Source organism: Podarcis liolepis (genome assembly GCF_965112155.1).
Source record: "Podarcis liolepis genome assembly, chromosome: 6".
Lineage (NCBI taxonomy): Eukaryota > Metazoa > Chordata > Lepidosauria > Squamata > Lacertidae > Podarcis > Podarcis liolepis.
In genome coordinates, this window is record NC_139559.1 from 11,132,579 (window position 1) to 11,204,667 (window position 72,089).

At 45.7% G+C, this 72,089-nt stretch overlaps 1 protein-coding gene across 1 annotated transcript; it reads left to right on the plus strand.

Moving 5' to 3' along the window:
- Positions 1 to 22,088: 22,088 nt before the first annotated feature.
- HRH3 (histamine receptor H3) lies at positions 22,089 to 49,408 on the plus strand. Its single transcript, XM_083508697.1, has 3 exons — positions 22,089 to 23,016; positions 38,463 to 38,629; positions 48,216 to 49,408. Exons 1-3 carry the CDS (start codon positions 22,770 to 22,772, stop codon positions 49,101 to 49,103), a joined length of 1,302 nt encoding a protein of 433 aa, XP_083364823.1. The 5' UTR covers positions 22,089 to 22,769; the 3' UTR covers positions 49,104 to 49,408.
- The last annotated feature ends 22,681 nt before the right edge of the window (positions 49,409 to 72,089 follow it).

Sequence of the window (72,089 nt, forward strand, 5' to 3'; positions counted from 1 at the left end):
GGTGTGCTGGGCTGTGGGGTGCCTAGAGGTGTGTATCTCCTTGGACTCTGGCGTGCCATCCCCAGGGTAAGTGCCACCCAGAGTGCCCTGCCCCCCCCAGCTATGCTACTGACTCCACTGTCTCTCGAGACAAATGGATGCCAACAGCAAAGATTGCTTGTCACAAGAGCACCCCCTACTGACAGGCAGAGAAATAAAAGCTCTGGTTTGGTTTGTCAAAAAAGAAAAGGGGGATTGAGTTGGGGAAGGGCTGAGAACCATTACATTGCTGTTTGTTTGTTTGTTTGTTTGTTTGTTTGTTTGTTTGTGTCAGGGAACTGACATCGGAGCTAGAGGTGGAGGGAAGGCTCTCAAATGATGCTGGAGAAGGGCCCAGCAGGGAGAGAGGCAGCTCCGCAGATGGGGAAGCAAATCAGCGCAACACCAGGGATATAGAGGGGCTGATGGGGGAATCGGCGAGAGGGCTCCAGGACTCTTCACCGGACACCAGCGGGGAGAGCACGGGTCCTCCGCTACCCACGCCCACCCTGTGCAGAAGACTTCCGCGCAGAGAGAGTAGGAGGAGACTGGGTGTCAAACAACTTTTATGTTGGAAAAGATTTAAGAAACGCCCACTGACGGATTCTGCTAGCGACTGAGGCAGCCACGAAGTGAAGGGCTGCCCAGACTGAAAGGTTTAGCAAGGCAACAAAGCCTGGAGAGGCGGCAACTTACGCACGAGCAACCCATACACATTACAGTTTGCTTGCTTGCTTGCTTGCTTGCTTGTAGGCGTTTGTCAAAATGGGAACGAGTGGTCAGCTCACTTCTGAATAAATCTACTCCGACGTCTGCTTGAAGTCCTCTTCCCTTTGCAAAGTGCCCGCTTATGCTCTGTTGTCTGCGTCCCTTTCATTCCCCTCAATTCTTTCCTTTCTGCTTCCAAGATGTGCATCACTCTCCTTTGCTCTCAGTCTCGGCCCAGCAGGCCCCAGGCAAAACATCAAAGGGGGAATCTAAATGGATGAGGAATCAAAGATCGCAACCCAAAGCAATAGGTAATAGGGCAAACAAAAACAAAAACTTGCATTAGCAAAGAGGAAAAAAACCCACAGAGGCTCGATGCAATATAATTATCCATTCCACACACACACACACCCTCAATTTGTTAGATAGATGGATCTAAAGCTGAGCTCCATGCTGCCATTAGCCGGGAGTGAAGTGGATTTGAAAGGGACTTCATTAAAGCAGCTGATGAACAAGAAAATCTCCCAAGGTAAAGAGATACAGATGCACAAACAGCATGGCTGACTCTGCACTGACAGAGCACCATCTCACATGCACACACATCGAAATAAGGCTGGGCTTTCTGAGATGCATTTTCCCTCTTTACAACCTCTGTTGCAGCACAGACTTGGACCTGAAGGCACAGAATGAGACTCTTTACAAACAGATGTCATATTAAAGGTAAAGGGTCCCCTGACCATTAGGTCCAGTTGCGGACAACTCTGGGGTTGCGCCGTTCATCTCGCTTTATTGGACGAGGGAGCCGGTGTACAGCTTCCGGGTCATGTGGCCAGCATGACTAAGCCGCTTCTGGTGAACCAGAGCAGCGCACGGAAACGCCGTTTACCTTCCTGCTTTCGAACTGCTAGGTTGGCAGGAGCTGGGACTGAGCAACGGGAGCTCACCCCGTCACGGGGATTCAAACCTTCAGATCAGCAAGCCCTAGGCTCTGTGGTTTAACCCACAGCACCACCCACATCCCTGATGTCATATTAGTCTGTTGCAAATTTATTGTAAGCTGAATAAGCCTTCACAATATAGTGCAAACCATATAAACAGTGGTCAGCAAACTTTTTCAGCAGGGGGCCAGTCCACTGTCCCTCAGACCTTGTGGGGGACCGGACTATATTTTTGGGGGGGAGGGGAATGAATTCCTATGCCCCACAAATAACCCAGAGATGCATTTTAAATAAAAGCACAGTCTACTCATGTAAAAACACACTGATACCCAGACCATCTGCGGGCCAGATTTAGAAGGTGATTGAGCCAGATCCGGCCCCCAGGCCTAAGTTTGCCTACCCATACATATAAAGATGTACATTATGTTAAAGAAAGGCAGATTAGGCCTAAAAACAAAAGAGAGGTGGGAAAAGGAGGGGAAAGAATAAATGTAAGCCTCTTGGGGCAGGGACCTGTTCCCTTGTACTTTGCATTGTGTACACTGATAGTACTAAGCATGGATGAGTTAATGATGCTTATATTTATTAATTTAAGATTCTTATATCTCAGCTTTCCTCCGATTTGGAGCTCAGGGCAGCAATTAAACAATGATACAAAATAAAGCATTCGTCTAAAGCACAAAGTCATAACAGAAACAATTCAGCCACAAATAATGTCAATAAAAGCGCACTACAAAATAGTTTATCGCTTTATGCCAAACACTTGGTCAGCATAAAGATGCCTGCGGCCTTTCTGTAAAAACAGCCCCCTTGGCCTCCTTCACTCCATCTCCCACAGCCTTGATACATTTATAATTATAATTATTATTCTGCAAGTTGGATAACCTGGTCACCAACCCAACCTCTGCTGTGTCTCTGTCCACAATGTCCTTTCTAAATTTAGCCAGCAAACTAAGTTTAGCCACTACCCCCGGGAGTGGTGACCCTTCGTGAGATCTTCTCTAATGACATATCAAAGGTCTGCAGTCCCAGAGAGTTGAAAGGGGAAGATGGATTCTAAACCAGACTCTCGAGTGATTTAACACTAACAGCTTGTATTTCACCCTTCTGCAGCTCTCAAGTTTCCTGTCTCCCAAGTTTCCTGTAAGGACAGAGTTTGCATCTGAGTCAAACTGATAACAGTGCCTCAGCATTGCAACACACAGCCCTGGGTGCAGCCTGGCTGGCTGGGTTTGCAAACTGATCATCAACCGCCATGCAATATATTGAGAGACGTAAAAATAATAGTGGAGAGAGTTGGAGAAAGCCCTGGAACAGATTTAAAGGGTGTGCAGAGAGAGGAGGGGAGAGGGACGTTACATTCTGCAGCTCAAGATAACTCTCCTTGTTTCCCATCACCAAAGTTTCTCCTTGTGACGTTTAGGGAGATCTATACCATATATTAAAAAGGGACGCGGGTGGCGCTGTGGGTTAAACCACAGAGCCTAGGACTTGCTGATCTGAAGGTCGGCGGTTCAAATCCCCGTGACGGGGTGAGCTCCCGTTGCTCGGTCCCTGCTCCTGCCAACCTAGCAGTTTGAAAGCACGTCAAAGGGCAAGTGGATAAATAGGTACCGCTCCGGTGGGAATGTAAACGGTGTTTCCATGCACTACTCTGGTTCGCCAGAAGTGGCTTAGTCATGCTGGCCACATGACCTGGAAGCTGTACGCCGGCTCCCTTGGCCAATAAAGCGAGATGAGCGCTGCAACCCCAGAGTCGGTCATGACTAGACCTAATGGTCAGGGGTCCCTTTACCTTATACCATATATTTCAAGCAAATTAAGTGCACATTTAAAGCATTCTCTCCACCAAAGAATCCTAGAAACTGTAGTTTCCTTCCCACAGAGCTACAATTTCTTGACATACTATGATTCCCATGATTATTTTGGGGAAGTCGTGCGCTGTATATACCGTATGCCTTGAATGTGTTTTAAATGTAGGGAGTGGATCTCAGTGTACACAACAAAAGGCCAGAGGGATGTTGCCATATCCAACATACATACTAAAGATAAAAGGTAAAGGTAAAGGACCCATGGATGGTTAAGTCCAGTCAAAGGCGGCTATGGGGTGCGGCGCTCATCTCGCTTCAGGCCGAGGGAGCTGGTGTTTGTTTGCAGACAGCCTTCTGGGTCATGTGGCCAGCATTACTAAATCGCTTCTGGTGCAATGGGACACCGTGATGAGTACCGGAGTACAAGGAAATGCTGTTTACATTATTATTATTATCATTAACTGAATTTAGATACCGCCCTATACCCAGAGGTCTCAGGGCGGTTTACCTTCCCACAACAGCAGTACCTATTTGTAGCTTAGGGCCCTCCTATCTACAGGACCGCCTCTCCTGGTATGCCCTGTAGAGGACCTTAAGGTCCCTGAATAACCATAGCTTAGAGGCCTCAGGCCCTAAGGAAGTCAGACTATGCTCCACCAGGGCCAGGGCCTTTTCAGTGATGGCTCCGACCTGGTGGAATGCTCTGTCCCATGAGACTAGGGCCCTGCAGGATTTAACCTCCTTCCGTCGGGCCTGTAAGACAGAGCTGTTCTGCCTGGCCTTTAATTTGAATTCAGCCTGATCTTTTATTTCCCTTCTCTTCCTTCCCCCTCCCCTTTTATGAAGATTACCTGCTCTGAGACTCCACAGCTAATTCTCCCCTGGCCTCCTCGCTGGCCCAAGTAGGACCAATTCAGCCATCTAGCCCTGGTGATTATCTAATGCTTATTAGATGGATCTCCCCTAAATTGATTTCTGAACTTTGAATTTTATTGTTATTCATGTTTTTATACTGTATTTTATGCTGCTTTTACAATTAAGTGTTTTAAATTTGTTGTTAGCTGCCCTGAGCCCGGTTTTTGAACCGGGAAGGGCGGGGTATAAATAAATTATTATTATTATTATTATTATTATTATTATTATTATTATTATCATTATCATCATCATCATCATCATCATCATCATCACCATCATCATTATCATCTACTTGTGCTGTAATGCTATTGAACTGCTAGGTTGGCAAGAGCTGGGACAGAGCAATGGAAGCTCACCCCATCGCACGGACTCGATCGGCCAGCCCAAGAGGAGCTGCAAGCCCTTGCTCCTGAGGCTTGCAAGGCAATCATCTTAAATTCCGTGATGGTATTTATTTCCCTTCCCCATCCTGAGTTTGCCCTGGCCTCATCTCTGTACAGCATCACCTCTGTACAGCATGTCTGCAGTGCGCAGATTGGTGGTTAATCTTCAAGACTGATGACCAGCACGATCCCTAAATTAGTCTTTCTTCCACAGTCGAAGGAAAGGGTTTAGAAAGACATCGATTGTCCTTCTTTTCATTTGTGTAGGTTATGAAGTCAAGCCATACAGCACAGACATCTATATTAGCTGATGCTACTACTCCCTTTTGAATTATGGCGCTGGAGGAGACTCTTGAGAGTCCCATGGACTGCAAGAAGAACAAACCTATCTATTCTTAAGGAAACCAGCCCTGAGTGCTCACTGGAAGGACAGATTGTGAAGCTGAGGCTCCAATACTTTGGTCACCTCATGAGAAGAGAAGACTCCCTGGAAAAGACCCTGATGTTGGGACAGATTGAGGGCACAAGGAGAAGGGGATGACAGAGGATGAGATGGTTGGACAGTGTTCTCGAAGCTACTAACATGAGTCTGACCAAACTACGGGAGGCAGTGGAAGACAGGAGTGCCTGGCGTGCTCTGGTCCATGGGGTCATGAAGAGTTGGACATGACTAAACGACTAAACAACAACAACACTACTCCCTTCACAGAGTAGATCTTGAGTGTCAATTTTCCATCAACTGCTACTTGCCATAATTCCAGATGATATCAGTGAGCCAGGCTTAAGCAGCCAGCCACCTGCCAATTTTTCATTATGTTTTTAAAAAATATTTTTTAAAAACCACACACACAAAATAGATCTATAGATCTACAGCAGCAGCTTCCCTCTCTGTCTGTAGCAGTGGTGTCATATTAAGGTTTCTATCACATAATGGTTGGCTGCCCAGTCTTAAATCTGAGATTGCAGTCCTTGCAGAAGAGCCCATTGTTTCAGATGCAGACTTCACTTCCGGCCTGAGAGCCCCCAAGGTCGCACTTACAAGCATTGCACTTAAAACAATGTAAATGATAGCAAAGACCAAGAGATTTGATGATCATGGCTGCTCCTTTGCCCAGAACGTTTCTACAGTATGAGCACACTCACTTTCCACTGCTGTGTTGCTGAGTTCCAGTCTGGGAAGCAGAAGTTGGTGACTGAAGTCCGGATCCGAAACAATGAACTCTTCTGCAATGACTGCAATCTCAGATTTAAGACTCGACAGCCAACCATTATGTGATAGAAGCCTTAATATGAAACCACTGCTACAGACAAAGGAGGAAGCCACTGCTGTAGATCTATAAATATATTTTGTGTGTGTGGTTTATTAAAAAAAATATTGCCTGTCTAGCTCATGTAGAAAATTCATGGTAATTTTTCATTATGAGCTGTCAAGCAGCCAGTATCACAAACCTCTGCCATACCACCCACCCATATCCGGCCCATGACCCTTTAACATAGAATCATAGTTGGAAGGGACCTAAGCACCATCTCATAGCCCAATTACTGCAATCCAGGAAAATGCAGTTGTCCCATATGGGGAATCAAACCTGTGACCTTGGCATTATCAGCACTACACTCTAACCAACTGAGCTATCCAGGCTGGCCTGTCCTGGGGCATCTTTTTCCAGCTGAGCAACTCTCTTGTCAGTGTATCCCACTAGGGCATTAGAGTGTTCTCCTGGAGTATCTTTCACACCAGTGGTACATCTCAGGGTTTGCTGGCATCGCAGGGTTTCCACCTTAAATCCCCTCAGCCAGCAGGTCTCAAGTATAGAATTAGATCCTTAATTATATTCACTCCGATTTACACGAGGGCAAAGTGTTAATCCTCAAATTAGGTTATTTTCTCATTTACTCTGGCAAAAATAAATCCTTCCGCCGATACACATCAAATTAAATTTCTTCAGGGCTGTATGGCAAGAGTGACAGCTCTGAGGATTTGGCCCACGGTTTTGAGTGGCGGCAGGAAATTACTCACAATTAAATTCTGATACGCGGAAGGGAGAGATGAGATACTATAGAAAATCATTTGCTTAATTGGTTCAGGAAGTCTCTTAAATATTTTATAAAGACAGTGATTAGGTTCAAGTTGCCAGGGATTCCTAGGGTAATGGATCTCAGGAGAAGGCAACTGACCTTTACATTATGTTTCCTATATGTTCTTTCCTCTCATTATCAGCTACCAAGTAGATAAAATGGGTGAAGTTTCAACTCTCAGAGTTCTAGTTTTACAAGTTACTCCAAGTTTTGGATTAACTGTGAAAATATACCGTAAGCGACATTCTTGCTAAGGAAGACTTAACATGTTCTAAAAGGGCCCGTTCAGATGTGTGTTTTTCCTCCTTGCAGTAATGTGAGACTCAAACATACCTATGATCGTTTGGGGGAAAGTACTAGGTAAAAAGCAGAGACATCACCTTTCCGACAAAGGTCCGTATGGTTAAAGCTATGGTGGTTTTCCCAGTAGTGATGCATGGAAGTGAGAGCTGGACCATAAAGAAGGCTCATTGCCAAAGAATGGATGCTTTTGAATTATGGTGCTGGAGGAGACTCTTGGGAGTCCCATGGACTGCAAGAAGATCAGACCTATCCATTCTGAAGGAAATCAGCCCTGAGTGCTCACTGGAAGGACAGATCCTGAAGCTGAGACTCCAATACTTTGGCCACCTCATGAGAAGAGTAGACTCCCTGGAAAAGACCCTGATGTTGGGAAAGATGGAGGGCACAAGGAGAAGGGGATGACAGAGGACAGGATGGTTGGATTGAAGGAAGGTGAGGACAGGTGACCCTACCTAGGCTCGAAGTCACCCCCCCCCCCAAAGCAGGCTCAAAGCTTCTCAAAGCTTTTAAAATCATTTTTCTCAGCAGCTAAAAGGCGTTAGCTAAGCATCAGAAACATTCCGCTTGCTGTAACTAAAAAGACTGCAACAAAGGTAGGGAACACAGTCCATTGTTTCTCAGGCTTTTGGCCTTGCGAAAGAACCACATTGCAACTTGCTTTCTGTCCGGGAACCATGCCAAAGCACAAGAATGAAACATATCTGAACACTCTGAAACCCCTTTCCTGGGAAGGGTGCCAAGAGTCCACAATAGTCCCAAGACAGCTTTCTGTTCACGCTCAGAGGAACTCATGGGCAGGACTCCTGAGGGAGGAGAAAGGAGGAGGGAACTGGAAAGGGGTATATATGCTTGTGCACATGACTATGAACTTCATGCATGCTTTTTGTGAACTATCACACTTGCTCCTTCTACCAGTTCATGGATGGTAGAAATAAAAGCCTTTTCTCCGAAACTATTCCTTGAGTGTCTGTTGACTCCCACTTCCCTTTCCCGGGCGCAATATTTTCCCCACCCGAGGGCAAAGCCTCATGAGGCTACAGGATAGTGTTCTCGAAGCTACTAACAAGAGTCTGACCAAACTGCAGGAGGCAGTGGAAGGCAGGAGTGCCTGGCGTGCTCTGGTCCATGGGGTCACGAAGAGTGGGACATGACTAAACAACAACTAGGTAAACTAGGAATATCCACGAGCTCTTCCAGGCGACCTGTTTATTGAGCATTCATCTGGATTTGCTTACACAAAGTTGGGAGGTAATAGGATGTTTTTTGTGCACTGAGCGTTCAGGGTGATTTGGCTTCATGGAGGTAATACAACATAGCATCAAGCAGTTGCAATTCCACCCATTCTGTGCATTTCCGGGTCACTCTCCTTGCCACAAAAAATCCTCTCTTTTTGGAAGTCGTCTTGTTGAGCAAGAAGACAAGGGGCTGTATTCAATGCAGTGCTAAGTTAAAGTCACTTCACCGTTTACTTATTATGCTGGTGAAATCTGTGCACAGGCCGAATGCTATTGCACAAGAGAGTGCATTAACAGTTTGTGGGCAACATTGTTGCACAATAGATTGTGAACTCAGTTGCATAATAAAGTTTCTGCTAATGCAATCGTTGCATTTCTCTGTTGCACAACATTAAAACACTCCCATCCGCTAGTGTCCTTGCACTAACAACAGAAAATGTTGGATATAGCCCAAGAGGACCACTTCCACTTTAATTGTGCCACCTCAATTTGCCAGTATGTTATTGAATTCCCACATGCAAAATAGCAACAATCTGCAAGTGGACCAAGTTCACTGTTGCATATGACTTCAGCAATTCCATGACTGCAGAATAATTGTTTGGAGTTACCATAATTGTGGGTGGTTGTTGCAATCCTATGTTCTAGTCTACGGAAGTACTTCCCCTTTCATACCATATTTCATCCATATGAATATGGATGTGCCCCAGCCCTGTACCATCCCAAGGAGAGTGATGCACATCTGAAATGACCCCAATATATTGTGTGTTCTTGCCAGTCAAACCCATGTTTGAATATAGATGGATCTGTGACGTGGAAGCAATATTGCCTGTCCTATTTCTTTGGTGGATGCAGAACCAGGCTCCTAGGATAATTTTATCCACTCTCGAGCCTGACAAATTACAAGCCACTTGAGTCCTTTTTACTGGAACACTGGAGTTTGAATTTCAAATCAAAAGGGTTTAGAATAATGCCACTAAGGTTTGTTTTATGTTATTGCCATATGGGTTTTTTTTTAAGAGCAGGTTCAGTAAATCATAGGGACAAATTAGAGCTGGCTTCCCACCCCAGTGATACCAGTCAAACCAGTTCATGGCAACTTTACAAGTAGCATGCTGTTCCAGAAGATAAGAACTGGGTCAGATCGAGGAGGATCCATTGAGTCTAATACTCCCATTTCCAATAACTGCCAGCCAGCTGCCCCTAGCAAGCTTGCAAGCTGTCCTTTACAGCCTTGGAGCGAGTTCTGCAGGGCTTGAAGGGGGCTCAGCTGGAGCTATCCAGTGCCACTTGGCAATGGATATCAGATTCCCCCCAAAAAACCCATAATGCCAGGAACTCAGTAGGACCTGTGTGTGGCTGCCCCATGTGTTGAACTGCAGGTAGCAGACTTCTCAGTGAAGAACCCTCTTGATTGACTCCACTCCAGGATTTTTCTGGCAGAAAGGTGTATAAAGGACTTTCTCTTTCAGCTAAGCCTTAGTGTTCCTGCATTCTTGGTCCTGTTTCATCCTTCTGACCTGCTTATTGGTGCTGATCACTGACTTGTCTCATGGCTCATCTCATACTGATGTCAAGGTTCTGCCCTGCCATATAGAAGCTCCCCAAGACACAGGAAAGGCAATACAGGCATTGATCAGACAGGTCAGAATAGCTTAGTTGGTTAAAGTGTGGTGCTGATAACACCAAGGTTGCTGGTTCAATCCCTGTGTGGACAGCTGCCTAGTCCTGCAGTCCAGGGAGTTAGACTGGATGGTCTTCAGGGTGCCTTCCAATTCTACAATTCTATGATCTTTATGTAGGTTGCAGCATTCAGCAAAGTACCCTCAAGCCTAGGCTCACACTACCCACTCAGATTGGCAATTGAACTTTCTTGGAGAGGGCAGGAAGGAGTATAAAGAGAGCTTCCTGTTCCAGTTGAGCAACAATGTTGTCCTGGGTTCTAGCACACCACTGTGTCCTTGGTTGTTCTCTGGTCTTGCCTTTGGGTTGTGCTGTGACTTCTGGCTCTGATTTCCTGGTGTGCAATTCCTGGCTCTTGGTTCCTTGCTCATCTCAAGCATGTGCTTCAGTCCTTTCTGTAGGAATTCAAAGACACAGATACTTGGACCAAAGCCTAGTGTTCCAGCAAGGCTGTGTGTCCTGTCCTGTTTTTATGCCAGGTCCCACGGGACAAGGTAGGTCAGGGGTTTCAGGACCACAGATAGCTCCAAGTGAGCAACTTGCTCCAACAAAGTCTGAAAGCAAACTGAGACTTTCGAAGCTTCTGCCCCCAGACCACCTCTCCCAGGCTCTGCCACCACATGAAGAACTTTGATCCTTAAAGAGCAAACCTTCTGACCTGGAGATGGGTACTTCTCTGACATCCCATGGCCTCGTGTCTGGTTTTCTCCCTGTGCTGCTGGATCAGTGAGGTGTTGCAGGAGGTCTTGGCTTCCTCCAACTCAGAGGAAGTCACCCATCAGGCTTCTGGCTCTGGCTTCACAGGCTATGGTTCTGTGGGAGATTGTTCTGTGAGTTCTTGCCTGTCAGTGTCAAGTTCAATGGTCTTCTGATCTCTAGCAGTAGCCTGAAAGCCCTGCAGCTGCTCCAGCTGCTTAGTTGGTATCCATGCAGCTTCAGGTTCTGACTTGCTCTCTGGGGAGGACTCTCCCTCCCTCCCCCTTTGTTCCTTTCTCCAATTCCCCTAGCAGTACTTGCCGTTATGCCCAGTGTAAGCCACAGCACAATCTAAGTCAACATTTCCTTTTTCTTTCACCATGTCTCTCTTCAAAAATGAATGACACGATTCATCTCCTCAGGCCAATCTGGTGCAGAGCTCCCATACTAAAATCCTCCACGTTCCCTCACCGGTGCTTAAGAGCCATCCACACCACTTTCATAGAAAGCTGACAGCCTGCCAGCGCTTCAGAATCTCTTTGTATGAACGAAGAGTGACTCAGTCAAAATGCACTTTCACTGCCTTGTTTGTGTGCTCTTCCCTTTGGGCAATTCTTCCAGAGTCCCTGTGGACCAAAGCCAAAAAGTGCTTGTCCAGCGTACCAGCAGTGATGACTGCACTGCCTACTCCTTCTTGGCACCATTCCCACCCACCTCCAACAAAGCCAGGACGGGTTATAAGCGTTGCCTTCACTCTGACGGCTTCATGGTGATTTCACCAAGCCAGTGCAAAGTGAGGGCTTGGGGTATTACTTATTTATTTATTAAATTTGTATACCTCCCTTCAGGGAAGCTCACAGCATGAGAATACAAGATGGAAACACAAAATACATAAGAAAAACAAAACAAAACAAAACAATAACCCTCGCTCCTTGCAACTTCCCTTCTCACAAACACATTTAAAAGGATATAGGGTGTTAGGGAGTATTGCCCCAACTCGGGTTTAGCTTCATGATGACGCCACATAGTTAAGTCAGAGTGAAGCGAATGCTTGAATGTCATGCTGTGTAGCAGTCTGAAATTAGTTCCAAGAAAGAAATAATGGTATCGAGCAATGGATCATTGTGGTTGTCATCACTGCACTAAGATCACAAATGGGTGTTTTTATAGGGGGTGATGGAATATAAGCAGAGACTGTGAAACCTATGCACACGCACGCACACACACACACACACCAAAGAGCACCACCAAACTGTATAATATTTTATTACTGAATATTTGGCTCAGCCCTGCTGTTCCATTTGTTGGGTATCTCACTAGTTATCCCTCGAAACACAAGCCCACTTTCCCCAAAGCAGTAATAACCACAAGAGTCAAGAACTGGCATTAACCTTTCTTTGAGGTTTTGTGTGTGTATGTGTTTGAAAAGTGGCAGAACAAATTCTGCTCACGCTTTCCATTTCCCCACTCATCCGCTTGCCCTGAGCAGATTTCTTCAAGGCTGCCTCCGAAATGATGAGCCAAACATCCACAGGCATGCTACTCGGCCTGGAAAAGACTTTGCTCCAAACAAGTTCCATCTAAGCCAGGTCAAACTATTGGTCGGGAAGGAATCGTGGGGAGAAGCACTGGGGGGTGGAGTGGCAAGAGGATAACAGCAAGCAGGGATATTGAAATACACGGGGGAGGCATATTTGTCTCATCCCTTTCTGACTTGAGATGTCATAAGAAGAAAAAGCTGTCTGTCTGTCCATCCATCTACCCATCCATCAATTTATATGTTTCTAGAGGACAATGGGCATGTTGATACCTTGAAGAAAAGGAGGTAAGCCATACTGGAGGTACCTGTATCAGAAGAGGGGTTGCAGTCAGTTGGAGGAACCTCCTGAGATCTACTCCAGGTGTGAGGAAGATTTTTTAGCCTGAGGGACACATTCCTTTGTTTGTTATTTATATCCCTCCGAGCTCAAGGTGGGATATATGGTTCTCTTCCTTCCCATTTGTGTGGGATGTGAAACACAAGAGCAGTCTAGTACAACATTCCTAGAGTGAGCATGTTTACACATGGGGAGGAATGTTTGTCCAGCCAGCAGATAAACTTCCTGTTTACTTCTGGGCTGGGACAGACTTTCTCTGCATGTCACTAGTGGTGGGTGTGGCCTCACCTGTCCAGGTAACGACAAAAGCACAGGGCAGGGCAGCCATCTCTCTCTTTGACTACATTTATCGAAGAAGCAACATCTGCTTAGCCAAAGATGCTCTCTTGGCTTCTAGCCAAGAGAGGACAAAGGGACTGTCTCCTTATGAGATAGTTTCCAAGTGTATGTTACTTTTCTAAGCTAAGTCTGCCTTCTGGGATCCGAATGTGAACAGAATGTGAGTAAACTCTTTTTATACTTTTATAGAAGACTGTGTCGTGTCTTATCTTTTAGGAGGGAATAATGGGAAAATGCCAGAACAGTTGGGACGCGGGTGGCGCTGTGGGTTAAGCCACAGAACCTAGGACTTGCTGATCAGAAGGTCGGCGGTTTGAATCCCCGCAACGGGGTGAGCTCCCGTTGCTCAGTCCCTGCTCCTGCCAACCTAGCAGTTCGAAAGCACGTCAAAGTGCAAGTAGATAAATAGGTACCACTCCGGCGGGAAGGTAAACGGCATTTCCGTGTGCTGCTCTGGTTCGCCAGAAGCAGCTTAGTCATGCTGGTCACATGACCCGGAAGCTGTACGCCGGCTCCCTCGGTCAATAAAGCGAGATGAGCGCCGCAACCCCAGAGTTGGCCACAACTGGACCTAATGGTCAGGGGTCCCTTTACCTTTACCTTTACCTTTTACCAGAACAGTTATTATAGAGGCTTTAGCGAGCCTGAGCACACGCATCCGCTGCAAGTTTAAAAGGGGGAATGTTATTCTGCTAAATTGTGAACTTGTTTACACAAGTGGAAAGGCTATAATCAAGCAATATATCCTCTCCTGCATCCCTGAACATTCCCACAATTTTATCATCACAACAACCCTGCGAAGTAGGTTAGGCTAAGGTACTGAGATTGGCTTAAGGTCACCCAGTGAGTTGCACAGCTGAGCAGGGATTTGAACCCTGGAATCCCAGGTCCTAACCCAACACTCATGTTTATACCAGCCTGGTATAAATACGTTCTGATCAGATAAGTGGGAGAGAGACTGCTAAAGGGCAGCTTTCCTTACCCCTGTGCGACATCACCTTTACCTAGTAAAATTCCTTTTCTGCTCAACTCTCTGAGCTAAAAGAGATTTCCCCCCCCCTTTGCATTTCAGTTCTTCTAAACCAGAAAAAGAGAGGATATTTTATTCTAGAAGAGGAAGGGCATGTGGAAGGAATGTTGAGCTACACCCATCTGGCCCTGGGGTTAGCCTGAGGGGGGGAAATATAAGCCTTCAGCCAAACTTTGTTCAGCGAGCAGAAATCATATTAAGCCGTAAGACTCATCTCTGAGCTTGCAGGAAGGAACAAATAAATCTGTGTGTGAGTCACAGGAGTGACCACTAAATCAAGTCATGCTTAGAAGGGGATTATCCGTACAAATGAAACCCCTGTGGGAAAGAAGAACTGGAAGGACAGCAGAGGGAACTCAGTACCTGATCAAGTGAAAAAATAGTCACCCCCAACCTAGTGCCCTTCAGCCATTTTAGACTGCAATTTCTATCAGCCCCAGCCAGCATGGCTGATGGGAATTGTAGTCGAAAATCTTTGGAGTGCTCAAGGATGGAGAAGGTTCACTAACATAGGGTTTGTCCACACTTTTGATCCTCCTGTGCCCTGAAAGCACAGATCCAAGAGATTTTCCACTTGGGTGGAGTATTATTATTATTATTATTATTATTATTATTATTATTATTATTTCTTTCCCCGCTTTCCCCAGGAAAAACTACAGCTTTCCCCTGAATCAGAAGAAACATCAATCCACAGTAAAACTGATTGATATAACAAAAGCGGCATTTTTTCATCTCCGCCAAGCTAAGCAGTTGGCTCCTTACCTCTCTCGCCCTGACCTAGCCACTGTGATCCACGCGACGGTCACCTCCAGACTGGATTATTGTAACTCGCTCTATGTGGGGCTGCCCTTGAGACTGACCCAGAAACTCCAGTGGGTGCAGAATGCTGCAGCGAGACTCCTTACGGGGTCTTCGCTGCGAGACCACATTCACCCGGTGCTATACCAGCTGCACTGGTCCCCAGTGGAGTACAGGATCAGGTTTAAGGTGCTGGTTTTAACCTTTAAAGCCCTATACGGCCTAGGACCCTTGTACCTACGGGACCGCCTCTCCTGGTATGTCCCACAGAGGAACTTATGGTCTTCAGACAAAAACATCTTGAAGGTCCCAGGCCACAGAGAGCCAGGGCTGTTTCGGCTGTGGCTCCAATCTGGTGGAACGCTCTGCCACAAGAGACTAGGGCCCTGCGGGACTTGACATCTTTCCATAGGGCCTGCAAGACAGAGCTGTTCCACCAGGCCTTTGGCCAGAGCACAGCCTGACTCCCTCCTTAGCAATCTTCACAGAACTCTAGCCCAATGGTTGCCATCAATTTGATTTGAATTAATTTTATAATGAAATGATTTTAGAATGTTGTATTATTTTATTGTTGTTAGCCGCCCTGAGCCCGGCTTCGGCTGGGGAGGGCGGGATATAAATAAAATTTTTTATTATTATTATTGATGTTTGTTCTGATTAGGCAATAAACAAGTAGGTTTCCCCAGGGGAACGTGGTGGGACAAGCCAAAGTGTGGGTGAATGCTTGGTGTGGGTTTGAAGGCTTTCCATTGCATATGCAGACCTGCATGGTTTCTTGCACCAAATATGAGAGTGAAGGAGAAATAGATGAGTGGGGGGGGAACAAAACTGAAGACAGTGTGATACCGATGAATATTTTTTTGAAGTGAGTCAGGCTCTCTAGAATCTGAGACAGAGATCTGTTCCAGGTTATTAGCATCCTTTAACAGAAAACATTGAGGACTGAAGCAGCAGCACAAAGTTATCCCCCAAGCCTTTCTCAGCTCTGGCCAGGGATGTTAGCTTCTGGCTTCACTCAGGTCTCAAGCCTAACAAAGCCATTTTTTAAATCTTGCAGTGTCCACTGCCTGATTCCAGCTCTTCCAGGTTTCACAACTGCTCAACAGCCTCTCCCAGGAGTTATCTAGTCTGTAAGTCCTTGTCTTCAAGCTTTAGCGGTGTAGCAAATCCAAGCATGTAGGGCACCTTTTAGGAAATAGGCTTTTAGGAAATAGACCCACACTTCCTTTCAATGCTGTACCTTAAGCATGACTCTATTCTCCTTTAAGAGATGGAAATTCCTTGCAAATTTATTTGCATTCAACATCAAAATGACACAGGGTGGTGGTATCAGGTACACCATCTCAGTAGAAAGAAATGTGGCTTTTAAGGTGGTAAATACATCGCCTGTAATTCAGCCATTGTTCATGCGAAATTTAATGCTGTATGGTACAACATTAACGCTTTGGTTACCAAAACCAAAGCGTTCCAAAACCAAAGCACGATTTCCCATAGAAAGTAATGCAAAATGGATTAATCTGTTCCAGACTTTTAAAAACATCCCCTAAAACAGCAATTTAACATGAATTTTACTCTCTAATGAGACCATTGATCCATAAAATGAAAGCAATAATTAATGTACTGTACTATAAAATAAATAAGACAGTATCGTAGATGATTAAAAAAAATTTAAAAAAATCTTACCTGCACTGATGATAGTCCCTGCTTTTATCCATTTCTGCAATCAATCAATCAATCAATCAATCAATCAACCAACCAATCAATCAATCAATCAGTAGCTGAACTGGGTTCCACACAGTCACAAAAACAAAATAACCAAAAAAGCCTCAAAAACAAAAATGCAAAATAAATAGCAAAAACAAAACGCCAAATTTAATCCATACCGGAAGACCTTTTCACTGTCAAAATGTTCAAAAACCAAGGCGCAGCTTCTGATTGGTGCAGGTGCCCCGGAAACAATAGCCGACAACCACATTGGGTGTTCGGCTTCCGAAAAATGTTCGAAAACTGGAACGCTTACTTCCAGGTTTTGGTGTTTGGGAACCAAGGCATTTGAGAGCCAAGGTACCACTGTATTGATTTTTATGGGGGAAAGTGGACAAGTTTAAGAGTGGGCAGCACCTACTGGACTCACATCGCTGCCCGTTTAAGTGTGCTCACTTTCCAGCTGCTCAACCTGCAAAACTTCTGAATTATAAATAAAATGTGCATTATGAAAGGCCCTTGAAGACAGCACTCAGAGTGATGGGAAGCTGACCCTGAAAAGCTGATTTCCCATTACTTGGAGAAGCAGAGAGGGGGAAACAGCACATTTGCTCACTTTGCTGAACCCAGTGTTTTCTGTTGCTGAAGAATTGACAGGGAGTGATATAGTGGCACTAAGAACTGCACAAGTAAGGGAAAGCTAGTACTTTTCCCACAGCAGGGATGCAGAAGAGGGTGGGTGATTATGAGCAGAGAGCTTGTGTGGAGGGACAGGTAGCCATGCCATGCCAATAACTTCTCCCTAGGAATACAAGAAAGTGTTAGCGTGTTTAAATACATCTCTGCAATCTAGAAATCTGCTGTGTTTACTTTTGTTTCACGTCCTCCCTCCAGGAAGGCCAGTTGTTGTTTAGTCCTTTAGTCGTGTCTGACTCTTCGTGACCCCATGAGAGCACACCAGGCACTCCTGTCTTCCACTGCCTCCCGCAGTTTGGTCAAACTCATGCTGGTAGCTTCGAGAATACTGTCCAACCATCTTGTCCTCTGTCGTCCCCTTCTCCTTGTGCCATCAATCTTTCCCAACATCAGGGTCTTTTCCAGGGAGTCTTCTCTTCTCATGAGGTGGCCAAAGTATTGGAGCCTCAGCTTCACGATCTGTCCTTCCAGTGAGCACTCAAGGCTGATTTCCTTCAGAATGGAGAGGTTTGATCTTCTTGCAGTCCATGGGACTCTCAAGAGTCTCCTCCAGCACCATAATTCAAAAGCATCAATTCTTCAGCAATCAACCTTCTTTATGGTCCAGCTCTCACTTCCATACATCACTACTGGGAAAACCATAGCTTTAACTATACGGACCTTTGTTGGCAAGGTGATGCATTCCATTCAACAAATGTCTCCTTAAACCATGGTTAGGCAAACTAAGCCCCAGGGGCTGGATCCGGCCCAATCACCTTCTAAATCCGTCCCGATGACGGTCCGGGAACCAGCATGTTTTTACATGAGTAGAGTGTGTGCTTTTATTTAAAATGCATCTCTGGGTTATTTGTGGGGCATAGGAATTGGTTCTTTTTTTCTCTCCAAAATATAGTCCAGCTTCCCACAAGGTCTGAGGGACAGTGGACCGGCCCCCTGCTGAAAAAGTTTGCTGACCCTTTCCTCAAACCAATACATGCCTAATTCTACACCCATGCAGCACCACACTCGACCAGTGGCACACAGATTTTTAGAACTGGAAATGCAGCTACTAAACAGATTCCCAGCTGTGTTATTGGGGGGGGGGAGAGATCCTTAAATCCAAAGAATAATTAAATAAAATTCCTTTCCTAGTTTATCAGCACATGGGAACCTTTGACTTATAAACATGCAACTTTATTCACCAGCAGCAATGGACTTCTTGCAAGGTTTGTTGTCTCCTGCACATTTACATAAGTCTACTCTTCCCCCAGGCATTTTAAATGCCTTATCTCCCTGAACTGCTATAGTGGAAAGGAGACAGCGACACCTACCGTTCAAACAGTAACATGACTGCAGATGTTTTGAGCTTTCCCACTGCTAGTGCAGACTTGAGTTACTGCTTCTTCAGATATTTATTTGGGCTGATGGGCTGCCTTATGCTATGGGCTCAGAGCAGGTTTCAGAGCTTTATTTACCTTTTTCAAATATCACAGTTTCCTGTCCCTGAAGGATTCCTACACTATTCAAGAAATGAAAAAAAAAATTCATTTAAAAAAAACAGCTTGAAAGAACACGGGGGTACAGAAGCTAAATAATTCAAAATTGATAGTTTTACAGAGAGAGTAGAATTATTATTAGTTATTAATTTCTAATTAATCTCACGAAGTTATTAATCTCAAGAAGAGTTGGACACGACTAAAGGACAATAACAACATTAAATTATATACTGCTTAATGCCAAAATAGGCTTCAGGTAAGTGGCCTACAAGTATAAGAACCAATTACACAAGCATTAAAAAAAGAAAAATAATTAAAATACACAATTAAGCTACACAACAAAACAATCCAATTAAAATGATAAAATATGAATATTCATAATTAAAATATTAAGTAAAACTACACAGTAATTAGAATGTGGCTGCTACAACTTGCAGACTTAATGTATAGAATAAGAGAACGAGAAGAACATACATTTAAAGAAGATTGGAAAATGTTTATTGAATATATGGAAAATAATTGTGTGCAGCTGAAAATGCTGGCAGCATAAAGATAAATTCAACTGTGTGAATAAGTTTTGATGGGTATAATAATGGAAAACCCATTGGTATACTTTTTGTAAAATATGCAGGGATATAAGCTAAGTAAAATAAACCATGGAAAGAGAAGAAGGAAGTCATTGATATCTTAAGTATGTAAAATGTTTCTCTGAAATGGTAAAACAGAAAATTTTAATAAAAATCATATTAAAGAATTTTAAAAATGTGGCTGCTAGCCCCAATGTTTATGTTCTGTTTCCACTGTCTGAGGTGATGAGCCTCTGAATTTCAGTTTCTGGGAATCGCAGGTCCAGGGGTTCCTGCAGTCCTTAAGGTATCCTGGACTGAAGTTTCTGCATTAATACAAGTACTTTTAACCTGGCCTCTAAGCATATGGACAACCAAAGCATTTGTTTTAGCAGAGCTGTCAGCTGTCTGCCCCCTTCAGCAGGCTGGCTACTGAATTCTGCACTAGAGCTTCCAGATCAGGGGGAAAAGGCAGCCCCACATAGAGCATATTATAGTCTGCCTGCGATACGCGAAGTTGCCTTATACTAAATCAAGCCATTGTGTCAACTAACCCAGTGCTGGCGTCAGCAGTCCAAGGTCCCAGGCAGGGGTCTTAGCCATCACCTGCTCCCTGAGATTCTCTTCAAAGGTGAGGCCAGGGAGTTAATCTTTTGTATGTACAGCTGCTGAGTGGCAACTGCTCTCGTGAACTCCACAAAAATGTGAGCGACTCTTAACTTATACAAGGACTCTTAATTTATACAAGGAGTTATTCGTGCTGGGAATAACTCTGTCTGAAACCCCACAGAGCCACTGACAGTCTGTGTAGACAACAGTGAGCTAGATGGATTGATGGCCTGATCCATTGCTATAGCTCAGGTGGAGTCAACACACATATAAAAAAAAACCGCTGTGAAAATGCTTTCTTAAAAAATATATATATATTGAAAAATATATTGAATTTCCCATAGCTTACCATCGCCATCTAGTGTCACCTTTGTGTATTGCACTTTGCAACACAAAACATTTCATTTGCAGCTGCATAGCTGAGTCCTCAGTCGGTAGAGCAGGAGACTCTTAATCTCAGAGTCATGGGTTCAAGCCCCACACTGGGCAAAAGTTTCCTGCATTGCAGGGGGTTGGACTAGATGACCCTCATGGTCCCTTCCAGCTATCTACAATTCTATGACTCTGTTAATCTACAACCCAGTAGAATACCGCTTTCCGTGTTCCTATGTGTGTCCAGACTTTCCCTGTTGGGAAAAAGAGCGTTCAGTTTTTGAAGTGGGGGTTGGGGTGGGATAGAGAAACAAGGAATCCATCTCTGTCACTTTAAGTAATGTTTTTTGGGGGTGAGAAATTCAACAAAGCTGAACAATCCATCACTGTCACCACTATTAACTTTTTTGGGAGGGGCGGGGAGAGGAAACCAAGCTGAAAACCCATGACTGTCACTCCTAACTATGGTTGGATCTGAAACTTTTGAATAGCGAATTCTCTTAAATTCTATGTACCATTTATATGTACCTGAGGTGGGGGGGGGGCAGGACGCAAGTCATGTGTCTAGCATCACTGATGTATGCCTTTCAAGTGCCCTCAGCAAAGTAAATGAAGGTTTTCCTCCAAATGATGGAGGAAAAGCTAAAGCTAAAAATTCTTGTTGTGGAGGGAATCATAGCACTGTAGAGTTGGAAAGGGCCATGAGGGTCATCTAATTCAACCCCTTGCAATGCAGGAATCTTTTGCCCAGTGTGGGGCTCGAACCCTGAGATTAAGAGTCTCATGCTCTACCCACTGAGCTATGGAGTTGGAGAGAGTCTAAGACGGGGTTATAGGACCCAGAAGCAGGATCCTAGGTACATAGAGCAAGGCAAGCCATGCCCATCAGTCACTTAGCACAAAAGAGCCCCGATTGAATCCCAAAGGGCTTCATTCCTTAAAGTTTAAAGGGCCACTGGAGCTCACAAGATTGCATCAGTTGGTATCAGGCAATGTTGGTTCAATCATTCTGTTGCTGTGCCTCTTGGTATCTGACCTGGACTAACGACTCACTGTGGTTTATTGCCTTGGCTCTCAGCTATTGCAAAAGCGAGAGGAAATCATCTGAGCCATTGCACTTTCCTGTGAACACCTTTTGTTGCTTTAGTTCTGTGGTGATCCTCACCTGGTGCTCTGAAATCAGTGCCAGCCTGTCTTGGTCTTATTATCCCTTGCCTCTTGTTGGTAACCTGTACTTGCGTGCCAAACATAGTTACCAATAGCACCATGAACAAACGAAACCCTACTTCCCTTGCTGCACCAGAGACCTGAGTAGCTCGGAAGTGTGTTCTCTGATCCACACACAGTTGCACCAATAAAACGTCACTTGAGCTACTTTGGATACCATTTCTCTGAAGTAGGAGTCTCCATGGATCTTGATGGCAAGTGTGCTCCGATGAATCAGACTTAAGTCTGAAAGACAGCGGTTCAGATCCCAGATCTGTTGTGCGTTTCCGGATTAGAGACAAGGCATTTATTCTCATTCTCAGTCCTCTACCTGTAAAATGGGAACAAACCAACAAGCACCTGACAAAGATGCTGTAAAGTCGCATGCAATGACGTTTGTAATGAATTTGGCAGATTACATGCCATATAAATAAATAAAAACTAGCTGGCGATCGTAACGCATACCTGTAGCACTCGTTATTTTACTTTCCTTCGACAGAAATCTCTCTCTCTCTACCACACACACAGTGTGTGTGAGAGAGAGATTTGCCTAGGAAATCTTGCAAACGTAGACATATTGATTATTCATGCAGTCTTCGCTAATTGTCCCAAAGTCAACAGTGCTGCCTCGTTGGCTGGGCTAATTGTATTTCGACCCGTGTGTGGATTTTACAAAGCGGCTTCTTAAAGGCAGAAACAAGAAAGCAAGCGGCAAGTGAGACGAGCGGCTTACAGGTTTCTTGAGGCTGCTAGCCAATGGCTGTCCAGCATGGAACTGTCCACAGAGGAGCTGCTCCTGCTCGGACTCACATCCAGCTCCAGGGTTAGATGCTTGGCTCCACCTTTCGGAGGCAACGCTCCGCTTTCGCCCAAAGGCTAGCCAGACCCTTCGCACGCTGCGCGAGAACCTGCAGCCCCAAATCCCAGCGGAGTTCTTCTCACTTACTCTCCCTTCGTGGTTCTGCCTCTCAGGGAAATAAAAACGCAGCAAGAAGAAAGCAGAGGCAGAGAGGAAAAGAAAAAGGACCCGCCTCCCCACCGGGGGAAAGAACTGGAGACCACAAGACCGAAGGAAGAGAATCTCTGTGTTTTATCATCTCCACGAGAGCTCTTTAGGAAACGAACCGCTGGTGGGATAGGGTCGAGTCATCTTTCGGGGTGCTGCTGAGACTTGTGGGGTGCTGGGTGTGGGTCTACAATGCAGGGGCAGTTGTCGTTGAGTCTGCCCGGCAGGAGCCAAGCCCCGGCAGCAGGTGTGCCGTCCCGCTCCCGGCTGGAGGTGGCTCGGACAGTTCCCACCCGCAGCCTGAGCCGCTGAGCCGCGTGGTGCTGAAATGGACAGCTCCTCGGTGGCTTTGCCCCTGAATGGCTCCGGGAGCCAGGAGAAGGCCGCTGGGGACCAGCTCTCCGGGCGCTTCTCCACCATGTGGACCATCGTCCTGGCCGTCCTCATGGCTTTGTTGATCGTGGCTACGGTCGTTGGCAATGCCTTGGTGATGCTGGCTTTTGTGGTGGACTCCAGTCTGAGGACGCAAAACAATTACTTCCTTCTGAACCTGGCCATCTCCGATTTCCTAGTAGGTAAAGTACCACACCTCGGCTTCACCTCTCTTCCTCCGTGGCTCATACTTTCGTATGCTCGTCTAACCCCATTAGGAAAAGGGATGGCGCGGTGAAGGTCTGGGCAAGATGCCGTGGAGAAGACGCTTAGTTTTATTCTGTAGATCGCTTCTCAGGAGGAATTAGAGGGGAAAGGGGGCCTAAGGGAGACTTTCGCCTGTCCCCCTCCCATTGGGGCACAATTTCAAGTTGCTAAAGATTGTTCTTAGAAAGATTAACTCGTCTGCTTATGCCTTTTAGAGCCAGGAAGTAATTTTCCCAGGCTAAAGCATTTCAAACAGCAGAGAGTCAAATGCAACTATATGTAACGACAAAAGGTGGGCAGGGTTAAGAACTACTCTGGTTATCAAGCCAGTTTTATATAACTAATGTTTTCTTTCCACTGTGGAACCACTACGTAGAAAAATGACACTTTTTCTCCCTTTCATAACTGATGTCTGCCCTGTTGCTTGGAACTAAGACTATTGTAGCATTGTTTTTGGTACAAAATCCCATGAAATGACATAAAGGTAGCCTTATCTGAGATCAAGGGGACTCATTTCCAAGTAAGGGGGATCTGCTTAGGTTTAAAAACTTTGGATTCACTGTGTTGCAGATGGCACTTCCAAGAATATCAAATGTACCTGTATGTATGCCCGAGAACGTATTAAATTTACATTGAAAATTAATCACCCATGAATACATCGGGAGGGGTCAACCACTGCCATAGAAGAGGTCCTAAGGTGTGGATTGGATTCAAAAGAGACATGGAGGGGAACCAGGGCTCAGAGGATATGCACCACAGACCATGTAACTTCCCAATTCCCAATTCCCTCCCACCTTATGCTCCAGGAAGGGTGTAGCAGGTGGTCCCGGGTTCAGTCCCCAGGTGCTGCTGCAAAAGACTAGTCTTGCCTGAAACCCTGGAGAGCCACTGCCGGCCAGTGTAGACAATACTAAGCTAGATGGACCATTGGTCTGACCCAGTCTAAGCCACCTTCTTATGTCCCTCTGTGCTGTAGAGAAGCATGCCATAAACTACTTGCTTTCATTCAGCACATCAGACTTCCAGCCATGGATGACTGGAGGTTTGTACCTGTTTTCTGTGCGCACACAGCTCCTGGGCCCTGCCAGTTTTTGTGAGGATAAAGCACAAAATAGGCTACTCCTATTTTTCTCTAAGTACAAAGGATTCCCCTTTCTCTACCCTTAAAGCATAGGTTCCCAAGGACAGGCAGACATGGACAGCATCCAGCTTTAGAGAGGTACCGTAGCTGCTTCCTCGCATAGTGGTTTACTTGTTGGGTGCTGTTGACTACCTGTTACCATGGCTTCCCTTACTCAGACCTCTATCTATGTATCTATCAATACTGCTCAGAACAAAATCTCAGCGGGGACTACTGTTTCCAGAGGAGCAGGGATGTTAACTTTTGTGGGCTCGTTTTTCAGGGAATGGGGGCAGGCATGGTCATCATACAGAAAATGAAGATACTGGTAGACTGGATATATAATTCTACAGATGGCTGATGAAATTATGCAGATATCCTTGACAGTCAACCCAATATTGTGACTCATTCCTGGGGTGACTTCCAGTATTTCCAGATGTTGGTTGACCATGTATCACCCCCTTTTGCCAACAAAGAGTAATATCTGTCCTCCAACAGCACTCACCTCTCCAGTTTTTTGGGGGGTCAAATCCTGGATTTCACCTTACAGTGGCTAAGAGCAAAGGGGAATCTTTCTGGGCGTTGAGGCACAGTTCCATATGGCTGTGATCATTCTCTAGATGCAAAACCTCTGAAATGCAAATTGATGGATATGCCAGGCAGCCTGGGGGCAAGGGGGATTAAGCAAAGTGGATGTCAGTGTAGATTTCCTACTGATGCCAGACTAGGTAGATGATGTGCCAATATGGATTAAATGCTTTCCAAAAGGGTACAAGGTGGACTAGTCCCTTGCCAAATGATTTGCAAGCAGAAATAAACTCTGAGATTATCCCTCCAGAACAATAAACCTAACCCTCCCCCCTTTTTTTTTTCTTTTTTGCACTGCGGAGTATGATGTTAACAGATACAAAAACAGGATTATGTTTCTACATAGCAGGAACACTATTTTCACTTCATGAAACGTCAGGACTGCTTCAAGAATTTGTCGGAATTTTCCATCCACACACGTCTATTCCTAAATCACATAAAACGTTTTCCTTGTGTGACTGCTGTGCACATGCAAGTATACAATGTGTGAAAACAGTTGTTGGAGTTAGATGGCAAAGTAAATAATTGGTTTTGGCCGCAACCCTGTGCAAACTCGGCTTCACAAATCCCCTTGAGGGAAAATAGGAATCAAGGTGCTATTTCAAAGTTCAGTTGCATGCTGCAGAGTGGACAGAAAGAGTCAGCAAAATTCAAACACACACACACACACACACACACACACACTTTATTTTAAGAATGTGTGTGTTAAAACAACAACCAAAAAAACTATCTTTACTTTCATATTTTTATCCCCTTTTTCAGGAAAACCTTTCAGGCAACCAACAGCAAAGAATAGCATATAACAACAGTATCTTTAAAAATGCAGGAATACAACATTAAGACTGAAATTAAAGCCACCATCTACTAAAAGCTAGGGAAAAGAAAGCCAACACTGTAGCTGCCAAGCGCCTGTTCTTGAGAGATTATTCTACAACTTTGGGTGACACTACTGAAATGGCCCTACCACGGGCCAAAACTCACTTTTTTTCAAAGGCAGGGGTAAAGTAAGAGTCTCTGATGTAGGTCCAAATTAATGGGCAGGTTCACATCAGAGCGGGTGATCCTTTAGAAATGTGTCTTAGGTTATATTTGATGCTACAGAATGAAAGTGAATGAAGGGTGTGTCCCCCCCCCCTTAAATACTAGAGAGAAATGTTTTGAGCAGCCTTCCATCTAACTCCCATGTTATAATCCATGGGTAGGCAAACTAAGGCCCGGGGGCCAGATCCGGCCCAATCGTCTTCTAAATCCAGCCCGCAGACGGTCCGGGAGTAAGCATGTTTTTATATGAGTAGAATGTGTGCTTTTGAGTAGAATGAGTAGAATGGTGACTGGGAGTGGCCGCCGGGACCACATAACACCAGTCCTGAGAGATCTGCATTGGCTCCCAGTACATTTCTGAGCACAATTCAAAGTGCTGGTGCTGACCTTTAAAGCCCTAAATGGACTCGGTCCTGTAAACCTGGAGCGTCTCCACCCCCATCATTCAGCCCTGAGATCCAGCATCGAGGGCCTTCTGGCGGTTCCCTCATTGTGAGAAGTGAGGTTACAGGGAACCAGACAGAGGGCCTTCTCGGTAGTGGCGGCCGCCCTGTGGAACGCCCTCCCTTCAGATGTGAAAGAAATAAGCAGCTATCTTCTTTTTAAAAGACATCTGAAGGCACCCCTGTTTAGGGAAGTTTTTAATATTTAATGCTGTATTGTTTTTAACACTTGATTGGAAGCCGCCCAGAATGGCTGGGGAAACTCAGCCAGATGGGCAGGGTATAAATAATATATTATTATTATTATTATTATTATTATTATTATTATTATTATTATTATTATTATTAAAATGCATGTGTGGGTTATTTGTGGAGCATAGGAATTTCCCCCCAAAAAATATAGTCCAGCCCCCCACAAGGACAGTGGACCGGCCCTCTGCTGAAAATGTTTGCTGACCCATGTTATAAATCAACTGAAGTGTTGGATTGGTCTCCAAGAGCAACTCAATGAATAATGCACTGCAGTAGTCAAATAAGGGCATTGCTGGAGCATGGATTCCACCTATTATCTCTATAGAGGTGTTATCAACATGCATTTCCTTTTTTTTAAGCAAAAGTGTCCTCTGCACGCTACCATTGGCATGTCTACCTAATACAAAGACAGTCCTATTTAGCTGCATATAGGAAAAGTCGCTGGATGTGTAGTGAGCAGACTAGAAATACAATAGTTTGAAACATCATAGCACTGCATCTCACCAGAGACAAGCTCCTGGTTTTACCTGTTTTGTTTGGTTTTTTTTTTTAAAAATCACTTTATGTGTACACTTTCCTTTGAAAATATCAAGCCAGCTTTGTGTTTACTGATAGACCTGATTGTAGCAGAACTTCATCCAATACAACATCTTTCACAGGGCACTCATTTTTTCTCCTCTTCATTTTAGATAAGAAAAGCTTGTGTCCGATAGCACTGCTCTTTCTCTCCAAATCTGGTGCTACCTGAGCATTTGTTGCTCCTGAGACTGACCAGAAGTGCCTGCCTGGCAAAATGTCCTGACATACTCGGGTGATTTAGGAGCACAGGGGATTATTAATAAAAATATTGCTATCATTTCTCCTTGAAAGTAGGACTCTAATCCTTTAATATCCGTAGCCTTTTGCAAACGCAGTCTTCAAGTCTGCCAACTTTCCACTGTTCCTTTTTGCAAATGGCTTTGCAAACATGGGCAAATGAAGTAAGACTCAATCCAGACAAAACAAAGCAGCTGTCAGTTTCTAGGAAAGGGTTGGTTTATTTATTTATAGATCTAAATGTTGAGAGACACCCCCCATCACATAAAATACCAGGGTGGTGCACAACATAATTTAATGCACAAAAAGCATATATATATATATATAAAGTTCTCAAGGAAACAAGACTAGCCATGAGGGTGCCAGCCAAATTTCTGCTGGAAGACTATTCCATAGGGAGGAATTCAACATCATGCTGTTATGATCATTTCATCAACTCTAACAGGAGTGCCAACTTGGCACCACGATTGTGGTTGCCCAGGACCATGGGTGCCATGCAACATGCATGGCCCCAGCAAAGAAATTTGTTGATGCCCTGCCCCATCATGAAGAATTTTGTGGGTGCTTGGGCACCCAGGGCCCCAGGGAGTTGGCACCTATGAACTCTAATGTTTCAGCTTGCCAGATGGAACTACTTCCCTTCTCCCCTTCCTGCATGCTGTTCTGGAGGTTCTCCTGACCCTCCTCAGTTGAGTTGAGTTGAGTTGAGTTGAGTTGAGTTGAGTTGAGTTGAGTTGAGGTGAGTTGAGGGGTGCACAGGACACACAGGATGAAGAGAGGGAAGCTCCATTGCACTAGCAGGACTTGTTGCGCTGGTTCCTGCCTGAGCAACTGTTTTGTTCAATCCGAGCCTGTGAGTTGTATCCATTGCTAGCTGTGATCAGTGTGCACCCATTAGAATAGAATCGTGAAATCATAGTGTTGGAAGGGACCCTGAGGATTGTTCTAGTCCAACTCCCTGCAATGCAGAAATATGCAGCTGTCCCTTACGGGAATCGAACCTGCAACCTTGGTGTTATCAGCACCATGCTCCAACCAACTGAGCAAGCCAGCTGATGCATTAAAAATGACTGAACCTAAGGTGTTCATTAGCATTAGGGGGTCTAATGCTGGGTAGGCCTAGCACTGAATAGAATTCAATAGCATGGGGACTGGCGACACAAAAAGTCCAGCTTCTAGCTGAGGCTAGTCAGGTTTTGGAGACATGAGGCACAACTAGCCATGATAGCTGGACTCCGTTTGCACTGCCAGAGGCAGTATGTCCTTGAACACCATTTTATTGGACTCACAAATGGGTAGAATGCTATTGCACTTAGGAACTGCTTACAGCCTTCACATAGCACGGCTGGCCACTGTGGGAACAGGATATTGGGTTCAGGGTAGATGGGTCATCAGTCTGATCCAGCAGAACATTCCTCCTGTTCTTACAGGCGGTATCCAACTAAGCTTTACTCAGAGTAGATCCACTGAAATTAATGGACCTAACTTAGTCACGTTCATTCATTTCAATGGGTCTACTCTCAATCAAAATTACTTGAATGTCAACCTATGTTTTTAATAGTGTTCCTCCAGATTATCTTGGTGATTGAACTGAGATAATAGGTTTTAGGCAGTCCTTAAGGCACAGCTTTCCAAACTGGGTGTCATGGCATATTAGTGTGTCGGCTGCAGTGTGTAGGAGTGTCACACAAATGCTCCCTGCACTCCTCCTGGGGTTGGAAAGGGGTTAGTTTAAGCTCCGGTTTGCTAGTAAAACTGAATTACTGTGTCATGAAATGATGCACGTCTAAAAAGGGTGTCACCAACATGAAAAGTTCGGAAAGCTCTGCCTTAAGGTATCTGGAACCCAGGCTGTACATGTTTAGGTTTGTAGCCTGTTCTAGATGGTGCTTCACTTCTCTTAAAGGAACAGGCTTATAGCTTGAAGGTGCTCACTTATCTGGTATATTTCCAGGTATATTCAGGTAACTGCTGTGGCAAGCAGTGTCGTTGCACTGTTTCACCAGCTGTGCTCTTTCCTGAAGAAGGCAGACCTGGCCACAATGATACAGGCCTACTTGGACATGTCCAGATTAAATGAATGTAATGCATTCTATATGGGGCTGCCCGTGAGAATGTAGACAAATTTCAGCAGAGTGTTACTGGGTTAGCCTTTGCAGAACACACTGCTTTGATTTAACGCGACTTGGACTGACTTCCAGTTCTTTTCCAGGCACAATTCAATATACAATTGTACCTTAGAAGCTGAATGGAATCTGTTCTGGAAGTCCGTTCGACTTCCAAAACGTTCAGAAACCAAGGTGCAGCTTCCGATTGGCTGCAGGAAGCTCCTGCAGCCAATTGGAAGCCATGCTGGACGTTCAGGTTCCAAAAGAACGTTTGCAAACAGGAACACTCACTTCCGGGTTTGCTGTGTTCGGAAGCCAAAACGTTCGAGTGTCGAGTCGTTTGGCTTCCAAGGTATGACTGTATCAGTTGGGGCCAGGCTCTCTGAAGGACTGTGTATGCCCTTATCAGCCTGCCCACCCACTACTTCAATAATAATAATAATAATAATAATAATAATAATAATAATAATAACAACAACAATAATTTATTATTTATACCCCGCCCATCTGGCTGGGTTTCCCCAGCCACTCTGGGCGGCTTCCAAAAGAATATTAAAATACTGTGATACATCAAACATTAAAAGCTTCCCTAAACAGGGCTGCCTTCAGATGTCTTCTAAAAGTCTGGTAGTTGTTGTTCTCTTTGACATCTGGTGGGAGGGCGTTCCACAGGGCGGGGGCCACTACCGAGAAGGCCCTCTGCCTGGTTCCCTGTAACTTGGCTTCTCGCAGTGAGGGAACCGCCAGAAGGCCCTCGGCGCTGGACCTCAGTGTCCGGGTAGAACGATGGGGGTGGAGATGCTCCTTCAGGTATACTGGACCGAGGCCATTTAGGGCTTTAAAGGTCAGCACCAACACTTTGAATTGTGCTTGGAAACGTACTGGGAGCCAATGCTTTGTGTCCCTCTTCCTTCAAAGACTTGTTCGGCTGGGATGACAAGGGCCAGGCAGAGGGCCACATTTGCTCTCCTGGCCTGATGATCTCCACTCCTGTAAAACAGTGGAAGGGATAAGAGGCAAAATTAGCAGCAACAAGAATAAATTTATGATGATGGAAGGGGATTTAGCAGGAGTCGTCTATGTAACTTCAAGGTATAATCTGGGCATACTTCAAGACAGTATACTCTGTGTGGGGCTCTCTTTGAAGATGGATAAGAAAGTGAAGTTGGCAGTAGCTCATCTTCCACCAGGGTATAAAAACACAGGCAGATTCAGTCAACTCTTTGATGACTGCACTGGCTGTGAACTAGGCTTCAGCCTCAATCTGAAGTATTGGTTGTAAATCAAAATAATTGCTAAATAGCTTGGTTCCAGCTAATGACTAAGGGATGCTTTCTAGTCATGCTGGATACATGGACCCGGAAGCTGTATGCCGGCTCCCTCAGCCAATAAAGTGAGATGAGCGCCGCAACCCCGGAGTCAGCCAAGACTGGACCTAATGGTCAGGGGTCCTTTTACCTTTTTAGGATGATAGGAGTTGTAGTCCAAGGCGTTTGGAGGGCGCAACAGTGTGTGTGTGTGTGTGTGTGTGTGTGTGTGTGTGTGTGAGAGAGAGAGAGAGAGAGAGAGAGAGAGAGAGAGAGAGAGAGAGAGAGAGAGAACCGCTATATCCTTTGCAGTCCTTACTCAGCTTGAAGTTCCCAGAGTACAGTATACACAAGAAGCCCTTTAAAGGTAATATCAAGGCAATATATTTCTGAGAACTCTATCTCAAATGTATTGCTGAATCAAATGATTAGATATGTTTTTCATCCCTGCTAGTGGGGCTTTGTAGAAGCATCTGGCTGGCTATGGAAACAGAATGCTGTTTTAGATGGGCTCTGGGTCCCAGGCAGGAGGGCTCTCTGAAGAGAGAGAGATTCGCTTTAACAATGAGCTAAAACCTTTCATACTACAAATCTTTAATAAAGCAATGTTTCTTGCATAAAACCAAGGTTGTCAAGCATTTGCATATATGCTCCATATCCCCACCCCACCCCACCACCACCCATTGTACTTCTTAGGAAGAAAGCACAGCTTCTATTCTCACTAGATCTCCAAAGGTAACATTTGGAATATCTGCAGCTTTTTAAAAAATAATTTTTTTGTCAGCCTCAACCATAAGTTCCTTTTGTCACAGCTCCACGCCTGTGCCTCTGTAATGGTTGGAGACACTAATTTGACCCCCTATTGATTGGTGAATGCACTAATTATTGCTGTTTCTTCTTTAATCTTATCAGCAATATGAATGATCTGCACACACACCATTTATAATGGTAGCTCCTAAGAAAAGCGGAAAACTTGTCTTATTCTTGCTGTGGCTGCGGCTGCTTTGTCAGCAAGATGAATGATATGCACACGATATTTAAAACGGTGGCTCCCAAGAAAAGCTAGGAACTTGTCTTATCAGTTTTCCTTCTGGCTTCCGTTCATATGTACTATTGGCATGACTCCAATCCAACCAAAGTTAGGCATAACTGACATTGCCATCCTAGCTATGTCTACTCAAAAGTACATGCCACTGAATTTGTTCACTTGAGGGTATGCTCTCAGTATGTACACTCACTGGGAAGAAGCCCCACTGAACAATGTAAGTTCCTGTGAAAACAATGGGACCTCACCCAGTTATGGTTAATAATAATAATAATAATAATAATAATAATAATAATAATAGTATATTTATAACCCACCCATCTGGCTGGGTTTCCCCAGCCACTCTCCCATCAGAATTAAAAGCACAATAAAACATCAAACTTCCCCAGCCACTCTCCCATCAGAATTAAAAGCTCAATAAAACATCAAACATTAAAAACTTCCCTAAATTAATGGGCAGCCTTCAGATGTCTTCTAAAAGTCATATAGTTGTTTATTTCTTTGACCTCTGATGGGAGGGCGTTCCACTGGGCAGGTGCCACTACTGAGAAGGCCCTCTGCCTGGTTCCCTGTAAGCTTACTTCTTGCAGGGAGGGAACCACCAGAAGGCCCTCAGAACTGGACCTCAGTGACCGGGCTGAACAAAGGGGGTGGAGACATTCCTTCAGGTATATCTGGATTGCAGCCCATAATCTGAAGTACTCTTTACTGCAGTATTTGCCCGTGTTGGACAATAATACCTTAACACCTTTTGGACTCCACAGGATACATAGAATCTTATCAGCATGTAGCAAGAGTGTAATAATTTCTCTTGGAGAGATGAAATTAATAACATTCCAAAATATCAGTTACATAATTAACATTAAAAACTGGAACAAACACGGAGAATTGATACAATTTTCCTGGCAAAGCGGTTTGGCTTTTGCTTTGTTGTTAGGATCACAACATGATTAACTTATTAATTGATTCAGTTATAATTAGGCTTCTGACCGTACATAACTACCCATTAATTGCTCTCGTTATTTATGTATTGGCTTCTAAACACTGCATTGGAATGAGTGTGTCTTGTGACTTTTCAAATTATTTATACTATAAACTGTGAGATTGGCACAGTACATATTGTTTGTCTTGCCGACCCTTTTTAAAAGTCTAGATGGGCTTTTTGGGATGAGGCCTATTCCCCAAACCAATTTGTACCAAGGTTGGGAAAGTAATGGCGCCTCAAGACATGTCGTGAAATAATGCTCATGATGCTATCACCTGCAAAAGTTTTAGAGTGGTCACATTGCTTCATTACCAATCAGTGCCTATCCTGTAACTTCCTGCTGAATTCCTGCAATATTTTATATCACAAATGTTCTGGTTCGTTTTTGTTCCACCTTCATTGCTCTATTGTTTTTGTTGTTGTTTAGTCGTTTAGTTGTGTCCGACTCTTCGTGACCCCATGAACCAGAGCACGCCAGGCACTCCTGTCTTCCACTGCCTCCCACAGTTTGGTCAAACCCATGCTGGTAGCTTCGAGAACACTGTCCAACCATCTCGTCCTCTGTCGTCCCCTTCTCCTTGTGCCCTCCATCTTTCCCAACATCAGGGTCTTTTCCAGGGAGTCTTCTCTTCTCATGAGGTGGCCAAAGTATTGGAGCCTCAGCTTCAGGATCTGTCCTTCCAGTGAGCATTCAGGGCTGATTTCCTTCAGAATGGATAGGTCTGATCTTCTTGCAGTCCATGGGACTCCCAAGAGTCTCCTCCAGCACCATAATTCAAAAGCATAAATTGTTTGGTGATCAGCCTTCTTTATGGTCCAGCTCTCACTTCCATACATCACTACTGGGAAAACCATAGTCATTGCTCTATAGCCCATCCAAACAGCAATAATGCAGAAGTATTGGGGGAGCATCACATAACAAACTGAAGCGGAATAAACCCACTAGTAATGCGCTGTTATTGTGTCAAGAACATGTTGCAGAATACAGCTGCAATCTGGAGGTGCCCTAAACGAAAGAGATGAAGAATAGGAAATCACTGTCTTCCCGTTGCAGAATGGCTATATTCGCCGTTCTGTGAAGAAAAGCAGTCAGCCTGATCAGGCCAGAACAGGGGTGGGGGCAGGGGTGCCAACTTGACTAAAATATTGTGGGGGGCAGGTAAGCCCAGCCCCTCATCATCGATCACATGACACGGCACATGCACACAATTTGAATGACAATGTGCACCCACTTTGGGGGAGCCCAGCCCTCTCAAATATTTTAGTGGGGGTGGCCAAAGGGACCTTGCCCCCTGGGAGGTGACTCCTGTGAGTGGAAGGTAGGTGGGCCAATTGGCATGGGTTTATGATTTTAGGGGTGCTGGCGCTGTGGTCTAAACCACAGATCCTAGGGCTTGCCAATCAGAAGGTCGGAGTTCAAATCCCAGTGACAGGGTGAGCTCCTGTAGTAGATAGGTAGCCGTGTTGGTCTGCCATAGTCAAAATAAAAAATTCCTTCCAGTAGCACCTTAAAGACCAACTAAGTTAGTTCTTGGTATGAGCTTTCGTGTGCATGCACACTTCTTCAGATACACTGAAATAGAAGTTGCCAGATCCTTCTATATAGTGAGAAGGTGGGGAGGGGTGTTACTCAGAAGGATGGTGGGAATGGGAGATAGGCAGATAGCTGGGAGAGCCTGTTGACGACTCTTAACGACTGTAATAGGTCTTACAGGAAAAGGCAAGGGGTGGGAAGGTGAGAAATGGTTTAGTTATGTATAGTGAGATAAGAATCCAATGTCTTTGTTAAGCCCAGGTCTTTTCATGGTTTTAAGTTTGGTAATGAGTTGTAATTCAGCAGCTTCTCTTTCCAGTCTATTTCTGAAATTCCTTTGTAGTAAAACAGCTACTTTGAGATCTTGTATAGAATGTCCTGGGAGATTGAAGTGTTCTCCTACTGGTTTCTCTGTTCTGTGATTCTTGATGTCAGATTTATGTCCGTTTATTCTTTGGCGTAAGGTTTGGCCTGTTTGTCCAATATAGAGAGCTGAAGGACACTGTTGGCATTTGATGGCATACACAATGTTAGACGATGAGCAATTAAATAGTCCCGAGATGGTATGTGTGATGTTGTTGGGGCCAGTAATGGTGTTGTCCGGGTGTATGTGGCAGCAAAGTTGGCATCTGGGTTTATTGCAGGCTCTGGTGCCAGTGTCTGTGTTAAGTCTGGTTGTAGTATTATTGTGGGTTAGGAGTTGTTTAAGATTGGGTGGCTGTCTGTAGGCAATGAAAGGTCTTCCTCCCAGAGCTTGAGAAAGAGAACTGTCATTGTCCAGGAGAGGTTGTAGATCTCTGATGATGCGTTGTACTGTTTTAACTTGGGAGCTGTATGTGATGACTAGAGGTGTTCTGTTATTTTCTTTTTTGGGTCTGTCTTGCAGCAAGTTCTCTCTGGGTATCAGTCTGGCTCTGTTGATCTGTTGTCTAACTTCATCTGCTGGGTATTTTAGTTCTGAGAAGGTTTGCTGTAGATCCCTTAGGTGAGAGTCTCTGTCTGTAGAATTGGAACAGATGCGGCTGTAACGTAGTGCCTGGCTATATACAATGGACTGTTTGGTATGTTTGGGATGGTAGCTAGAGGCGTGTAGATATGTTTGTCGGTCAGTTGGTTTGCGGTATAAGGTGGTGTCTATGCAACCATCCTGTATTTTTATAGTAGTGTCCAAAAAATGTATTTCTTGCATAGATTGATTCATTGTAAGGTTGATTGTGGGGTGAAAATCATTAAATTTCTGGTGAAAGGTGTCCAGGGTCTGTTGACCATGTGTCCAGATGATAAAAATATCATCGATGTATCGCAGGTACAAGAGAGGTTTGAGTGGGTAGGAGTTCAGGAAACGTTGTTCTAAATCTGCCATGAAGATGTTGGCATACTGTGGGGCCATGCGGGTGCCCATTGCTGTGCCGCTGATCTGAAGAAACAGGTCATCACCGAATTTGAAGTTGTTGTGGGTAAGGACAAATTGGCAGAGTTTGGTGGCAAGGTCCGCTGTGGTTTTATCTGATATGGTGTTCCTTATGGCTTGTAAACCATCGTTGTGTGGGATGTTGGTGTACAGAGATTCCACATCCATAGTAGCTAGTATAGTGTTGTTGGGAAGATTATTTAAAGATTGTATTTTCCTCAGGGTGAGCTCCTGTTGTTCAGTCCCAGCTCCTGCCCACCTAGCAGTTCAAAAGCATGTCAAAGTGCAAGTAGATAAATAGGTACCACTCTGGCGGGAACGTAAACGGCATTTCCGTGCGCTGCTCTGGTTTGCCAGAAGCGGCTTAGCCATGCTGGCCACATGACCCAGAAGCTGTCTGCGGACAAACCCCTGCTCCCTCGGCCTATAGAGCGAGATGAGCACCGCAGCCCCAGAGTTGTCCGCGACTGGACCTAATGGTCAGGGGTACCTTTGCCTTTACTGCAAGTCTCCCTGGTAGAGGCAAAGAGGGACCCTTTGGCCAAGATTGGTGAAACGACTACATTTCCCACCTAGCCTGGGTCTATAACCAGCTTTGCACAGCCTGAGTCTGTTCTAGTCCCATCCCTGTCCCGTAGGTAAAGGTAAAGGGACCCCTGTCCATTAGGTCCAGTTGTGGCTGACTCTGGGGTTGCGGTGCTCATCTCGCTTTATTGGCCGAGGGAGCTGGCGTACAGCTTCCGGTCCATGTGGCCAGCATGACTAAGCCGCTTGTGGCGAACCAGAGCAGCACATGGAAACACCGTTTACCTTCCCGACAGAGCAGTACCTATTTATCTACTTGCACTTGGATGTGCTTTCGAACTGCTAGGTTGGCAGGAGCAGAGACCGAGTAACGGGAGCTCACCCCGTTGCGGGGATTCGAACCGCCGACCTTCTGATCAGCAAGTCCTAGGTTCTGTGGTTTAACCCACAGCGCCACCCGCGTCCCAACTGTCCTGGTATTTTCCCATTATTCCCTCATAAAAGATAAGACACGACACAGTCTTCTATAAAAGTATAAAAAGAGTTTACTCACATTCTGTTCACATTCGGATCCCAGAAGGCAGACTTAGCTTAGAAAAGTAACATACACTTGGAAACTATCTCATAAGGAGACAGTCCCTTTGTCCTCTCTTGGCTAGAAGCCAAGAGAGCATCTTTGGCTAAGCAGATGTTGCTTCTTTGATAAATGTAGTCAAAGAGAGAGATGGCTGCCCTGCCCTGTGCTTTTGTCGTTACCTGCACAGGTGAGGCCACACCCACCACTAGTCACATGCAGAGAAAGTCTATCTACTTGCACTTGGGTGTGCTTTCAAACTGCTAGGTTGGCAGGAGCATGGACCGAGCAACGGGAGCTCACCCCGTCGCGGGGATTCGAACCGCCAACCTTCTGATTGGCAAGTCCAAGCTCTGTGGTTTAACCCACAGCGCCACCCGCATCCCTCTGTCCCATAGCGCAGGGCTATTAATAGACAGAAAGGCAGTGGAGGAAAACCTTGTGTGGCAGGGGGTGGGGGTGGGGGGGTGCAAAGAATAGCCCAGCAAATGCTATACAGTTTTTCTCGCCAGTCCGTTACAAAATCTTGGGCTTATTCCCCAAAGCGCCGACTCCAAATGTATTTTTAGCTGTGCCCCACTCACCTTCGTTTCTTGTTCTCGCTGCACCGGCACATTTCAGCAGAGATTATCACACAGTGGTGTAGCACATGCTTTGCATTCAGATAGTCAGATTCAATCCACAGCATCTGGTGAAGACCGCTGCCTGAAACCCTGGAAAGGGGCTGCCTGTTCAGAGTAGGCATTTGTGAGCTAGATGAACCAACGGTCTGGTTTGGTAAAAGGTAGTTTCCTCCTGTGTTCAGTTTGCTAATTGTTCATTAGTTCTGCCCACAAGTGAGCCAGGCAAAATAATGGGTGCCTGCATGCTGCTGTTTGCTTTCTGTGGTTCAGTCTGTATGGAAATAATTAGAATGAGATTTAGCAAGACGCTCGCCTTTCACCCCTTCCAGCTCAATGGTTTTCTGTATCGGTATTCTGTGAAATGGGAAATTTGTAATCAGTAGTAGCTGTTCCTGCTGCTGCTGCTGCTGCTATTTTTAATGCTGCCACAAATACATAGACTCTCTGGCCCCTAGTCCCTGGATGATGATCTTCTGTAACCTCCTAATTCTTGAGACAGTCTTATCTTTCTTCCGTAGCCATCAACTCCTGCCCCCAAATAGTACGACTGCACATCGTTCTCTAAACTCTCTATGCATTTCCCTCTCTGCTGCAAACGAGCATCCACTTTCCTAACAGCAGTTTTGGAGACGGTCAACAGTTTGTGACTGATCCATCCCAATCAACATTTGTAATATCGCAGCAACTCATGGAAGGGTTAAGAATCTGATTGGTGAGACAGGCAGCAGGCAGTGGAAGTTTGTGTTGTACAATACATACACTTTGAGCTGTACACAGTCAGTGCCCTGTTCGTGAGGCTAGAATGCAGAAGAGGAACACAAAGCTGTTGTTGGTGTCTGTCTGTCTCGAGAGACAATGGAGTGCACCTCTGGGGGTGAAGTGAAACTGGTGCAATAGCACAAGCCCGGGCAGTGTGTATGGAGGTCCTGAGCCGCCCAGATGACACAACTCCCTTCTTGGCCTTGTTGATGTAATCCAAAGGAAACATAAAATGAACTCTCTCATTTCAGGTGCCTTTTGCATTCCACTTTATGTGCCCTACGTGCTAACTGGTAGGTGGACTTTCGGAAGAAGCTTTTGCAAGCTCTGGCTGGTGGTTGATTATCTGCTGTGCACCACGTCGGTCTTCAACATTGTGCTGATTAGCTATGACAGATTCCTCTCGGTAACAAGAGCGGTGAGTAGTGACTGTGCAAAAGAGTTGATTGTCTCTGATGGATTGCTGCTGTTTGTTTGCCTATTCCCCTCTTAAATTTTGCCCCTGATCCTCTAGCCTTATCACCTGCTTCTCTGAAATCCTGTGTAAAAGAAAAGAAAATGCAAGACTAGGAAGATTTAGGTTTCACAGCATAGGAACATAGGAAGCTGACTTATACTGAATCATAGAATTGTTGAGTTGGAAGGGGCTTTGCGGATCATCTAGTCCAGGCATAGGCAAACTCGGCCCTCCAGATGTTTTGGAACTACAACTCCCATCATCCCTAGCTAACAGGACCAGTGGTCAGGGATGATGGAAGTTGTAGTCCCAAAACATATGGAGGACCGAGTTTGCCTATGCCTGATCTAGTCCGACCCTCTGCAATGGAAGAGTATGTAGCATCGAACTTGCGATCTAGGCTTCATCAGCACCACACTCTAACCAATTGAGCTATCAGGCCAATGGTCCATCTACTTTATTATTGTCTACACTGACAGTCAATGGTTCTCCAGAGTTTTAGGCAGAGGTCTCTCCCAGTTACCTGGAGACACCAGGGATTGAACCTGGGACCTTCGGACAGCAAAGCAAATGTTCTGCCACTAAGCTATGGCCCTTCCCAATGCTGTATCATGCTAGAACCAAACTCACAGGTGCGGCTAGCCGCTGACCAGAGGCAGCTCAGCACAAAGAAAGTTGAGGCCTGAGCCGCAGCAGGGTGGAGCACAGGGACAGATATTCAGGAAGGCAGAAGCCATTCCAAGCCAGGGTCTGAAACTGGCACAGCTAAAGAAGGTTGCAACTGCTAGGGAGTGTGGTGGCCAATATCAGGAGCAGCTGGTACCTTTTGGAGGCATCTAGAATTCCTTTAAAAGGACCTTGCGATTCTAGCCCCTACTGACTGTAGGATAGCCAGCTTCATATAACCAACATGCTTAAGCTTAATTAATGCACAAAGGGGTTAAAACTATAGAATAAGCTGTCATGCCAGCCTTAGTTCATCTTAAGAGGGACTAGATAATCAAGCCTTCGTTCCCCCCCAGAGAAGCTCAATGTGTGAGGATGTCTGAACTGGTTGCTCCAAGCTCAGACCGCATGGCTCTCACAAGCCACTCTTGAGTTCCTATAGCAACAATTAGGGATTTCCACCACTTTGTAATAAAATCAAGTTTTACTGCTTATGCAGCTTTTCTGACTGGTGTGTGGAAAAGCACATGAAACTGACCTTTGAAGCGTTTGTAAGGAAACCATTTTTATCTTACCAAACGTGTGGTGTTTTTCCTATTCTGGGAGATGAGGAAAGTTTGGGAACTGACAAGGGCATATTTGAAGGTTCTAACAGCCTATATTTCCATGCTTTGCTTTGCTGTATATTTTGTGGTTTTAAATCTCTGCTGGAGTTCTCTCACCAAAGAGAATGTGGCCCAGGCTTGGATCTTGGCACCCAGAAATTCTCCTTTGTATTTATACCTATTTTTTCCCCCTTGCAGTCAGAGGACATCTGTTTAAAGGACAATTGTTGGAACAGAGCAGAAAGTGTCCTGCGCATCAATGCTGTAACTTTCTTTCCTATTCCAAGCATACCATACATTTAAAGCAAACTGGGAACTGCAGTTTGCTAAGTGCGCTGGGAATTGTAGCTCTGTGAAGAGTAAATTACAGTCACCAAGATTCTTTGGGGGAGGCTATAGCTATTCAGATACTATAAATGCACTTTAAATATGTGGTGTGGGTGAGACTGTAGGAAGATCACTTTCAGAAATATTTGCTTGATGTCGTCTGCCCACTTGTGTGCACAGAATACTGAATTCTTGCTACCCGACACTTGATTAAAGCTAGCAGCAGCAAAACAAGCGACTGGTCAATGGTAATGATGCATAATTATCACTGTCTATACTTTTCTGCATCTCATTTCCTCCTGACCTCACTGCTTACCATTCTTGCTCCCCAACCCCATGTTTAAAGATACCTACAACTCAGGACAATGCAACATGGATATGATGAAACGGACTGTAGTCCATGGAAACGTAAAGCCATAACCTGTGTTCGTCTTTAAGGTGCCGCAAGAATTTCTGCTATCATCTTACAACAGACTAGCATTGCTACCTTTCTGGAAATGCAATCAATCAATCAATCAATCAATCAATCAATCAATCAATCAATATACAGCTCTGTACTTAAAGTGCAAAGTTTTGTGATCGATTATAAATGTTTGTATTTCCCCCTCTTTTTTGGTACATATATTTACACACACAAAAATGCAGATACCTGGGTGGTGGGGCGGGGGGGGGAGGAGTACATCTGAGAGTGACAAATAATGAAATTGGACTTTGTATGCATAGAACCATAGAGAAAGTCCTACCCCCTGATCACAAACCTTCCGTCATGGCTGCCTTTCATTTGAAAGCCATTGTTGCGCATTCTACATGCTATCTTCCTGTTTTCAAAATTTTCAACACAGTCATGGGGACTAGAAAGTTACTCTTAAAACTCCCAAAAGCTAGCACTAGCAGTATTACCAGAGGGAGAGAACTGGATTTTGTGCAAGAACCCAGATTTCATCCTTTTGCTGCAGAAAAACCTTTCAATGGCAATGATAGCTAAGTGGGTAGGTAGCATGTCAAAATAAAACTAAAAAGAAGGAGGAGGAAAATAGGAGAGTGGTGTAGCTGAAACTTTTCTTTGTAATAGGTTATCAGAGCTGTGATGGAGCGAAAGAGGATGGAAGATTTAAAATACTAAAAATGGCATTTACGAAGGGTTGCTGTGTACATGTTGCCAACTCCATTTTCCCACCAGGTGACAAGCAGAGATAAACCACATATAAAACTAGGGGCTACACAGAGCGGCAGAGCAAGGCGATCAGGCGTCTGCCAGCCAGGGCAGGACGCTCTGTGGGGACTCCGAGGAGTCTGCTTGCCTCCTCCCTACAGCTGAGGGTCATGCAGCGGGTGGACCCTTTGAGACAGAAGAGATGTGTGGCCCTGCAGTGAGTGCCACCCGGCATTTTGTCACCCCCCTCAGTGGTGACACCCGGGGCGGCCCGCCTCTACTGCACCCCCCTTCCTCCGTCCCTGGCTATGCAGCAGTGAAATATGTGATCAATTGCCTGCCTTTCACTAGTTGTTATTGTTATGGTTGCATGCCATCCCAACCTGAAAGAGCGTCTCCACCCCCCATCGGTCTGCCCAGACACTGAGGTCCAGCGCCAAGGGCATGAGGTTACAGGGAACCAGGCAGAGGGCCTTTTTGGTAGTGGTGCCTGTCCTGTGGAACACCCTCCCACCAGATGTCAAGGAGAAAAACAACTACCAGACTTTTGGAAGACATCTGAAGGCAGCCCTGTTTAGGGAAGCTTTTAATGTTTAACAGACTACTGTATTTTAATACTTTGTTGGAAGCCGCCCAGAGTGGCTGGGGAAACCCAGCCAGATGGGTGGGGTATAAATAATAAATTATTATTATATATATTATTATTAACCTCCGAGCTGCGTGAGATTCCAGGGGTTTCCAGGCACTTCCCCAGGTTTTGGTTTCCTTGGAATGAGGGAGAACGGAGACTGTGGTCTTTTTAAGATATGTGGTTCATTTACACATATATACAACCTGAGCCTACGGCGGAGGGGTTCACAGCGTCAACACCCCAGGAGCACTTTGTTTCTGCCATAGCTGCAGCCTTGGATTCAAACAGAAATCAGACATTGCTCCATCTCTCTCTAGTTTGTTGCTTTGCCTCTGCGTAGCTCACATCACTGCAATTCTCTGCCCTGTCTGTAGAGGGAGGGGAGTCCCCATCCACTTGCCGTCTCGTGCCGAACCCCTTAATCCCCCATCACCTCACCAGGAAGCTGTCTTGGCTATTCCAGGAATTAGAAGTCTTGCTGAATCCAGAGATTAGAGAGGTCTGGCATATAGTTTAACATAGGGTTACCAGACATCCCCGGTTCCCAGGGACAGTCCCCAGATTTGCAAATCTGTCCCCGGACAAATTGTGTTCCCAGAATGCCCCCAGATTTGCAAATCTGTCCCTGGGAAACGTGGCAGTGGAAGCCTCAGCAGCCCGGAGCCAGCCTGGTAGCGCAGTTGGCTCTGGCTGGCTTCAGGAGCTGCTCACTGCCACTGCCACCGCTGAAGGGGAACCGGGGATGTCCGGCGGTACAGATCTCCTGCCCCCTTCCCCCTTTGTTTTGACAGATCAGGGGAGGCTCGGGAGTCGCGGGCGGACAGCTGTTGCCCAGGAGGGGCGCAAGGCATGCGGTTTCTCTGCCAGGCAAGGTGCAAAGCCCTTCTTTCGCACCCTGTGAAACATAAATGCACAGTTCTTTAAAAAAAAACTGGGCAACGGCAGCCTGTCCGCAACTCCCAAGCCTCCCCCGATCAGTTGCCTATAGTAACCATAGTTTAACACACCAAACTCATATCATCATTCCATGTTTTTCATTTATGATATGCTTCTCTGCGCTAATTAGAAATTTTAGGCAGTTGGTTAGGCTGAGAAAGTGTGTTTTAGCCCATGAATGAAAACGTGTGTGGTTCAGATTTGGGTTTCCTCCATCCAAGGCTGGCATTTAAATCACTGCACCCCATTGGCAAATCAAACCATTGGTCTATCTAGGTCACTATTGTCCCTACACTGACCCTCAGCAGCTCTCAAGCAGGGAATCTTTCCCAGTCGTACCTAGAGACGGGGATTGAACCTGGAACCTTCTGCTCGTGAAGCAATTGCTCTTCCACAGAGCTATCACCCTTCTCCCCCTAAATGCCAGTTCAGGTATTATGCTGAAGCAAACCTCCAAGTGTTCCCCCCAACAGGCCCAGTCAATCAGGGCATACTTATATATGACATGTTTACAGACATGTATTTATATTAGGGGAAACTACTCCTGACTTTAATTAAGCTTTGCATCTAGAATGCAGGCTTATTAAACATGCAAATTGCTTTATCCAGGGATTGGGAAGCTGAGCAGCATCAGGACTGCAGCGAGCACAGAGGGGAAATTGAACCATCTTATGGTTCTAGGCAAAAACATTCATGCCACGCTAGCATTTGCAGTGAGAAGAAATCCCTGCGAAGTCAGGGCAGAGCCCGCCATCATTTTCCTGCACACTCAGGAGCTTGGGGAGTTGCCTTGTAGTGAGTTAAACCATTGGCCCATCCAGTTCAATATTGTTGGCACTGACTGGGAGAAACTCTCCAGGGTTTCTGGCAAGGGACATTTCCCTAGAGAGCTCAGTCAGTAGAACACAAGGCTCTTAATCCCAGGGCCGCAGGTTCAAATGCCACGTTGGGTGAAAGATTCTTGCATTGCAGGGGGTTGGACTAGATGATCCCCATGGACCCTTACAACTCTAAAATTCAATACTTCTATCTGGAGATGTGGAGGATAGAATCTGGGACCGTCTGCATGCAAGACAGGAGCTCTATCACATACCGCACAAGTGTCCCGTTATAAGCGAGACATGCTGAATCACAGAAGACTCATTGGATCCTGGAATGTCCCATTTTTGGGGTCCGGTGAAACAGAAGATGCTCACTCTGGTGCAAGTCATCAGGGTCAGGTCAGAGTGCTGAGACAGAAGGGGTTCTGGTGTGATCCTGCTGCCGACTGCTGGAGCACTAGACCGGAAGCTGCGCCCCTCCTGGCATACCAATTTTGGGGATGAAAACGAGGCTAAAGAGCCTCCCTGCACACAAAAATCCACTCTATCCTTCTCCTGCCCAGGTTCTATCAACCAAAAAATATGCTATTTTTCAGTTGCTAGCCTAGTGGAAGGAAGCATTCACTTTTAAAATGTCCATCTTAATCCATTAGCGTGTGGTTGTCTAAGGCCAAAGAAATCACTTCCATTAGCCCAAGTCTCTCCTACCTTTCGCTCATCCCCTTTCATTGCTGCTCACAGCGGTAAGTCTGGGAAAAGCAGATAGATAAAGCTGGCCATTAACATAAGTAGCTAATCTGCACGTAACAACAAGGCTTTTAATAGGAAAGTTCGGTGGGGAAACATCAGCAGATGCACTTAAAAGAATGTGTCCTCGCCTGTTTCTTTTGTTTGCCTTAGATCACATAACACAAGTGAAAATTGCGTGTTAGTCTTATGCAGCAAAAAGAATTATGGTGGGTGGAATTCAACATGGTGCCAGGTGAAAGGATCCCTCCTCACCTCCCGTCCCTTGTCCCACCTGGTGTTCTGGGGCTTCTCCCAACACACACACACAGCGAGCCAACTTCAGGGGGCATGGGGAGGAAATGAGAGAGGGAAAGTCCCATTGTGTAAGTGGAAGTTCCCACTCAGGGCTTTTGCTGATGGGACTCACTAGATTAATACCACCCAGAGAGTCCTGTGGAACCTTAAAAACCAACAATATGTACCGTATTTTTTGCTCTATAACACACATAGAGCACATTTTGTGCTCTATAACACACTCTATAACACATTTTTTGCTCTATAACACACACATAGTTTTTAGAGGAGGAAAACAAGGGGGGGAAATTCTGAATGAAACAGTGGGTGTATCATTTTTGTGCTTCATGCTGTGGCCACAGACATGTGATTTGACGGTGAGTTTGCAAAAATCCTGAGAATCCATGTGGATCTGTGCTTTGTAACCACGTTTTTGCACCATTGCGGCCCCAGGCAACAGTGGGTGCGTGATTTTTTTTTGTGCAGGCTGTAGCCATGGACATGCTATGTGATCTGATGGTGAATTTGGGGTGACCCAATGCAAAGATCCTGAGGATCCATGTGGATCCATGCTTAGTAACCACGTTTTAAGTGTGGAGGGAAGGAAAAACACAGAAGGGACAAGGAGCACGAGAGGGGTGTGCAGAGAAGCAGCTGGCTAACAATGCAGAAGAGGGGTTTAACAGGAGGGAGGAAAGGAAGGCAAAAGTTTCCCCCCACTCACCCAAGCCAGCCCTCTCTCTCTCTCTCCCACCTGCATGTTTTCCGGCTGCCTGCGAGTCCCTAGAATGCTGGACGCAGCAGCAGCAGCACCGGAGGAGGAGGTGGTAGCTGTCAGTTGTGCTCCTAGCCAACGGAACCTGAGCCGGGTGGGCTGGAGCCTGCACGCAGTGTGACTAGGAAGGAATTAGAAGGAACGATGTGATCCTTTCCTTTCCTTTCCCCTCTGCTTGCCAGGAGGGCAGGGGATTTCCCTGCTCTTTGTTGTGTTTGAGCAAACACAGCAACCGAAAACAGAAGAGGGTGGGCAGTAAGACCCTGAGGCAGAATGCAGGAAAGCAGCAGCTTCCTCTCTGCAGCCTTCCCTCCTCCACGCGATCTGATTTTTGCCTCTGCACTCGGGCCAGTCGGCTCCAGGGACCACACATTCGCTCAATAACACGCACAGACATTTCCCCTTACTTTTTAGGAGAAAAAATGTGCGTGTTATAGAGAGAAAAATACGGTATTATGTATTATGGTGAAAGCTTTTGTGGATTACAGTTCTCTTCATCAGATGCACGATGTGTTTTCCTGAGCCGCAGATATATATGTGGAATGCACTCCCTGCTGAAATACAAGAGACCGCCATCTGTATTGGCATTCTGTGGGCTTCTGAAAACACACCTGTTTACACAGGCGTTCCCTTGATCTAGCCACTTCCCTGTTTTACTTGCTTTTCTATTTTCATGGGATTGTTTTATTGCACATTTTTAATTATGGATGTCTATGCCAACATAACTCCCTCATCCTGGCTTAACCTGGGCTATGCTGGTAGAATTTAAGCCAACTGAATTTACACCCGCATAAGTTCCCCAAAAGGGCTGCATTCTGGAGGCAAGACAGGGCAAGAAAAGCCAAGCATTTCCTTATTTTTAACTGCAAAATCTCTTTGAGGACCTGTGATGATAAGGATCATCATGGCCCAAGATAAACTCAAATGGCAGCACTAATATTCATTTCATTTAGCACGATGCATTTCAGCACATGAGATAATGAACAAATTGATGGAGCGTCAAAAAAAACAAAACCCACCTTCAAATATTAATATATGATATGTAGCAGGTTGAGAGACTAAAAGCCTTTTTATGCTTTTCACACTAATGATATAACTAGCATTGCTTTTATGCAAATGCATTGAACATTTCTTTCTTTTTTTAAGTACAGAACATGTTCCAGAAATTCTGAGAATACTGCATAGCACACTAAAACAGCTCTTCTTTTAAGCCATTTGTTCTGTCCTGATGATCATGCAAACCTCCAGTGCTAATATGCCCCAGATGCTCTTGATGGGTTTACACTCCCTCTGAAGGAGTGGGTATGTAGCTTGGAGGGAACTTCTGGGTCCTTTGCTGTCGGTTGAGGTTCAGGTGGCCTCAGTAGTGCAGAGTGCCTTCAATCACCTACAGCTGCTGGCCCAGATGTGCCCCCATCTGGGCAGGGATAGCCTAACTTCTGTCATTTATGCTCTGGTAACCTCTGGCTTAGATTACTGCACCACAATAAATGTGGTGCTGCCTCTGAGTAACAGCATAGCTGTCAACCTTCCCCTTTTTTGTGGGAAATTCCCTTATTCCAGCACCGTTTCCCGCTGCTTCCCACTGCTATCCCGGATTGTTAGATATCCCGTAGACTGTCCCCGGGACAGGTGAGGCTGCTGATCCCTTATTTTCAAATCTGAAAGTAGACAGCTATGGAGTACAGTTCAGAAACTTCAGCTGGTGCAGAATTCAGCAGCCAGCTTGCTCACCAGAGCAAGATGATTTGAGCAGATTACGCTGATCCTGGCCCCACTGCACTGGCTGCCAATTAGTTCCCGGGCCCAATTCAAAGTGCTGGTTTTGAACTATAAAGCCTTAAACAGCACAGGACTGCAATAATTCAAGGACCATATGAACCAACCCAGACCCTGCAATCATCATCTGAGGCCCTTCTTCATGTCCTTCGTGAACTTCTCCTCCTTTCAGAATTTTGAACGGCTGACCTGAAATTTCTCAGAAAAGTTTCCTGATAATGTTGAAGCCCCTCCCAATACAATGCCTGTGGTTGCAATGATACCCTAGAGCTCTTCTGTTGTTGCCCCCAAAGCCTCTCATCCACCCCACTCACTGCCCCATTAACCATGAGATGAAGAAGTTACCCTTTTCTCCCTTGAGAAGTACCGTATTTTTTGCACCATAACACTCACTTTTTTCCTCCTAGAAAGTAAGGGGAAATGTCTGTGCGTGTTATGGAGGGAATGCCTACGGGTGGCATGCCTACGGATTTTCCTCCTCTAAAAACTATGTGTGTGTTATGGTCGGGTGCGTGTTATAGAGCGAAAAATACGGTACATATTGCTGAAGGAGGAAGTTGGGAGAGAGACACTCTGTCCCACTTCCTCTTTTGGCTCTATGTGCTTTTCAAGGTTCAGACTCCTACTACTGGGTCTGACTTTTATACAGATCACTTGGGAAAGTGAAGTGTGTGCCTGCTTGCTTCCTCTTGCTGTGCCTTGGGTGGGGCTAGTCCAGGAGAGACAGGCGAGAAGTGGTACCCACAGCACTTGTTCCAAAATCCAAGTGCGCCCATGTGCCTGAAAAGGTTGGTGATCTAAAGAAAACAACTGCATGTTCTCCCTTTACAGGTGTCCTACAGAGCTCAGCAAGGAGACACCAAGCAAGCCGTGTTCAAGATGGCGATGGTGTGGGTATTAGCCTTCCTGCTCTATGGACCTGCGATTATCAGCTGGGAGTACATATCCGGCCGAAGCATCATACCCGACGGGGAATGCTACGCTGAGTTTTTCTACAACTGGTATTTCCTCATCACAGCCTCCACCATCGAGTTTTTCACCCCATTCATCAGCGTGGCCTTTTTCAACTTGAGCATTTACCTGAACATCCAGAGGCGCACCAAAGCCCGCTTGGATGTGGTGCATGAGGCTCAGAACCAGAACTTTGTGGAGGAGATCGAAATGAGCCCTGAAGCCCAGCTCTCCATGAAATGCTGCAAGTGGGAGCAGAGAGATCTGGCAGAAACTCTGGGTGTCCCAAAATGGGACGCCCAAGAAGAAAGCAGCAAAGAGAGTACGAATGTCAAGTATTCGAGCACAGAGAGCTCTGGGTTTACCGGCAGCAAAGCAAAGCTTTTCATCAAAAAGAACTACAAACACTCAACATCTACTCTTTCTCTAGAGAAACGGATGAAGGTGGCTTCCCAGAACATGAGCCAACGTTTTAGGCTCACCAGAGACAAGAAGGTAGCCAAATCTCTGGCCGTTATAGTGGGGATTTTTGGCCTCTGCTGGGCACCGTACACACTTCTCATGATTATCCGAGCTGCATGTCACGGTCACTGTGTCCCCGAGTACTGGTATGAGACCTCCTTCTGGCTTCTGTGGGTCAATTCTGCCATCAACCCTGTCCTTTACCCTCTCTGCCACCACAGCTTCCGGAGAGCTTTTGTTAAACTCTTGTGCCCCAAGAAACTCAAGATCCAGCCTCACAGTTCCCTCCAGAAATGTTGGAAGTAACTAGTTTCAATTCATTGTAGGCTAGAAAGGATACTTTCTGCCCTATTGCTCTGCAGGAGTTTGCTTCTTTTGAGAGGTGTTGCTTTTGAGAGGTGTTGAGCTGCTGTCCAGGGCTAGGAACCTACCAGGGTTATATAGCCTGTAGGACAGGGATGGGTAACCTGTGGCACCAAGGATGGGGAGGAAATTTTATTCCGGTTACATTTAAAGGCAAACCTAATTCACACTTTCCAAAGCAATAGGAGAACTGAAACACAGCCACCATTTGAAATTCACTTCTGCAAATGACAGTTCTCTGGCCAAGTCACATGTAATAATAATAATAATAATAATAATAATAATAATAATAATAATAATATATTATTATTATTACCCCGCCCATCTGGCTGGGCTTCCAACAAAATATTAAAATACAGTAATGCATCAAACATTAAAAGCTTCCCTAAACATGTAGGGGGGGAAAACACCCTGCATATACAAGGGGAAAGTGTGCTGAAATATCCACGCACAAGTGAAAATAGCCTAGAAACATGCATTATATTAGGGGAAACTGATTTGCAAAAATATGTCCATTGGGCAAAAATTCATGCAAAGATACATTGAGTAGGAGAAATTCATGCTAAAATGCTGATAACTTTTCATTAAGATTTTAAAAAAAACAATTCACAGGATGCTGCAAAATTGTGGAAAACTGAATTTAAGATTGGGGTGGGGAAATAAGAAATTGAGGGAACTGAAATGGACAGGTCCATTCATCGTAGTGGCACTCCAGGTGTTGTTGGATTACAGCGCATAGGAACATAGGACGTTTCCTTACACAAAGTCAAAATATTGGTGCAACTAGCCCTGTATCTACTGCACTGACCAGGTAGCACTGTCTCCCTGCTATACCTGGGGGTTGAACTTCGGATCCTGTGCCTGTAAAGCATGGATGATGCCACTGAGCTGTTCTCCTCCCCTTCATGGCCAATCAAGTATTTGAATCTTAGCTTTTTCCAACCTGACTGGCACTAGCCTTGTCTTTTGTTTGTGCCCAGGAAGTTGAGTCTAACTCCAGCACAGATGAGGGGCAGCCTCATCCACTAAACCATGTGTGTGTGTGTGTGTGTGTGTGTGTGTGTGTGTGTGTGTGTACACACACACACACACACAGACACACACACAAACACACACAACTTTTAAGAAAGATTCTCCATGGAGAGGCTTCATTGCAAAAAGGCTTATGAAGGGCGACAAGCGAAACATGATTTAAAACCATTTAAATCAGCCGTCCCATACTCCTACTACAGAGACATCGCGCAAACAGCAAACAACACAAGATAAACTAAACATACAGTAGCCGGACCATGAGCAGATTTCTGCGGCTCTAGGAGCCAATGCCTAGGGGCCAAGCTGAATATCCTAGGCTGGCCCTCTCTTCAGGAGCATTTTGCCACTGCAGAATGAACCAAACAAGAAGCAGACCCATCATGTGTGGTGCACTACTTGCTGGACCACACCACTTCAGACAGCACATGGGAAAATCACGTTGGAATGCTTCTCCACCCCCATACACAAAACTCCCAGGCAGTGATGGTTTAGCCCTCTTGCTGCTGACTACTTTCCCCCAATTGCTTCTCCAATTGCTTCTCCCCCAATTGCTTCTGGAATCCCTTTAGGGTTCCAGACCCATGTTTGAAAAAGGAGCCACAGGAAATAAGGGGCTTGCTTACCTTGTTTTTGTTTGTTTTGCATTGCAAAGAAAGGGGGTGATTTGCACATACATAAAATCTAAAGAAAAAGTATAGGCCACATTTTCATACAGAGAGAGAGAGAGAGAGAGAGAGAGAAAGTATATACACCATGGCAGCATGCAGCATACAAAATCACAATAACGTCAATGAAAATATCAATGAAAATTGGTTGGGAAAAGGAAATTTGTGTTTCAAAGACCTTTCTGAATAATCCAGGGGAGATTTCCACAGGGAGTTCACCACACTAAAGGTTCACTCAGAAGACTGACTGAATCTTTTGAGAAGCCTTTAAAAAACAACACCACACTACCAAATGGTTATTTAAAATATGAAATATTGCATAACGGCAATGTTAAAGATTTCCAAAGAAGCACCCACATTTTGGCCTTCTAAACTGTCCTGAAAGTTCAAGACACACAAGAAAAAAAAGAAAATCTGTATGATTTTTTTAAAAATAGGGGCTAATGAGTCTTCAATAAAGATAAGAACACTTAGCATATGTTTTCATATTAATGCAAAAAGCATTCCACAGACATTAGTTCAGGCATCATTACAATAACCCTGGAAGATAGACAAATTTTATTATCCCCGCAGGTGGAAAAGCCTCCATTTTGCACATGGGATGATATGGACTGAAGTTGAAAATTGACAACTCCAGCCCTTAGTCATCCTGTTAGCAATGTGTGCAAGTTTTCAAACTGGGCTGGTTCTGAAAGCAACGTTCTTTGCTAAGCACATCAATACTGAAGGAGAAAAGAGATGTTTTTCCTTCTGGATGCGAGCCTAAGAATTTTGTTGCATGGTCTGCTTCTTATACATGAATGGGAAAGGAGCACGAACAAAAGAGGACCAATTACAGATTCATGATACTTACCATCTGGGGTGGGGGAAATGACAGTTCTTATTTGTCAACATTAATAAGTGTTTTCCCAATCTCAGGGTGCATTTTCACTCTGGCAAGTCTGCTTTGATCAGCGGCAACCGTGAGCTTGTTTCCGTAATGGTTACATTTCAAAGCAGACGTTTTTCACAAAGGAGACGCAGGGACAGAGAAAGGAGGATAGGAAACTGCTTGGTTTCAGGTCAGACCACAGGCCCATCTAGTGACTCTGCGGGATTTCAGGCAGGGGAGATTTCCAGACCTGCATGGAAACATCAGAGGGTAGATTCAGTGGATTTGGTTTCCTGCTGATGCTCTACCACAGGCATAGGCAAACTCCGGCCCTCCAGATGTTTGGGACTACAATTCCCATCATCCCTAGTTAACAGGACCAGTGGCCAGGGATGATGGGAATTGTAGTCCCAAACATCTGGAGGGCCGGAGTTTGCCTATGCCTGCTCTACCACTTAGCTATGGCCTTGCAACAGCATCGTCCAGAGGCCCTTGCAGAATATTGTGGCGAAGAAGGGATGGAAGAGGAGGAAGTAAGAGTCCCTGTCGTCCTCCAACACCCTATGTGCCTTTATAACCCAGGCCCAATCTGTGTTGTACATTTAACATTGTATCATGCCACTTTTAAAGTCTGTGGTTTCCCCCAAAGAATCCTGGGAAATGTTGTTTGTCAAGGGTGCTGAGAGTATTTAGGAGATCCCTATTCCCCTCACAGTGGCAGAGCCACCCTTCCCAGGCTGGTTTAACAAGCAGGAAGCTCTGTGAGGAGGTTAGGTGGGGTCTCCTAACAACTAAGTACCTTTTGCAAGAGACAGTCCCTGGGAATCTTTGGAAGAAGCCACGGCTGTTTGGAATGGTACGGCACTCCTTTAAATGTATAGTCCGGATGGGGACCCAGACTCATCCGATAGCAAAGACTAGGAGGGGGTGGTTGCAGCTGAATGAGGGTTGCCTGGCAAATAGGATCTCAGCTCTGCTTCCTGGGATTGAATTGATCTGCAGCAGCTCAAGTGTGAGCTTATCCATGGGGCTGAGCTGAAGCAAAAATATCACTGGCAATGCAAGATACTGAGTCACTTCTCCCACCATCCCACCAGCCAAGGTCTGTTGCTCAGACCAGGCCAGCTGATACTATGAGGAAATGATCTACTACTATTTGCATCAATTCAGATAGCCTAATTTCCCCCTTGAATGTGAGCATTTGCAATCACCCGACTGGCACCCGTCTGTCTGGGGAGACAATGGAGGAGCGCGCCTTTCGGGGTGAGGTCAAGCTGTTGGGCGGTTGCAGCGCCTGCTGTGGCTGCAGAGACCAATGCAGGAGAGACATGTTTTGTTGCAGCTGGGGGCAGAGGAAGGCATGCAGTTGTGCTGCTGCAGCAGCACCGTGGCGTTTCTTCCCTCTGCAATCACCAAGTGACGGGAATTAAGCAGAACGGTTTTATCAGAGGGGGTTCCAGTAAGGGATGAACCGGCACGCCTTGACAAGTTACAAAAATCTACCTTGTCTAACAAGTGGTGGAGCATAGGAGCCTAGTAGGAAGCTGCGTTATAGACAATAAGACCATTGGTGTATCCAGCTCAGGATCATATACACAGAATGGTGGAAGCTTTCTGGGGGTTTAAGGCAGAAGTCTCATTCAGTCCTACCTGGAGATAGCAAAGATTGAACCTGGAATCTCCTGCATGCGGAACAGACTCTCTACCAGTGAGCCAAGGCCCTCCTCCTGGAGGCTGCAGAGTCTAAGGCTGTTTACACACTCCTGTTTACTCTGTATCCAGGGTGGCCCCACTGCTGGTTTAAGTAAGCGGTGTACACATGGCATTAGACACAACCTAAACATCTCCTGCGGTTTCTTCAGTATTTTGATGTGTCTCTCTCCAAAGCAACTTCTGTCCGGTTTGAAAACATAAGCCATACAAAGACACCTGCACATCACTATGCTCAGCCAGGGGGCTGATGCGCACAACCGCATGCAAATGCAATTTGCCACGCAGCACGGGGGCAAGGGGAGGAACAACCTTGCTGCGTTGCAAGCCAGCAATGTGTACACAGTCTAATGCTCACTGGATCGCTTCAGGCAACAGAATTCCACTTGATTCCCCAACCAGTCGGTGATGGAAAGTCAATGTTTGTTGAAGCAAAATAAATTAGTTATCTGACTCCACTCTCTGTACATTGAGCTGTCTGCAGGGTGTTCAGATGGAACGCAGGCAGCTGCTGTTTATCGAGTCAGGCCGTTTGCCATCGAGCTGCGCAAAGTCTGCTGCACATGGGCAGGCAGCAGCTCGCCAGGGTTTCAGGCAGGGTCTCCGTCCGACCTGGGGACAGCACGAATTGAACCTGCAACATTTGCATGCAAAGCATGGGCTCTACCACTGAGCTATGCAGCCCTTTCCCTGACCCTGCTTCCAGGCATGCTTCAACACACAATGTGAAGGATCATGAGTAGCATTGCCACCAGAAGGGAAGGTACCGTTTGGCTCTGCTGAGCAGAGTCACTGGGTAAGTGCCAGGTGCAATAGTGACTGGTGCCCATTGGGGCTGGCAGGGCAAAAGGTGGGATGGAGGGCAATGGAAGGCAGAGCCAGAAGAAGCAATGGGTGCAGTCTGGAAGTCTTTAAGCAGAGGCTTGACAACCATATGTCAGGAGTGCTCTGATGGTGTTTCCTGCTTGGCAGGGGGTTGGACTCGATGGCCCTTGTGGTCTCTTCCAACTCTATGATTCTATTCTATGATTCTATGATTTTTTATCTCTGGTTTCCTCCACGCTAAGTCCTACAGAGGCAACACTGAGCCTAAAGAGGAGGAAACAGGCAGAGGCAGGATGTCAGGGACTGACTAGACGGGGAGGAATTGGTTGGGGGCTACAGCTAGGGAATGCTGCCAGGGAAGCATCCGAGTGGGAAGGCACCAAGCCAGGAGAATGGTGGTGGGGTGCAGGAGACAGGTCAGAGGAGGAAGAGGGTTAGATGGGTTGGAGGCTGACAAGCAACAGGTTTAAGTGAGTCTGAGGCAACTGAGGAGGAAGAGGAGCCACTTGCCAGTTCCACTGCTTCCTTCTCCCATCCTCCTCTGTAGAATCATAGGATTGTAGAGTTGGATGGAGCCTTGAGGATCATCTAGTTACAACGCCTTTAATTAGCAGGATCCCATGCAAGGATCAAACCTGCAACCTTGGCGTTATCAGCACTGCGCTCTAACCGACTGAGCTATCCATGCACTTTGGCAGAACAAAAGGCACTGAGAGCCCCTCCTTGAAGGAGTTCACAACTGTTGGGAAGGCAGCAGGCTTACGAGGAAGTGGAAGGCTCAGATCCTCAGTTCTGGCAACTGCTTCATGGGGCCAGTGTGGCCCCTGGAGTTCTCTGTGGGTTTTGTCTCTCTGGGTAAAGAACCAACCTTACTGCTCATCTCTGAGTTTCTATGCTGAACCAGCCCTGACACAGGATCCCCTCCTGGACTGGCTGTATGTAAGAATGCAGGCAGGTGCAGTTGACTGAGGCTGTTGGATCAGGCCTCTGTTTGCCCTGATGCTCCCGTCTCCCTGATGACATTATTCCCCGCAATTGTCAGGAAGATGGAATAAGTTTACCTGGGTTACAAAAATAAACTCCATGTTGTTTATGCTAGTACTGTGAACTTCAATAAACGTCTGAGAAGCTACTCCTGAATAAGTGAATGATGTTTTTCGGGAGAACATAAAGTTCTCTCCTTAATGTGCTGTAAATGAAGCTACATGCTCCCTCAATGCCATTCCATCACAGACTGATAATACTAAGTACAGTTTGTACTCAGATCTAAAGAGCACTGAATTAGCAGCTGGTGGAAATAAAGAATTCCTTCATCTGATCATTGTACGTACGTGCGATGAGGAGTGTCCTTGCTACAAAACTCTTCCTTTAAGTATAAATAAATCCCAAACTGCTTTGTTTAGTTGCCATTAGCATCACTGTGTTTCTTGATCTCTGCTAGAAATTAAGGCACTATTATAATAATCCAGTTTTCCCTGCGGCGTTTGTTGGTTAGATAAATATGCCTTTGGCCGTGCAGTGTCTTCGATGTCCTGTCTATTATGTGCAGTACTTTGCAGTATGGGCTCAGTCCAGTGAAGAATTGCATATTGATTAACAATGATACTTTTTTTAAAAAAAAAACACAAACCAATTGTAATATGTAAAAAGAAACAAACACTGTGAGCTTGCAAGTTTGGCCTGTCTTGGTTGTAAGCTTTTCTTGTTACATCGCCAATCTGTAAGAAACATAATAAAAAGTATTTTCCTAGATCGATGTTTCTTGCGTGCTTTGTAGAAAGAGTGCAATTTCTTTTAAAGAAGTGTACAGGTCAGCTTTCGGCCCTGTCTGTGTCTGAATGCTCCTGTTTAGCATAATTTAAAACAGTTTCAATCTAAAGCCCTTCTTTCCTTTGCAATAGGTAGAAAATTCAAACTTACAATGGGCTTGGCCCTGTCAAACTTAAAGACTTTTGCCTTATTTTGTCTCTTTTAACATGCAAAACTCTATGGCTAGCAGTAACTCTGGAAGGAAAGATATATGTGTGTGCATTCAAGCTGCCTTCGAACTGCCTTACCAGGATGCAGGGAGAGTCTTGCTAGACCATTCCAAAAGGCTCAGCATTTTCTGTTTCTGACAAGTCTCTCTCCTTACTGCCACAGACTAATGCAGCTACACCTCTGGAAGCTGATCATTTTGGACTGCAATCCTATCTATACCCACTTGGCCCTGTTGAATTTATCAGGACCTGTAGTGCGACCCTGTACATGTCTCCTCAGAAGTAAGCCCCATGGAGTTGAACCGAGTTTCCTCCCAGATAAGTGAGTACTGGGTTGAAGACACTGGGTGCTTCCAAACTGTTGCTATTTTCAGGTGTGATTCAATCTCATGCTGGCAAATTCTGGTTGCTCGAGTAACGTTGATTTGACACTCTTGTGCTAGAAACTGATTTCCCCATAGCCATATATATATATATATATATATATATATATATATATATATATATATATACAGAGAGAGAGAGAGAGAGAGAGAGAGAGAGAGATGGGAAAATGCAATGAAAGGTGTGGAATAATACTTACCTGCTTCCATGTTGCATAAGCTCCTGGCAAGCAAATTGTCAGTAAACCGCCAATGTCAGCTAACCTTCCTGCAAATTAAAGTTGATTTGCACAGTTAACCCACTTCCCCAAAAAGTTTGGACTTTTAGTGATAGGGAAAGTGATTGGGTAGGCACAGCGAAAGTATAGGGGTGTGGTTGTTTTTAAAGTGGATTTGCTCCACTAGGGCAACAGAACATTTTTATCCATGTTCAATGTGCAAACCTATAGTTAAATGCCGGCAGTCTGGCAGCACCCCTGTCTTTTTGCCCTTTCCCACCCTCTTTCTTCTTTATAAAAGGATCAGTAATGGTTTAATTAAAACTGGGTGTTTGAAGGTGGGGGGCGTGGTTTCAGAAGCATTATCCTAGATTCTTTCGGTTTTCTCAAACATAATGCTTCTGTAATATTAAGATTATCATGTTTTGCTTTCTGTTGTTTTTTCCTGAAGGAAAAAACCCACAAACGAGGGACCTCAGGTGTGGGTTGTTAGCTTTCTCATCACTATAGCAAGAAAAAAAACACAAGCCAGATGTTTTCTCCTGCTGTCTCCCTTCTCCAGTGATATAATATACTTAACATGTTTCGTATTGGCTGTGCCTGTGAAACAAGCAGCGTGAAAACCACCATATTTTTTCTCCTTTGAAGGTCATTTCAAAAGAATGAATGACTGATCTAGCAGCAGCATAATGTCCTATGAGTCTTCTTGCCTTAGGCAAATGGAGAAAGCCCACCAGGAAGGCAGCAGAGAAGTCTGTGAAAGGGAATCAAGATCGGATTAATCACAATGTTGGCTAAACTACAGTCTACAGAGGATGGTTTCAGACAAGCAGCAATGCCTTTATTTCTAAATGGATAGGAACTGGAGGAAAAGTCCACTGGAATGACTCACCCCCTGACCTGAAAAAACCTTCTGTCAACCCCAGACACAGTGGTACCTCGGAATTCGAACAGAAACTGTTCCGAAAGCCCTTTCAACTTCCAAAAGTCACGGCTTCTGATTGGCTGCAGGAGTTTCCTGCACTCTGTCAGAAGCCATGGAAACTGTGCCAGACGTTCAGGTTCCAAAGAACATTCGCAAACTGGAACACTCACTTGCGACATCTGGGAGCCAAAACGTTTGACTCGCAAGATATCTGGGATCCAAGGTAGGACTGTATATGGAAACAGGCAAACATGAGAAAGAGTGGAGGAATCTGTACATGGAAATCAGCTTGATCTGTTTGCCACTGAATGCAGAAGGTAACTTGTTGCCTCTGGCATGGGGCTGGTGTTCAAAATGGGCTGGATCCAGACCTAGTCGTTCTCAGAGTTCCATTGATTTCAATGGAGCTACTGTAACTAAGTCTGGTTCCAGCCTTCTTTTTAGATTCTCTGAACCAAATCTGGCTGAAGCGTTGTGAAGAATTGCAGGAGGGGTATGGATACCCCTTTTTTATGGAGCTGCTCAGGTACAATGAAAGCAGAGAAAAGTGTTCTGCACTTGAAAGCCTAATGGCATAAGCTTCCATGGACCAGAGATGCATGGAAAGGAATTCACAGAGAGAGATTTTTAGTTGGCAGGTACAGGTTTAGGGGATGGAGGTGGAACTGTGAACAGCGGAGTTAAGTATCAACGAAATGCAAAAGGTGCCATCTGTTACAAGTACAATGAGGCACTCTTACTAACATGCAGGAAGCATTGCACTTATTGACATTGTAAGATCAGTTCTTGAACTTTGACAGGACAGCTACAGAGGGTTCCATAGAGGGGGTACCATCCAAAAGCCCATTCCCTGTTTTCCCTCAACCTCACCTGAGAAGGTGAAGGCACCCAGGAAAGGGTCTCTGAAGATGATCTGAATACAGAGGCAGATTCACATGAGAGCAAGCAGTGCTTTCCATCAATCTGGAAAGAAAGAAAGCCCTCAATGGCCATTGCTGAGAATCCTCTTAACTGTCCCACCTTCTTGCAGCAAAGGACAGGCCAGCCACTCACACCTCTTGCAAGCTGCAACAGTGGTGGAATGAAGAAGGTGCTTGGGCTTTGCTTGCTAAAGTCTCTAGTTCAAGGATGGGGAACCAGTGACCTCTTTGACATTGCTGAACTACAACTCCCATCATCCCTTGGTTATCTGGCCATGGCTGATGGGAGCTACAGCCCAGGAATTTCCAAAAGGTCACAGGTTTCCCACCTCTGCTCTGGTTTGCAACTGATGTTATATATCACCTGCCTTCTGACATCATGCCTGCCCCTCACCATTTTTGCCCTAGGTAAAGGTAAAGGAACCCCTGACCATTAGGTCCAGTCATGGACAACTCTGGAGTTGCAGTGCTCATCTCGCTTTACTGGCTGAGGGAGCCGGCGTACAGCTTCTGGGTCATGTGGCCAGCATGACTAAGCTGCTTCTGGCAGATCAGAGCAGTGCATGGAAATACCGTTTACCTTCCTGCTAGAGTGGTACCTATTTATCTACTCGCACTGGCGTGCTTTCAAACTGCTAGGTTGGCAGCAGCAGGTACCAAGCAATGGGAGCTCACCCCGTCGCAGGGATTCGAACCACCGACCTTCTGATCAGCAAGCCCTAGGCCCTGTGGTTTAGCAATTTCAGCAATGCAATGCATTTCCCATCATCCTGCTATCTATCAGCATTGGCTCATTGAACTGCCCTATCTTTCTTGGACTGCCTGAAAAAAGTATGGGCAAGTTAAAGTCAGTAATTGGAGAAAGAGTGAAGGCTTGTCTTGAAGGTTTACTGGTGGCATTTCCCAATGACAGCTAAATAGAAGCAGACATGGTCAATATGATTTAATAAACCCTAATGCAATTGCAGCGCTGGGCCTTTGTGGCAGCTCTCCTGACAGATGTAACATTCAACCAGACTCTGCAAATAGTTCCTAAAACCAGAGGGCAGGTTAGCAAAGAAAGCCCATGAAGAAAGGGGGTTGGCATTGCTTTTCACATGAAATGTCATCCTCTGTTCTGTTTCATCCTTCAACACAGAAAGAAATTTCCACCCTGTAAAATCACACTGCATTGCCAGTTTGTGCCACAGTCTGGTTTACGGGCGATCGAAGTCCTGGCTGAGGACATTGGGACTGGGGGCAAGATGGTAGGGTGGGAGCAGGAACAGGAGTCCAAAAGCCAGGAGTCAAAAAGCCAAGGGTCTGAGGGTCCGAGAGCCAGGAGTCAAGAAGCCGAGAATCAGGAAACCAGGAGTCAAGGAGCCAAACACAGCAAGGCAGGAAGCGTGTTGCTGTGGCAAAGAGCCAAAGGGAATTGCTGACCTTATATCCCTTCCCGGCTCTTGCCACCAGGTGCTGTGAGTTACCAATTCGCCTCACCTGTGCGGCCACACCTTGCCTCTTCAGAACAAACTTAGGAAAGCCCCAGTCCTGCGAAGCCCTACTGGTCACAGGGCCTGGCTCCTGCACGCACTCCTGACAGTTTGGGATTAATAGGTACACTCTTGAAAACTCATTCCATGAGTTCCTAGGGCAGTTCCTAGCCCCAACTACATCCCTCAGTTCCAAAGGGGAACTTAGGGACCAAGGCAAACCCAAGATCCATCGGGATGAGTGAATTAGGAGCTTGTGAACTGGTGGCTCAGCCGGGCTATCTCAGCATAATCTTCACATCCCAGTTTAGCCAGAGGTACACTGGCACAACTCCGCCAGCTGAGCCAAGACTGATGGGTCTTACACCAGTGTAAGGGGGGGGGGAATGGTAGGCATGTGATTGGGCAGGGGTCTTTATGCTGGATCCTAACTTGGTTTAGCTCAGCCATGGGACCTGGCAACCCAGCGGAACCCAGCAAGGCACAAAGGGTAAGTCAAACTTTTTTTGCAGAATAAAAAAAATCCTTCCAGTAGCACCTTAAAGACCAACTAAGTTAGTTCTTGGTGTGAGCTTTTTTTGCAGAGGCCTGTTTTCCCTCTGCAAGTAGCCCTGCTGCTGAATGAAGTTTGGTCGTCTTAATTTAAGACAGCAAAAATTCCACTGGATTCTTTACATAGGATTGCTCTGCTTGCTTCAGGCAGCAACACAAGAAAAATATTTCTGTGCAAGGAAGAAGAGTCCACCACCTCCCGGGGGAGCCCATTCCACTGTCGAACAGCAATCTTCCTTTGAATTGGGACCTACCCTCCGGAGCAGGAGAAAACAAGCTTGCTCCAGGTTCCATGTGACAGCCCTTTAGATATGTTATCGTTATATTTAATGAAATTATAATTACTTATATCATTTTACAGCTTTTATTCTTGTAAGCTGCTTTGAGGGTTTTTTATTGCAACCAATCGGTATGTAAATTTACTTCAGTAAGATAAATTAAAAAATAAGTAATATATGCATTTATATCTAAAAGTCCCACCCCTGCCTACCCTATAGCCTAGAAAAACTGGAAGAAGGGCATAGGAGTCTTCACAGACCTTATCAAACTTGGGAGCATGTTATTTGCTCAAGATTAGGCTCCTGCTATTCCTAGCTGCTCTGTTTGTACATGAGAAGTTGTGGATCAGCAATCCCTCCCCCCCCCCCTCCATTTCTGGCTTTGCCTTAAGGAAAATGAAAGGCAAATATTTAGGTGCCAGGTATCATTTGCCTACGGCCAGACAAATTCACATTTGGAATTGGATTTCAGTCTTCTTCTTTGGAGATCACTTGTAGCCGAGTAAGATTGTCTTCCATAAACACAGTTTTAACAATGAGTCCATAAGTGACTGTGGAGGCCAATTCTGGATCCACACATCCTACCACAGTGGGGACATCGGTTTCTGGGTGGGAGTTGATCACGGTGTGGATTTGCCAAGCATGCCTTCCTCTTAGCACGTTTCTCCCTTGCATCCTGAGTTTGAGTGTCTTCAAAACCCATGACATTTTTGGTAAAGGCTGTTCTGCAATTGGAGCACTTGCAGGCAAGTGTTTCCCAATTGCTGGTGTTTATACTACTTTTTTAAAAAAAATTGCCTTGAGACAGTCCTTAAACCTCTTTTGTTGACCACCAGCATTACACTTTCCATTTTTAAGTTTGGAATAGAATAGTTGCTTTGGAAGACGATAATCAGGCATCTGCACAACATGACCAGTCCAACGAAGTTGATGTTGAAGAATCATTGCTTCAACACTTTGCTTCTTCCAGTACACTGGTATTAGCTCGCCTGCCTTCCCAAGTGATGTGTAAAACAGCAGTAGACTCATGGCTAAAGCAAATGTATGGTCAAATTCTTAATCTAAAGTCAGTATTACAAAGGTGAAATCCAACCCATACGTTTTGAGGGCTCTGATGCCAGTTTAACATGCCCACTTGACTGCTTCAGTCCGTGGTACTGGCACTGTTACATATACAACATAATATTCATTCTGCACTTGTAATAAATCAATCATTTAGTGCTGTATCTCTTGCTGTATTCTTTTTGGCACATTGCTCAAAACATTTATGTTTAGGCAAGCTTATCCGGACAGGTGTGTTTTATTACTTTTTCATCATCTTTTCGATGCTTCTTGGATACCTTTTCCAACTGTTTTATAATCAAGAATTTTAATGTTTTGTTGTATATTCTTGTAAACTGCTTAGGTTCTCTTAGAATCAAGCGGTCTGCCCATGGGCCTGGTGCCAGCTCCCCGTAGAGTCCTGGAGAGGAAAAGGTGTTGTGGTAGGGGGCTTGTGGAAAGACCACACAACAAACAACATGCGTTTGGGGTGTGCTTTGCAGAATTACCTTAAGTTTTCATGCTAATTAAAACTCTAGAAGGACAGACGGATTTAAAAATATATACATATATTAGGAAGTTCCATGCAGAGCAAGCAAAGAACTTAACGCACCCACCCACAGAGCAGAGAGAAATTTGAACAATGCACAATTATTCATTGCTTTAATATGTGATACAGCTACTGTTTAAGCTATCAGATTCGGCTGCCTTAGTACACTGAGATTAGAACAGATTTTCTCAGCAGCCAGCCTCCGCAGTCAAGTTATCCCCCCACCCCACCCCTTTCCAGCTTAAAAACAGTTTTTGCTTCCGGATGGAATTCACAATATTCTTCTGGCATGAAAGAATAATATGAACACCTTTTACCTTGGGTAAGATGTGATTTCTAATTGAATTGCAGCAGATGATGACACCAACACCAATATTTCCCCACTAAAAGGCCACTTTGATGCAAAGCTTAGAGCACCCCTCTCTTTATGGCAGTGCTTGAGGTCCGATGTTGATTAACTATTTTTATACAAAAAAACCCGCTCTCCCCCAAAGGGGAGGGAAGAGTTTTAAAAAATGGCACAGCTGAGTTTTGAAGTTCCTTCCAAGGAGACTGGTGACTGACAACAAATACCCTAACGGTTCCTGCAGATGGTCTCAATTTAAATTATGTGCATGTCTGAGTTAGTGGCTGGTAGAAGGAAACCCTTGAGGGAAAAGAATCACAGCATCTTCTCAAGGTACCAAACTAAAAGTTGTCAAAGAAAAGAGTTCCTTCCAAGCTACTCAGACTGACATGTCCCCTGGGCAATGAAATCAGAACAGTTCTCACAGATTAAGAGCCAACCTATAGATTCTCCACTTTGGATTGCGGGTAGGGAGCTCTGTCAATGTTTTGGGATGCTTCACCAATGTAAAAAGCTCACTGCATGTATAAAAGCAGCATATAGTGGTACCTCGGTTTAGGAACGTAATCCGTTGCGGGAGTCCGTTCTTAAAGCAAAGCCATTCTTAAACCAACGTGTGCTTTCCCTAATGAGGCCTCCTGCCACCAGTGCCCTTCCACCACTCGGCTTCTGTTCGTACACCGAAGTAAAGTTCATTAACCAGAACACTACTTCCAGTTTTGCAGAGTTTGTTACCAAATAGTTCATAAACAGGGCTGTTCTTAAACCGAGGTACCACTGTATTAGGAAAAGGTGTAGGTGGGGCTTGTCCACCTGGGAAGGTACCCCATCTAAGAGAAGGAAAACTCTGCCCCGAACCATGGGTGGGGGCGGGCTTTATGTTAGGGGGGCAGAACCGAGCTGTTAGTTAAGCATTTCTATTTATTTACTTGATTGGGGGGGCAGCTACCCCCCTGCCCCCACTTGGCTACTCCCATGCCCCAAACCTCTTTTGCCTTGTGGGACATCTCCGAGAGAAGAAAAGGCTAAAGAGTAAGCCCTACACCAGGGGTAGGGCAACCTAAGGCCTGTGAGCTGGATGTGGCCCAATCACCTTCTCAGTCCGGCCCACAGGCAGTCTGGGAATCAGCATGTTTTTACGTGAGTAGAATGTGTGCTTTTATTTAAAATGCATCTCTGGGGCATAGGAATTCATTCATTCCCCCCCCAAAAAAAAAATAGTCCGGCCTCCCACAAGGTCTGAGGGACAGTGGACAGGCCCACGGCTGAAAAAGGTTGCTGATCCCTGCCCTACACAAATCCAGAGTGGAGTCCCTAAGGCAGTTGGGTGGTGCTCTGTAATCCTCCTTCCAGCAACTCCTGCAGCCAAGCTGGTGCCAAATGTCTTGCTCTGCTTCCCTTTGAACCACATCAGCGAGGCCGGGGGGGGGGTCTTGTCATCTCCTCCATACACACTGCCCAGGTTTGCGTCCTGGGGGAGTTCACTTTGTCACTGCTAATGCAGCGGTTTGACTTCACCCCCAGAGGTGCACTCCATTGTCTCTCGATGCAGATAGATGCCAACGGCAGCAACTGGAAAAAGACTACACTAAATCTCCTCCTCTGATATACTTGTTTGCCAGATGCAGGGAGTTTGCTTCTCCCTTCTTTTTATACCTGGACGTACATGCAAATCAGAGTCTCCAACCTGCAGTGAGAAGAGGCATGGATCAGTGCTATTGAGATGCTCTGCATGCAGAAGATCCCAGATTCAGCTTCCAGCATCTCCAGTTCAAAGGATCTCAGAGAGCAGGCTGAGCCCATTTGAAGCTTCTTCTGCCTTGTCATCCTTTGGAGGTAAATGCCCAGACAGTTTTGTTTTCCAATTACCAGGGACCTCGTATACTTTATGTTATTTTAATAGGAATGTGAAGCTGCCATTGGGCTTGTTCAAGAAGCTTTTGCTGGTGCAAAATGCTGATGAGGCATCACTTTGTCAACCTCTGTCTGCCAGGCCCAAGGATTCCTCTTTGATGACCCTTTGTCATGTTTAATGGCTTGGCTTATACCCCAGCCCACTATGTGACGCTGCCTGGGCTTGTGATCCTACACCAGTGGTGTCCAAACATTTTTCAAAGAGGACCAGATTCGATGAAGTGAAGGGCTGTGAGTTTACCTTTTTTTAGGATTGAAGCTGTTGAGGGTTTTTTATTATTTCACCCCAAAGTTGTTGAGCTATTTTTAGGATTGAAGTTGTTGAGCTTTTTTAGGGTTGAAGTTGTTGAGGGTTTTTTAGGATTTTACCCCAGGAAAGAAATAAACTGCCACAGACTTAGGCCCCTGAAACAGACTTTGGGCATGCCCGTCCTACACGGAAAGCAACAGCACTTGGCTTGGTTTGAATTAACCAAACTTTGCTTACTTTGTGAATTTAGGAGTTTGCTTATATTCCAGCTTTTTAATGACTCTAGAGACGATGGCAAGTCTGCCTCTCCCCCAAACTCATGACAAGGTGCACACACAAGCATGCTGAACTCTTGCCTACCAGTTGAGCAGAACAAGAACATAGGGCGCTGCCTAATATCAGCATGTATCCATCTAGTGCAGCATTTTCTGCTCTGATTGACAACCGCTCTCTGAGATCCCAGGCCTTTCCAATCTCCTGCCAGCTGATCCTTTTAATGCTGCCAAGGGATTGGACATGTAGACTTTCTCCATGCAAGGTGTGTGCTGAACCACTGCATCATTTATCACTCCTCTGCCCAAAAGGCACCCAAAGAAATGTACCACTGATAGCACTCTGCTCATGGAATTCTTTTGGACGCTTGACAACTTTGATTAATTCTGTTGCAAGGGCTCGCTACTACCAGTTCCTGCCAAGAATGGTCCAGTGGCCAGTTGCTAAGACACAAGTGAAAAGCGCTTTTCTTCATTTCCATGTCTCCTGGTATTCTTCTCTCTTCACTCACCCCATGTGCCCATCCACATTGAATTTCTTTGTGAACCAGCTCCCTGTTTAGCTTTGTCATTCCTGTAAGCTCTTCTTCCTCCTTTATTAAAGTTTCCATTTCCTCTTCTGAATTCTTACTGTTAAGTTGTGGGTGAACATATCAAACGACACAGCGATTCTTCAAACAGCTCTAATTTATTCACAGGCCAGAACAGAACTGAACTGAAGGGCTCAGCCAGCCTGCTTATATAGAGCTCCAGTACAATGTAACTGTAACAATTTTCTAAAACTATCCAATCACTGAACATCACTTTCGATCCCTTATTTGCATAACTATCTACAGTATCCCCCTGCTGGCCCAGGGTGACAACTTCAGTACATAACACTTACTGTATGCAATCTGGTAATTGATTGGGTAGGTCCAGCGATTGGATCATAGGCACCTCTGGTCAGCTATTGCTGAAACTGACCACTAGCCCCACTCTTCCCCTTCAAGCCTTTCACTTTGGATTCCTCCCAAATAGAGGGAGTCTGCGTCAAGGGGGTGAGCTTCTCCTCTGGGCCCGTCTGACCCGTTGCTCAGCAAAGCGCAGGATTCTCCTCCAGTTGGGTGTCAGAGGGGAAGGAGAGCCAGCAGGACTGGGAGTGTCCTGCTGCTGTGTAGCAGGGCCAACCTCTGACTCCTCTCTGTCTGAGTCTGCGCTCACATTGTGCCTCTCAGCTGTGGGGTGTGAAACACAGAGCAGTCAAATACAACATTCCTAGAGCGGACATAAAAAGGAGATGTCTGGACCAGCCAGTCGGAACTTCCTGTTTACTCCTGGGCTGCGACAAACTTCCTCTACATGGGACCAGAGATGTGCGTGACCTCACCTGGGCAGGTAACAAAATAGCACAGGGGAGGCAGCCATCTCTCTCTCTGACTCCATACCTCAAAAAAGCAACATCTCCTTAGTCTGAGATGCTCTCTTGGCCTCTAGCCAAGAGAGGACAAAGGAACTATATCCTTATGGGATAGATTCCAGGTGTATATATTTTGTAACTTAAGCCTGCCTTCTGGGATCCTTCTGTGAACAGAATGTGAGTAAACTATTTTATATACAGTGGTACCTCGGGTTAAGAACTTAATTCATTCTGGAGGTCTGTTCTTAACCTGAAACTGTTCTTAACCTGAGGTACCACTTTAGCTAATGTGGCTTCCCGCTGCCACCGTGCCACCGCCATGCAATTTCTGTTCTCATCCTGAAGCAAAGTTCTTAACCCGAGGTACTAGTTCTCAGTTAGCAGAGTCAGTAACCTGAAGCGTCTGTAACCTGAAGTGTCTGTAACCCAAGGTACCACTTTACTTTTATACAAGACTGTGTTGTGTCTATTCTTTTTAGGAGGGAATAAAGGGGAATTACCAGGAAACTTATTTTAGAGGCTAATACAAGCCTGGCAAACCTATCCGCTGTGAAAGTTTAAAAGCGGAATGTTACTCTGCTAAAATGTAGAACTTGTTAACCCAAGTTGGGAAGGATATAATTAAACAATATATCCTCTTCTGCCTCCCTGAACATTCCCACATCAGACTCTAACCCTGTCCTGGAAGACCTTCCTTCTTCTGACCCTCCTTGATCACTCAGCCCCCCTGCTTCTAGCACCTCCCAGCTCGTCCCATCTGCAAACTGCTCCTCATTGTCCCACCACCAGGATCCAGGATCTACGTTGCCATTTTCTGTGCCCTCCTTGGGTAGGGTTGCCATATTTCAAAAAGTGAAAATCCGGACACAAAATCCACTTTTTGAAAAATTATGCCCAGGCGCCATTTTCAACAGACGAATTCCAGCTATGCGGGGAATTCTGGACGTATGGCAGCCGTATCAGTGGAGGGCTCTTGGGCAGATGGCTCCCACCATGCTTCCTCCACCAGCCAGTCCCTGACACCCAGTCTCCCTCCACCTAACTTATTCCTACTTGCTAAGCACCCTTCAGGTCTTCTAGCTTCATGCCCTAACTCACTGTTCCAACCTGACTCAGCACCTGACTTTGGACTGACTCTGCCTTTAGATTTGCTTTCTAGTGCAATGTTTGCATGGTTCCACTTCCTGCTTAGTTCCTCTTGTTGCATTTATCATGGTGGTCCATTCCCCCTCTGACTCTAATTCTACCAAGACGAATATTTTCAGCTTTCCAGGGACCTGGCTGCTAATGATCCAGTCTTAATTTGACTCACTTTCATCTTATCCTTTTCCTCCGTCAATGAAAAAGCAAAGAAAGCAGGGAGTGCTATACTTCGCCACCAGTTTGAAGCACCAGAAATTCTTTGTTCCATGTGGCCACATTGCAGACTTTCAGTGAAATGTTAAGGGATGAAAAAGCCAGAACAGGGAGGTCTTTGGTCCCTCTGCACTGCTGCAGCATCATATTCAAAAGCTATCAAAATGCCCTTTGTTCTCAAAGCGCTGGGATACTTCCTTCCTAATCAATGATAATGAGGCATATTTCTTTTTTTTCCTTCCCCCTGGAAAGCGAGAGATGGATTTGCCCCCATGCTCTTCCCTTCGGCGCCCTTCTCTCCTCTTGATTCCTAGTTTGTTCTTTCTCCTAACCCATCATTACTTAAATTGTACCATTGTTCTTAACACATGGTGGGGACTTTATGACTAGCTCCGAGCAGGAGGCAAAGGGAGAGGGAGCCGTGACAGGGTTTGCTTTTGTTGTAACACACCTGCCTGGGCTAATTAATGAGAGTTTACAGCGCAGGATGGTCTCCAAAATCAGGAAGATGTGATTATCTTTTGAATTGCCAAGATGCAACAGAGCCCTTGCTTATAAATGAGATTTCTCCTTGGAAGCCAAACCTGCAACAGAAGTGTCATTTCAATTTTTTATAAAAATGGCTTCTAATAATATAAGTGGCATAAACCCAAAGAGCTCACCACACCAATCTGTCTGGCCCTCCAAACTCTTCCCAGCTCCCACACCTCATCAGCCTCCTTGAGTGTTTTTGCTTGCCTGGAATGCATTCTTGAATGGTGATAATCCTTCTTATTTGCCTGGAGAATGGAGAGATATGTGTTTAGAAAGTCATAATCAGCAGGGCTGGAATTTAGTCCTCTACACAAGGGCAAAAACCACATCCATTGCTCCATTCACTTGTGCCTTTGGCTATGCCTGGGGGCCACCAGCATGCAGACCCACAGATGGCTTTCCATGAGGGAGTGTGGCCCTCCATCTGAAGAAGGTCCCCCACCCTTCAGGCCTTGTGTGTTTGCAATCTGAGAGACAGGTGGTGGAACGACCCTTTTGACATGCCAACTATTCCCCAAGCCTTACAAATACCGTATTTTTTGCTCTACAAGACTCACTTTTTCCCTCCTAAAAAGTAAGGGGAAATGTGTGTGCGTCTTATGGAGCAAATGCCGGCTGCACAGCTATCCCAGAAGCCAGAACAGCAAGACGGATTGCTGCTTTCACTGCACAGCGATCCCTCTTGTTGTTCTGGCTTCTGAGATTCAGAATATTTTTTTCTTATTTTCCTCCTCCAAAAACTAGGTGTGTCTTGTGGTCTGGTGCGTCTTATAGAGTAAAAAATACGGTACTTTTGTTGGCATCCATCTGTTCTGAGAGACAATGGAGTGCACCTCAAGAGGTGAAGTCAAACTACTGCATTAGCAGCACCAAAGTGATCTCCCCGGGGCGCAAGCCTGGGCCATGTGCATGGTGTTGTAAACAAAAATTTGCCTTTCCCCCCCTTATGGGGTATCCAAGAGCCCATATAGAGTCCTTACGTAGGTTCCCTATTGGTAGGAGAAAATAACAGAGGCCAACCAGAGAATATTGAGGAGCAAAGCAGCTAGTAAGCCTGATCTTTATTGATCTGTTGCAACAGGGTGCTCACACGCAGGAAAGGAGAAGGAACCCAGAAGCAAGGTGTGCCTGCCCTTATATAGACATTTTAAATTCCCTGCCCTGGAGCTCAAGACCACCCCCTAGATACATCATACCTACATCACAGAAAAAGCGGTCTACAGCAGAAATCTGAGTGCATTGTTTATCTAGTCTGACAGGTTACCTGTTTAATGGTCACTTGATTGGATTGCCTGGGGAGCCTGGCCAGTCTTTTGTAATGATAAATACTTAGTTCCTGAGCCAGGTCACAGGCTCACACCCTATTCTTATCTTAAATGTGCCCTTAAGACAGGATTTGTGAAGGAAAAGACAATGGGGAGGCTTTTCAATATTCCTTTGACCTTGCAGAGAAAACATTTGGTCACTTTGGGAATCAAAAATGGTTTCAGGTCGGTCTTCCTGTGCTGATATATGTACGTGCTTGGTTTGTACACTTATGAACATTTAACATATATCTAAGACCTCAAAATTCCTATCACAATGGACACTTTGGGCTACCCAGACAACAAGACCCCCCTCTCGGCCTCACTGATGTGGTGCAAAAGAAAGCAGAGCAATATGGCACCAGCTTGGCTGCAGGAGTTGCTGGAAGGAGGTCTACAAAGTGCCTTCCAGCCGTCTTAGGGACTCCACTCCAGATTTGTGTAGGGTTTACTCCGTTGTCGTCTTCTTCCGAAGATATCTCACAAGGTAGCAGAAGTTTAAGATCAGCGTTTTCCTTCTCCTAGATGGGCTACCTTCCCAGGTGGACGGGGCTCACAGAAATGGCTTCAGATGTTATGGGCTGAGGATGGTGGAGTGAACAGGAAGTGCATGGCTCCATGAGGGTTGCAAAATCTGCCCTGCTCTTGTGGCTTTAATTATGGCTTGAGGAACACACAAAAAGCAGCAGGTGGAGCTTTTGATGGCATGGAGATGCTCTCCTCATGCTCTCCCCTGCCACACCCTCTTTCCCCAAGCCCTGCCCCTCACCTGCCTTGCTGCTCATACTCTTGAGTGTTTCTGCCTGGCTGGAATGTGTCCTTGAACTCAGATAATGCTTCTTGCTTGCCTAGATGGAGAACAGAGGGGTAAAATAACCAGCTGCTCCCATAGATTAAACAGCAGCCAGTGTGGTGTAGTGGTTAAGGGTTTCTTACTAGGCCCTGGGAGTAAAAAGGTAAAGGTAAAGGTACCCCTGACCATTAGGTCCAGTCTTGGCTGACTCTGGGGCTGCGGTGCTCATCTCACTTTATTGGCCGAGGGAGCTGGCATACAGCTTCCGGGTCATGCGGCCAGCATGACTAAGCCGCTTCTGGCGAACCAGAGCAGCACATGTAAACGGTGTTTACCTTCCCGCTGGAGCGGTACCTATTTATCTACTTGCACTTTGACGTGCTTTCGAACTGCTAGGTTGGCAGGAGCAGGGACCGAGCAATGGGAGCTCACCCCATCGCGGGGATTCGAACCACCAACCTTCTGATCGGCAAGTCCTAGGCCCTGTGGTTTAACCCACAGTGCCACCCGTGTCCCATTGGGACCTGGGAGACAAGGGTTCAAATCCCTTCTTGGCCATGAAGCTCACTGAGTGTCTTTGGGTCAGTCATTGCCCCTAGGCATAACCTTCCTCACAAAGGTTGATGTGGGAGTTAAATGTGGATGGAGAGACCCTAGAGCTCCTAGAAGAAAAAAGTGGGATATGAATGAAATAGACAAATGAGATCAGCCCTGGGACAGGAGACGTCATATGGGAACAATCTTCCCCTGTGCTGCTTAAGTCCTTGTGTACTCCCAATATCTACCACTGTGCAGCAAAATTGTATGTTATAATTAAACAAATATACAGTGGTGCCTCGCAAGACGAAATTAATTCGTTCCGCAAGTTTTTTCTTCTTGCGAGTTTTTCTTCTTGCGAAGCACGGTTTCCCATAGGAGTGCATTGAAAATCAATCAATGCGTTCCTATGGAGACCGTCCGGGGACAGAGGGGAAGCGGTGCGCGCCTTCCCCTCTGTCCCCGGACCTGTTTAAAGCAGGGGGCGGCGGGGAGAAGATTGCTTCTCCCCGTTGCCTGCCCCGCAATCTCCGGGGACAGAGGGGAAGTCGTGCGCGCCTTCCCCTCTGTCCCCGGACCTGTTTTAAAGCAAAGGAAGGGGCAGCGGGGAGAATCACTTCTCCCCGTTGCCGTCCCTTGGTTCAAAAGGGGTCCGGGGAGAGAGGGGAAGGTGCGCACGCCTTCCCCTCTGTCCCCTCTTTGGAAGCAAGGGGCGGAGGGGAGAAGATCGCTTCTCCCCGTTGCCGCCCCTTGGTTCAAAAGGGGTCCGGGGAGAGAGGGGAAGGTGCGCGCACCTTCCCCTCTGT

Bases quoted from the DNA above. Each gene is read 5' to 3' on its own strand.
- HRH3 (XM_083508697.1), top strand. From the start codon at position 22,770: ATGGACAGCTCCTCGGTGGCTTTGCCCCTGAATGGCTCCGGGAGCCAG. The intron at 23,017-38,462 runs GTAAAGTACCAC...CTCTCATTTCAG, and splicing joins CATCTCCGATTTCCTAGTAG to GTGCCTTTTGCATTCCACTT. The intron at 38,630-48,215 runs GTGAGTAGTGAC...CTCCCTTTACAG, and splicing joins TCCTCTCGGTAACAAGAGCG to GTGTCCTACAGAGCTCAGCA.